This window comes from Octopus sinensis, unplaced genomic scaffold (assembly GCF_006345805.1).
Source record: "Octopus sinensis unplaced genomic scaffold, ASM634580v1 Contig13678, whole genome shotgun sequence".
Taxonomy (NCBI): domain Eukaryota; kingdom Metazoa; phylum Mollusca; class Cephalopoda; order Octopoda; family Octopodidae; genus Octopus; species Octopus sinensis.
This window is the reverse complement of record NW_021833028.1, coordinates 85,954-158,042: the sequence shown is the minus strand read 5'-3', so window position 1 is coordinate 158,042 and position 72,089 is coordinate 85,954. Positions and strand designations below refer to the sequence as shown.

Genomic DNA, 72,089 nt, shown 5'->3' with positions numbered 1-72,089 from the left:
AATATATTCAGTTTTCAATTGTTTAACGCACATTCTTGCTTTGTATTGGAAGGAAGAGGCAAAGAAGTATTCTTGAATAAATTCTTTAGAGGAGGCATAGTCAATTTATGCAAGGGTATATCGCATTGAATAAATGCTTTAGTGACTTGCATTGACCAGTCATCATTGGGTAACTCGTCCAAACAAGGCTGATAGAAATTATCTCTCTAAAAATTATATTAATTTGTAAAAACTTAATAAATTTGAGTGCTTCTTCGATTCTCGGTGAGAATTCACAAAATGCTTTTTCTCACACCTGACTGTGCATAAGCAAAGTTGACATTGCAACTCGCCATTCTCTCGTAATAAAAACTCCAGCGGATATTCAATAACAATTTTTTTGCCTTAAAATACATTATTTTTGCAGTTCTTGGCATACTAAACACCCACGCGCTATTTTAAATAAAGTTAAAATTTTTAACTTTATAAAAAAATTTTTTTTAACTTTTTAACCTTATTTTTTTCTTTAATAAGTAACTATTTCATTTAAAAAATACTTTATTTTTACTTTTAAGCCAAAATACACATTTTCATATATTTTAACTTTTTTAACTTAAATTGCCCTAATTATTAATAACCAAGTACAGTCAAACCCCAGTAAGTCTCCACCACACTTACTCGCCACCTATTTGCTTGGCCGGAATCTAACTGTTCTCTTGCATGCTCGCAGATCGAGCTTGTTTTTTTGATTTTTTTCTTTCGAAAAAGAATATACTCACAAAAATGAATGTGGCGTGTATTCAACTTTTTCATTAATAGCTTTGTAAATGTCTTCTTAAATAAGTAAACATTTAGACTTTCTTTATTTTTGAATACGTATTTAAGAATTAAAAATTCAGAAATCGCGGATGTATGCTATCTTTTAGTTTTAATTATCCACAGAATGTGACTTGCTCAGGTGTATTGAAGAATTTTTTAGATTCCCCAAAAAATGGAACATCATTAGTTTATTTTTGAAAAACAGGTAAGTCAAACCTCTTCCAAAATCTTTTTTGCGTAAATTCTATTTTTTAAAAGATTTAAGTGTGGTTTGGCGCAACAAGCAAATGTTTAATTGCAGAACACCTCTGGACCTAGACATATTTCATTCAAAATTAAGTTTATTAGTATCATCAATAAAAATGTTAATTTATTATGATGTAGAGACCCGTAGACGGGAGTGTGACAAAAATATCTGAAGAAATATTATTTGGCCTGTAATAAGAATCCATCACACTTTCCACAAACGAGTCAGCAAGATGACTGGGCACAAGTGACACACAACACCCACCCCATCCAGCTCCTGTCAAACGACTCCCCAGAGCACCCGAAGCACTAAAATACCTCTCAACCACTCAAACCGACAAGAAGCGACTAATTCATCTAAAAGAGGACAACTACAGTCATAAAGCACTGAACAGCTGTGGTGACTCTCATCCATTAACAACCCCAGTCTCTGAGCCACTTTCTCACTCGAACAAACATCTTCAGTTGCTTTCAAAAACTCTTTAACTCTCAAAGCCTCCCCAAAAACATGCATCGACCGAAAAAAAAGATCAAACTCCACGACTTGTATTTGAAACGACACAAAAACCATGTCCCAGATTTGAGGGCAAAACCCGCTCGATGAGCTCGCCTTCCTCCATTTCAAGCTCAGAAGCAATTTCGGCACGTGTGTAGCAATACGTGTGGAACTCACTTTTAACGATATCAATCATTTCTTCTAAAGTTGAACCTAACAGAAGTTGAAGACTGGCCAATTTCGTAATTGGTGACTTTGCAATCGACTTTCGTTTAGAAATAAGCTAAAAATAAATTTTGACGTAAAAACAGACCATTGCTGCTAAACGGCACTCAGCGACTCGAGTGTTGAATTGAAAAGTGGCAGCTTTATTCATTTTAACACCAGAATTGGCCACCACAAAAGACATTCCTTTAGGAAGGGTCACTAATGATGTCCTCAAAGGGTCAAATTCAATCGAACATGCCAAAAATGACAAAAATTTTTTACAGAGCCTGAAGTTGATAGGAATGACGCCGCCTGATCCATTCCCCCTCCTTGGGTTCCAATCAACCTCTCAAACTGAGCGCATAAATCAGCTAAATTATTCTATTAATAAATAATAATTAATTCAAACTAATTAATTAATAATAGTAATTAACAATAAATAAATACAGCAGAAATTCCTGTGGGGAAAACATGTGATAGATTACTACTGCCGAAGCACACACTAGGGCACTCGAACTCGAAAGGCCAGCTGATGGGGGAATATCTCCATCCACCAAAATCTGAATTTTTAAAATCAAAAAAAAACTACATCAAGTCCATATGGTAGTACTTCTAGTTCAAGGTACCGAGACATGCCAATGAGCCCACACAACACGTAATCAGCCCAGCCTTGATTTGCCAAGACAAGTTGGTCGGTAGTGGTGTAATGATCTCTGAATTATTCAATAAACAAAAAACGGATATAAATCTGTTTTAGTGTTCGAAATGTTTATTTGAGACATTTGGTTGGTTGCGACAGCCACGATGGCACACTGTTCAATGGCCATGGGACACACCCCGTACCCACAGTAGTCAATGTGCTCGCCTGTAAATTTGGCAGAGGTTTGTACCGATGAGGTTGACTCGCCCTGGGGCTCTCACGAAGAATTGAGTGGGATGTTGGTAGCGAGTATAGAATGATTGTGACAGCTTGTTCATTCTATTATTTATTTATTTTTTAATGCCTTGGTGTGTCTTGATATGATTGTTTTGGAATTGTGTGGGCCATTATGGTCAGAATGTCAAATTAATTTATTTAAATTTAAAATATTTTATAATATATTAAATGTATCATTAAATTCTTTAGATTAAATATACTGTATTAAAATAAATTTGATTAATAAAAGTTTTTTTTAATTACTATTTTTGTTTATATATAGCCGTCAAATTAAACTAAAATTAAAGATTTATTCAGGGGTTATAGCCCAGCCGAACGGATTTGCTTGCGTTCCCGCGCACGTTTGTAAGCGAGATCCTCTTCCCCAACCAAGAGGACTCGCGAGCATCCATTTTCTTCCGAGCAATGAAGATTCCGAGGTATTTTATGAAGCACTATTTTTAAAACTATCTTTTTTAATTCCCATCGTCCATTATATTTTATCAAGATCTTGCAAAAACGAATTAATGCTTTTCCAGTTTCTCAAAAGTTAAAAAAGCCGACTATCTTTCTGAGGAGGTCGGGTATTCTGCGAGTAATTAAAACAAGAGAATGACACTTATCCACAATCGCAGAATTTCTTGCCCTCGAAAATCTGAACATTGATTCACTCCAAGAAAACTTTTGCTTAACAGAACCATCCTAAATCACTCGGTGGTGTATAAATGTATGAAGGCACAGCCACTAAATACAGTCCCCACTTTTTGCTCGCCATATTTTTCAAAAAAGAACTTTTAAGTTTGTCCATTTACGTTTATCCACGACAACCGCGGGACAAGTATTAAATAGTGAATATAGCATTTATATATGGGAGAGTATAGATAAATCAAAATTCTGATTAAAAATTCAATTGAATTATCTTTAAAAATGGCCTACTCAAAAGTAAATTAAGTAAATTAATTTTACGTTAGAAATATTTCCGAATACAATCAAATTAAGAAAGTGTTAATTGGGATATTCCCGGAGAATATGAATATCCGGGTCGACGCCGGTTGGGTGAAAAAGATTATCATTTTTGTTTAAAAATGATAAGTATTAATCTTTTTAATCTAAAGACTTCATTTGAAGCGGAAAATTGAAAAAAAACTAGTAATTCGTTCGGCGCCGATAAAATTGAACTTCTCTGTCGCCGGCATTATTTTATCATGAAAAGTGGTCATAATAAAAAAAGTAATTTCAGAGTATGATGTAAGTTTTCTCTTCAACTTAAAGTCAAGTCTGTTTTATTAATGGTTTAGACCAGTGATTTTTAACCGTGGTGCATGTACACCATTTTTGGTACATGGAAAATACTCGAACGGTGCATGGAAAAAAAATTGGTACATGGTATTATTTTTTTAATATTTTTTTATTATCAGTAATTAGTACATTACAATAGTTAACCATTATCATTTGATACTACAGTACCGCTCAAATGTTTCGGACCACCCTATTTTCTCAATTTCCAAGTCAATCCTAAATTATTTTTATACGGTTCTTTAGAGAAACTTATTAGATAAGCTTAAACACATTTATTCTATTTAAAAAACTTGGACAGATATTCATGTTTGGCGCAATTTTAAAATTATCGATTTTATACTCGATCATATGTTCCGGACCAGTTTAAAAAAACCGAAAATTTATTAAACTTATAAAAAGTTAATAATTAATATTTCCTCCGTTGTTCGTTATAACAGCATTTATTCGCTCTGGAAGTGAATTGTATAATTTTTCAATGTACGAATTATCAATCTCGTACCAAATTTTTTTGGTCAAATTCCAGAGCTCTGGAAGATCTTTTGGTTCCAGATCATAAAGTTTTTGTTTTAGTACCGACCACATATTTTCAATAATATTCAGTTCGGGTGACTGGCTCGGCCAAGTTTCTAAGATTTTTATTTGTTTCCTTTGAAAAAAATTCATTGTCGACATGGACCGATGGGAAGGAGCGCCGTCTTGCTGGAGATACATGGTCTCATCATAAAAATTTTCGAGTCCAACATTTATAATTCTCTGATACTCTGCGGAATCAACATTTTTAATGCATAAGACAATGTTTCTCCATCCATTTGCAGCAATATTCCCCAGACCATAATGCTAGGAGAAAATTTTCGTGTTTTTAAACAATATTTTGAGTCAAATCTAGAGTTTGGTGGCCTTCTAACATAATTTTTTGTGTTTGAATGCAAATTTATTTTGCATTCATCACTAAAAATAATTTTACCCCAATCATTTTGGCTCCAAGTTAATTTCTCAATGCACCAATTTTTTCTAGCCTTTTTATGGCATATGGAAAGACTTGGTTTTGGGCATTGCTTTCGCCCATTCAAATTATTTCTTTGTAGGCATCTTTTAATTGTATTTGTGCTTACAATAGAATTTAATTTCATATCAAATTTAATTTGATTTGCCGTTTTTGTGGGGTCTGCTTCGAAATTCTCACTAATTTGCGTTCAGATCTTGGGGATAACAATCTCGGTCGACCAGATTTGGGTCTGTCGGAATATAGTCCAACGGATGAATATCTGGAAATTGTTCTTTGAACAGCAGTTTTGGATATTTTTAATTTTTCGGCAATTTCTCTTTGTGAAGCTCCATCTTTAAAAAAAGTGATGATAGCGACCCGATCAACCAGTGAAACACGCGGCATTTGTTATTTATTAGTCTTTTGTTTTTAATTGAATCAAAAATTATTTAAATTTAAAGAGATTTAACTGGTTCGAAACATATGATTGCAACTGGTCCGGAACATATGATCGAGTCAAAAATCAATTATATTCAATTGGCGCCAAACAAAAATATTTAAAGAAAATTTTAGAATAGAATAAATGTATTTAAGCTTATCTAATAAGTTTCTCTAAAGAACCGTATAAAAATAATTTAGGATTGACTTGGAAATTGAGAAAAATAGGGTGGTCCGAAACATTTGAGCGGTACTGTAGTGATGCACCGATAACCATTTTTGGATTTTGCCGATTACCGATTATCGGCCAATTTCACCGATACCGATACCGATTAATCGGCCATTATATTATACATAAAAATATATTTATATGTAATTTATTTTATTAAAAATGTAATTAAATATTTTGTTTAACATGTCGAGCGTTGTATGGAAATTTTTTGATGTCTCAGACGATAATCGTTTTTTTGCGTATGTAAATTATGCGATATTTTAATATCAAGAGGAGGACGAACGCGAAAGACATTTACAACATCTAATATGATAAATCATCTTAGGGTTTATCATAGTGAACAATTGAAAGAACAAATTGTGCTACAGAAAAAACGACCTTTTGCTCAATTGAAGCAGTTAACACTTACTCAAGTTATAGAAAAGAAAAATATGTGGAATATTGACGATCATAAATCAAAAATAATTCATAAATTTTTTTTTTTTTGTAAGTGATCTTTATTAAAGAAAGAAAGAAAAAAGTAAGCAATTGGGTGGCTAAGGGAATTGTCGAGAGCCTGAGGGTCAGCTCAACGATGCCGCGCTGCGTATTGAGTGGCAGTTTCCGCGGAGCACAGCAACCGAGATTCGCTGGAACAGCCAGCTCGTCTCCCTCCGGTCGTTTGTTTTTGTGGAGATTTTTCTACCAATGGCGGTGAGGAGTTGAGTCGCAGCCTTTCCGACGATTCCAGAGGTTCATAAATTAATTGGAGAAATGATTGCAGTTAATTTATTACTCTATTCATTTGTTGGTGATATTGGTTTCATTCGATTACTAAATCATATTATTCCAATCTACTTATTACATGTTATCGAGAGTGATCGAACAACGAAAAGCTCTCGTAACATATGCAATTGATCATAATCTTTCAATATTATCAGATATACAGTGGGAAACAGCAGAAAAAATTGTTAAAATTTTGAAACCATTTGAGGAAATAACAATTGAAGCGAGGAAAAGGAGTGCTACTGCTTCCATGATTATTCCTTCAATCAAAACAATTCTCTTATTTCTTGAAAAGGCAAAAGAATCTTGTGAATTTTATGAAATCAAAGAAACAATTGAAAAATTAATGTCCTCTATTGAAAAGATTTACCTTTTATTTTGAAAACGAATCACTATGTATTACAACAACATTGGATCCCAGATTTAAAACAAGATTTCATAAGACTTGTATGATTGAAAGAATTAAAAAATTGATTGTTAAAATATGAAGGATAGTAATTCTCCTGACACGAAGTTATCTGAAAATGCCATTTCTTTGACAAAAATACAAAATTCTGAAACATTAACATTTGAAGAAATATTTTCTCAAATTTCATCTTCTAACCCAATTATGTCTATGGAGAAAAATTACCAACATTGCTATTTGACGGAACTTCAAAATTATTTAGAGCTAGATTTAATACCACGAACTGATAATATATTTACGTGGTGGAAGAACTTCACGAATATATTTCCCCGCTTAAGTAAAATGGCGTTGAAATATTTAACAGCTCCTGCTTCGTCTGTAGAAAGCGAAAGAGTTTTCAGCACTGGAGGTAATATATATCAACCGAAAAGAAATAGACTTTTTCCAGAGAATGGAGAAATGATGATGTACCTTCAATATAATTTAAAAACATTAGACTTTAATTATTGATTCTTTTAAAAAATTTTGTTTTTTAACGTTTTGTTGTATACAATTGTATTTCGGAAAATAATTACATTACCGATTAATCGGCAGATTTTGCCGATTACCGATAATCGGCAAAGTGGCCGATATGCCGATTACCGATTATCGGCCGATTAATCGGGCACCTCTATTTGATACCTATAAATACTCGTGTCAATCACATGTCTGGTGGTAATTCATGTACGCCTCTGATTTATCGTAAAGAATATCTGAAATATGGATTTATCCCTTCCAGTGGAAACAAATCTAGGCCTTTTTGCATAATCTGCAAAATTCCTTTGGCCAATAGTTGAATGAAATTAGCAAGATTAATACACCATTTGAGGACTAAACATCCAAATCTAGTCGGATCTTCGCTTGAATATTTTCAAAATATAAAAACAAGATTGATGAACCTACAACTCTTCAAAAGTTAATCACTCATCATGCTCTTGCGCGAAAAAGTATTCCTTTTAACCTATTTCATAGATGGGTTACTTGCATACTACAAAATTGCTCATATTGTTGCTAAAAATAATTCTACCATGTTTCGGGTGAATTGTTAATAATACCTTCTATCGCAGTTTTTTTACAAGATATATTGGGACGTAATCCATCTGAAATTTTAAAAGTAGTGCGACCATTTTGATGTGGCTAGAATTTACCTTTGAGTAATGATACGATTCGTCGCCGAATTGACGAAATGGCTGAAAGCGTCGAAGATTCCTTAAAAATATACTAATTTTTCAATAGCTAAGCTAACAAACAGACAGGTCGGACGTTTTTAAGCTATCTTGTCTTCAAGGACACCAAGGAATACATACAAATTGGTTTCCTCTATTGCCCATATGTATAGAATGTTTTATTTTGTACAACTAAAGAAAAAGTAAACAATTAAACTTTGACCATCTTCTCTAGGACTAGATTTACTTGCGAATTTAACTAAAATAGTTTCAAAATAGCCTACGTAATGACTGTCAAATTTGATGACGAGTGTGAACACTATGCAGAGTATGAACCACCAAATATAGGTAATTCGAAGAAAGTCCTAAAAGTCACACAACTAGCCCCACCCATTGCCTTCTGGCAATCACCATGAAAAAAAATATTGGATGTAGTTGAGGTGGTTTACTTGCGAATAAACAAAAAACTTAAAAGCAGTCGTTTTCAAGTGGAAATGTCTCAGAACAAGGGCTGTCTATGCGATGTTAATATAAATATTACTGCGTCTGGAGATTCGACTACTCTGTCAAATATTGAGTAGTACATGTCATGGGTTGTGGTCCAAAAAATTCCCATAATTATCACGAAGGTGAAGCTCAGTGCAAAAGTACGGACAATATCTATTGCCCTCAGGTCCTCAGAGCCGATTGGTAAAAGAGGAGTCAAATTACGTTCATATATTTAAGAGGACTTTCAAAAAACGATATTTTCTTTTTTGAGGTTACAAACGTCTTCAAAGGCGAGTTTTGTCTGCGCCTTCTGAGGATGCCAAGGAGAATAGCGATTACTGACAAAGAGATGGCAAGAGTGTCTGAGGTGGCGTCGATAAAAAACCCAATGTTTTTAAAGATCGGAGTAGACTCAACATTCTTTCGTCGCCGATAGATCATTCCGTCGTATATATCCATTAAATGTCTCAACTGAAGAAAAAAGATCCCGATACATTGATTCAGGTACTTTTCAGAAAATAAAAAGTAAGCTCCCAGTAATCCATAGATTAGACCCATGAAACATATCATTTCCGGTTCAATGTACTTGTAATTTCCACTTGAAATACAACCTTGAAATTTAAACCTTATGTTGACTATATCTTCAAATTTTGTGATTATTATTTTACAGACGTACGAAATATCGCACGAAAGCCAGTCCTTCACTCTCAAATCAGAGATTTTCTAAATTAAGACTGACATCAAATATCTTACTTTAGCCTGGCGAGGTCCATCACAGATCACATGCACGTAAATTGCGACGGCCAGTAATACTCCAATTAGCGTCTTCACTAAAATTTAAATCCCGAAAATACAACAGCCTGGCTTAAACATTTCGTTCAATTAGAATAATCGAAATGTTCTTAAACACTCAAAACCGGAAATTTCCAGATTTGACCTGGAATTTCTAAAATTCCTCTGTTCTGATTCAATGAACCGAGTTCGATAAGTCACCAAATATAATGTAACTTAGTCACAATTCCAATAATTTTCGGACAAGACGGCATCTGGATGAACACTAACGGTTATTCAGTTTATCCGCATTCCAGGACTGGATTAACAATTTATTTGTCATAATAGATTGAATTCATTCTGAATGTTTTGTCGTGAATATTTTAAAGTCATCGGCTGGGGCTGGGGTCGAAGATTGCCAGACGAAACAAGGATCCCAACGAGACTCGTCATCTTTTCCAAAGAGTCTCGTTGGCGATCGTCCGAGGGAACTGCCAGGCCATCTTATGCGCCGGCAGTTCAAAATAACTGCATTGTCTAGTTATTTTCATTTATATTATCTTTTCTTCAAAAAAAAAAATTTATTATTATTAATGATCGGTATATTTGCGACTCATAACTCATAGTCTTTATCTAAAGGACGAGAAAATAACAAAAAACACAAATTGGTCATTTGTCTGGACAATGAAATGGAGATGAGGACACTAGCATTCGCCATTCACCAAGAATCCCACGGGGAATACGAAGCTTCAGAAAAAGTGTAGTGAATTCTATTTCACTGTAAAACGTCCAATCATCAAACAAATTATAAAAGACTGTGAAATTTGTAAATTGGCCATACCATTGAAAGTATTTTAAAAAAAATATACCTAGGTGTCGGATTCTAATTACCATGTAACTGCAGGAAAACCCAATGAAAGATTTCAGGCGGATCTTATTGATGTTAGAAGATATAAAGAGTTTAACGATGGATTAAGTGTTAACATGTCATTAGTTTTTTTTAATTAATACAAAAATACATCAATTAAAATACATCACCTGTCAAACTGATGGTCGCAATTAATGTCAAAAATACATCACATGTCAACTGATGATCGCCAGCGTGGGTCGCGACATATTAATCGTCTTTAACCTTGAATTGCGAACAACTCGACAGAAAATCAAAAAAAAAATGATGGCGACGTACTATATCAGTGGTGAACAAGCAAATGTTGAAAATATTAATCTGCATGAGTTACCTGTATTTACTTCTCCAACGTTACAAACTGTTTTCAAATGATTGTAAGATGTGAAATGAGGCATCAGAAACTAAAAATTATTATGTTTTTGGATGATGCAGTATAAATATTCTAACGTGGAACTTTTTTCCACCAAAAAACAAGTTGGTTGCACAGTGATTAGGTGTCGGGCAGAGTGACATACAAGTTTGTATTTGTGCTCTGTCCTTCCGGTTGAAGATTTTTTACATCTACAGTGTTAAAACGTTTGACGAAGTGGCGCCGTCATCAGTGAATAGTCACGTTTAGTATATTCATGTCTGTTATTTTAGACGTCCAAGGGATTCTCATTAATCTCCTTCGCACCAAAGTTTAAAACCAAAAACATATATCAACACGCAGAAATGGTCCACAAATGTTAGACTTGCACTCGAAACCCTGCATTACTCGATTTCGTCAACAGACTGGTCTATCTGAACAATAAAGTTATTTCTAAATCAAAGCTAAATTCTTATTTACAGCTTTCTTTTAATTTTACTGTTTTACTTTTACTTTATAAAGAAGAAGTGATGAGATACCATGTCTGCGAACTGATTGATGCCTAGAGCATACGAAGTCTCTCTTCTTTCGTACTTCAAGTTGTGTTGATCAATTAGTTCAAGATTGCTTCGAAATATTTCCCGTCTCCAACTCTCTTCGTGTGGTGAATATTTTTTGCCTACGAAAGTTAGTATAATGAACAACTAAATGTTTTTAAGATATTCTATCCATTTCAAATCAAACTGATGGCCATAAGAATTTAATATTTTTAAATTGCAATTTAAACTAAACAATATTTGACTACTTTTTCACTTTTCATGGATCGTCCAATTACTTTCGATTTGATACAATTTTATTTGAATAAAGCTACTTTATTATAAATAAAAAGAAATTAATCATCCAAAGTGGATTCAGGTTTGGAAGATCAATTGCCGATGTAATATAAGGAGGTAGATCTATTCCTACCATATGCCAAAAATTTGAAATGGTAACCATAATATTGGGCATTGATATGAGCAGAACATTTTACACGATTCGCAGAGACAAGCTGAAGTGATATATGATGTCACAGTCGGATAAATGGACACGCGAATAAATGGATACTTTCAAAATTTTATTTTTGAGCAATATTACCATACAAAATACATGTTAATTTTTTCTAAGTCTCACTTTATACTCATTTTTAATAATTTTGGTACATGTTGAAAAAAGCGGGATCTCGAAAAAACCAACATCCCACTGACATCAACAATTTTTATTGATTATCGAGAAGTCTATCTGATTTTTGGTTAACCATTTATTTATTTATTGAACCAGAAAACCACCGTCATAGCCAAAAGAAAGAAGAATTCAGGTGATCCCAGCCTCCCTCAGCAGTTCGCGCAGCCTCTCCCGATGTTCCGCCGTTGTCCCGACGCATTTTCGGTACGGATGGGGATTTTCAGGACGAACCTCTCGTAGATGGATTGCAGATGACTTTATGATGTTGTTCCAGGCTTTTGGGATAATCTCTTTATCGGAAAAAGTATTTAGCAGGTTTGCCGCTTTCAACCGAATTTTGTCGATTTTTGATTGATTGTTTGCACTTAAGTTTGTTCCCCAGATTCCGCACGCATAGCCGATCGTAGGTTCCAAGTATTGATTATATATGTTGTTTAGGCCATATAGGCCTTTGCATTCTTCTGCGTTCTTCAGGAAGGCATTCAGGAAGTTAACCTTTCTTGCACCCGCCATAACTACATTTTCGACGTGGGTTGAAAAGGTTAGAAAGGTGTCGAATGTAACTCCAAGAATCTTCTGGGTTTTGCTCTGCGGTATAATTTCCCCGTCTAACTTTGCTTCAATTGAGACTTTCCAAGCCTTCTGTTTTTCGTAAACAGAGTCAAAATAGATTTTTCCGGACTTGCTTCCAGTTCGTTTTTATATAGCCATGAAATCAGATTGTTGAGGTTATCCTGTATTCTATCCGTTGCTTTTATTATGCTCACATCCCTTGATGCGACGATAATATCGTCTGCATATAGTAATAACAGATCGTTGTCCCCTTCTGGCTGTGGTATGTCGTTCATCATGAGATTGAATAAAAGTGGAGATAGTGGAGAACCCTGAGGGACCCCATTTGGTAATAGTCTCGATATGGAAGATCTGTTTCCACAGCAAGCCCTTCCCCGACGGCCGCTCAGGAAATTCCCAAGCCATAGTTTTAGATTCGTATCAATATTTGAGGAATAGATCTTTTGTGTGAGTATTTTCCTTGGCACCGAATCGAAAGCCTTCTTTATGTCGATCGAGCAGACAATGGATTTTTCCTGTTTAGGTTTATTGTTTAGACTGTCGGATATAAACTTAATTAAAGCATTTAGGTGTGTGACAGTTGATCGCCCCTCTTTGAATCCACGTTGGAAACTGACTTCTGGGAGGAGGGGGCGAATCAAAGTCATCACCATTCTCTCTAGAATTCGTGCCTGGACGCATAAAAGGAACAGTGGCCTGTATGATCCAGGTTGCTCCTTCGGTTTTCCAGGCTTCAGGATTGGGTGAATGCACGACAGTTTCCATAATGTTGGAATGAAATTGAAGTTGCACGAGTAGTTGTAAATACTCGTAAGTGCAGAGATAGCTGCATCGCCCAATTTTTTGAGCATGATCGCTGGGATTCCGTCTGGTCCGCAGGAGCGTGTATTCTTTAGTCGGAAAATTTCTAAAGCGACATCTCGAGGTAGGAAGTACAATGATGGAGGCTCCCTTTTCGGTTTACCCTTAATAATTGAAGAGGATTCCGATTTTTTATAAGGCTTGTGACTTATCTTCACGCAATGTTTCATAAAAGTGTTTAGGTCTAGTTGGTGATTGTTGTCATCCTCGTTTGTACTGTCGGCGTTTTTAATGCTACGCAGCATCTTCCACATTTTCGAGAGTGAGCACTTTTTGCTCATCCCTCGGGAAATCGTGTCCAATTTTCTTTAAAAAACCATTAAAAAATAATGATTTAAAATTGTAAATAAATCGGTTAAAATTGAGATAATAATTAAAATTTACATTAGAAAATAGAAAAAAATTATAGATTCCATATAAAAGCTTCGTCTGCTCCTAACCCTAACTCAAATCTTAAACAACTAACCCTAACCCTATGCGGGCTTCCAATTCTTAAAAAAATTTAGATGAAAAATTTTAAACAAAATCGTTAGTCAATTTTTCTAATTCTTGATATACAGTGGGCCCAAAAAGTCATGGCACCACTTAATAAATTTTAGTATTTTACGTTTTTGCCCATAAAATATGAAGTATTTTGACTTTTAATTATTTTTTTTGAAAAATTCAAAAGATTCTGATTTAGAAAATAATTTTAAATCTTTAAAATTAGCGATAATTGACAAAGAAAAAACATTTTTTTAATTTTTAACGTTATTTAAGGGTCAATAAGTGTTGGCACGATGCCTTATTAATATTTTGTTGCATTCCCTTTTGCAACAATTACTGCTTCTAATCTTCTTTTGTATGTATCTATTAATTTAAAGCATTCTTCTTTGGAAATTTTATTCCATTCCTCACGGCAGAATGCTTTTAACTCCACCATATTTCTAGGTCTTCGTTTTCCTACCTTTATTTTCAATGTTTTCCATAAATTTTCAATTGGGTTTAAGTCAGGAGATTGACTAGGCCATTTCAGAACATTTATTCCATTATTATTAAGCCATTCAGTAGTTATTTTAGCTTTATGTTTGGGATCGTTGTCGTGTTGAAACGTCCAATTGCTTCTTAGCTTTAATTTATTGATGGACGGAACTAAACAATTTTCCAAAATTTCGACGTACATCTTGGGATTCAATATTCCATCTGTGAAAAATAGTTCACCCACTCCTTGAGACGAAAAACACGCCCATAACACCAAAAAAAGGTTGAGAATCACTGGTTTAGACCGTGGATGAAACTAATAATGTTTTGGCTTCTGCTTCAAATTTGCGTTTTCAAATCGAATTTATTGATTTGAAAAGGTTTGAGGATATAAATAAATTCTATCCGTTATTGACCTCTATAGTCGGTTTTATGATTATAATTATCTTAGTTTTGCTTTTGCCAGAGCACTAATGAATAAGTCAGGAGTCGAGGTTTCAAAAAATCTCAAGTCTTTTTTTTTATGTTAATGGTGATGTCAGATTCCACAACCGGACAATGGGACAGAATTCAAAAATACCGACAGTCGGGTTCTTCGCGAGAAGTTTAAAATTTAACAGATGCACGGCAGACCTAATAACCCTAGATCACAGGTTATTTTCTGGAATGATAAATTATTTTATAGGGAATAGTTTAGCTCTGTAATGAAACGATTGCGAGATCATTAACAAAGTTGAAATAGCCTAATAAAAATGAATGGGTCTTTATTTTAGAATATTTGGTCTATTGCTATAATACAACGATGCAGTCATTTTTAAATGAGACCCCATTCAGGTTTATCGAGGAATTCTATAAACAAATCTGTTGCCAATGATAGGATGTATTACGGGACGAATCCAGGTTTAATGTTGAATAAATTCGAATCCAAGTTTTCCGATATTTGCGAAATAGTCACAATGTTGTCCAATTCACATGTAGAAGTTCGAAATTCAGGGTTTAGGTCGAATTTTTAAATATTAAGAAAAATCGCTGTTGATGTCTCATTAAAAATAACAATTAAATGTCTATTTATTAATTTTTAAAGTTCATACTATTAATTTGCTAAGTATTTGACACAATAACACGTAACGGACGCAGAGTGAATAGGGGCCTGGTTGCCCAGCTCATAAAACATGACTGGGACAGATAAAAAAGTTCATCGATGATTGGAAAATGTAAGAAACCTAGATTCTTTAAGAATTTTAATGTAGAAAATATATTGATTATTGACATTCTAAAAGGTCGTGAATGACTAGCAAAATTTTCAACGAATTAATTCTTGAAAAAAATCATGATCTTCAAATGAAAAAAACAAAAATTCTTGTGGTGTGGATCAACGCCTTTTACATAAAATGTATTCAAATTTACTATCAATTGAACTGCTATACTTTCCTGCAAAACAACCGCTATTTTACAACCTATGGATCATTTGCTTATTTAAAACAACTCTTTTAAGTTTAAATTTGAGGAGATGATAGACAAAATTTACAATGGAATTGCTCTTATCGATTGACATAAAAAGCTGAATTTGGAAAATTTAAGGTTTGACTGTATTAATATATGCAATATAAATTTAAAAAAATCAAAATAAGTAATTCGAATTATTTTATTTAAAGAAAAACAAGACAAGCTTCTAATTTTGAATATAAATTTATAAATCCATTTTTGTGGTGTTCGGATCCATGGATGATATAACCATAAAATATGAAGATAATACTTTTATTCCTTTAGGTTAAAGTTATATTTTACCCCCTAAGTGTCACTAAATGGAATTACAGGCTGCCTAGAAAAAAATGCTCTTTGGAATGCCCAATATAAGGACGACACCAATTCAGGCAAACCTATCAAATTGGTATTTATAATACGATAAATGAACAGACCGTGTCTTCAAATCCTGTTTCCTTTGAGGCAACTTCCACCTCAGTTCACTCAAATCAACTAAAAAAGTATTATGTTGCACAGCTCGTGGGAAATTCACTTGTTCTTAACAAGTCCGCGATTTTTGATCTCCGAGTATTGGCAAAAATTCCAGAAAGGATTGAAAACAATAACAAAAATATTCTTACAGAGTTCGGAACCAAAAAAAATAAAAAATTTAACCAAAAAATTGCCCGCCAACTTCAAAGCAATTCAATTTCAGACGAAATGGAGTTGCTTAACAACGTTCTACCAAATTCGGACAAAAGTTCCAGCGAAATGATTGCCTGGAACAGAAATTCGACATCTGTTCATGAACTTTACCCTATCGAAACCAGTTTTGTAAATTTAGTTACTTTAAAGTCATTTCCTTTGACAAACTTAGAACTTTGAACTCAGAAGGCCCAGAAGACTGGTGGCCCAAGGTCTCTCGGGTCAAGTCTATGAAATCGGGGATCCCTCTTTCCAATGATGACTGGAAATGTGCTATCCGTTATTTGGTCTGTCTAATAAGCCTGTATTCCGCAAATCCGAAGCAACTAAACGAACCAGGTTAGCCCATCTTGGTGAGACGAGTCAGATTTTTTTGTTTCTGGATACCCGACGTTGATCAATCAGACAGTTTTGGAGGAATATGTGGTCTGTGATAATTTGGGGTTATTTTGGTGGTGATATTATAAGGAAATATTCAATTCCTTTTCGTTTGAAGGGAAAGTTGATGTGTCACATAATTTTGTTGGCTTTGACTGTGAGGGGGTTTAAAGTCCGTGCCGAGTCGTTGGCGAAAGATATGGGAGTGCCCGTGAATAGGGTCACCACCCATTCTTTGGCATTGGGTTGCGTGGTTAGGAAGACAGGAAAAGGGAAGAATAAGATTTATCTTACTTTCCCCCTCCAATTTCCACACGCTAGTAATTTTACTCAGCGTCGTAAAAAGAAACGTGCTTGATTTCTGTTTTTTTATTTTCTATTGGTGAATATTTCAATTATAATTTTTAAAATTCAAATTATGTATTCTTACAGCCAGCGGAATAGATTTGGGAAATACATACATTCCGCAATCGACAGTCTTGGATGTTGAATTCTTAATTTATGTGGGTCCCTTTTTGTATTGATAAACTGGTAGTCTCCATTAAGAAAGATTGCACGACATTATGTTATTAGTAAAACAACAAATGGGAACCCATTTTTTATTTAGTGCATTTATATTTAAACAAATATACCATTCGATAAATCTCAGTTTGGACAGCAGAAATCTGACTCTGTTGATGACTGTATCTAAAAAATTTAACTGACTGTCGCCTTTTTTTCTCCCCGTGTCTACCTAATACGGAATTTGCAATATTGCGTCAACTGTTAGAGTAACCAGAGCTACCACATGGTATTATAACAGTCAAAACTAATGTTGAATCCAACCTAGTACACATCGAGACTGACTATATTTTGAAAGATCAATTTAAGGATTTATGGATGACGTGTCTCAATCAGCATTTTGATATTCATTAACTCGCATGCTTCACATATACGATGTTATTTAAAGTACCAGTTTGCCACTTTAGGAAACGTCGTCTGATTTACTTTTTTAAATTTCTTTGTGGACTTGGAAAAACAGTTACCACGTGACCGTCCAGGTCGGAAAACCCCAATATTGATCACAAGGAAATTTGGTCCTTTCAACACGGGCGGATAATCTTCTAAGCACGATTTCCCCCACTATTTTATTATTTATTTTTTTATTTTAACCCAAAAATTACCAACAGTTAATTAGAGTAATTAATTAGGTGATTCCAATAATCCTCAAGATCTTTCTCAGCTTTTCCTGATGCTGGACTCTGGACCAAACGGGCGAGGAGCAGTTTTTGTGAGGAATTGAATTAATTTTTATCGATTTTTTATCCTCCAAATTTCTGACCGTCTCCAGTCAGATGGTAGATAACCCAAAGACCAACTTGCATTAGGAATCTCAATAACTAAAAAAAGTAGTCTATCTGATGCATTCGTGTATACAGCAATTAGAATCCGGTCAAAACCAAGTGCGTTGTTTTTGCAGGAATTTATCCATCAATTGTTTTCTTCATAGTGATTCAATCAAATTTATTTGACAATTATTTCAAGGGATCTTTGATTTTTATAATATTTCGGAGCTTTTTATTATTTAAAAGCATTTAACTTTATCGGACTGTGACATTTAATAGCACATTTCTTAATCTTAATTTCAATATGTACCAGAAACTTAAGATTTTTTTTCTTCATAATAGTGTCAATATTTGGTGTGAAATCCTGAGTTATCGTCCATCTTAGAATCTCATTTAAAATAAATGTGAATGAACTTTGCCTTAAACGATTGCAGGCATTCCAAAAGTTAGGATTCTTTTTATCCAATTTTACACATTCACTCCCTCCAAAATTTATCCTCCTCTTCTTAGATTTTGTAATAATAATCTCTTGAATATTATAAATTCTGATTCTAAGTTTTTGACGATCCAAGGCATCTACAAATCTTAGTAATTTCGTGTATAATTTTTTTTCTTTTCTCAATTTGCAGATGTCTTCATTCTATGCACTGCTGTAATTGTACCCTTTTAAGGATAACTTTGGGCGAATATGTTTCATGGAAAAACAAAATTAGTTTCCGAAGGTCCGAATCAATTTTTCCAAATGTACTATTAATTTAATTAGTTCGATTTTCGTCATATAAAGCTGCATGTTTATGTATATTTGGAAAATGGTCTTTTTTCAAAGAATTATATACAACAAAAACATCCTTAACGAAGTGAATTCTGAATTCCATGCTAATTCCAGATTCCAAGCTCTTCATACGATTAAATAATTTATCTCGGCCTGGATAGCCCGTATCCGGATGATAAAACCAAATATAATCAAACAGTTGTTTTTGTTCTTCAACGGTAATAAATCGGACAAAATAATCCAAAAACGTTTAAACATAAGATACAGCAATAGGTAAATAAACTTAAAGATAGTCAATAATCTGATCTCTTTCGGGTTTACACAAAGATATCGCTTGCTCAAATAAAAATCAATTATTTTATGCAATAAATGCTTAAGAATAAAAATTACTATTACTAAATGAACATATAAATTTTTGATGCTGTTTAGTAACAGGAATCGATATTTCTTGGGACATTAGCCAAATTGAGTAACCCACAAACTTTGACTTTGTAGAAAATCATGTCAACAGCATAATTTATGCACAAAACTAAATTAAATTTCAATATTTTGAAATGATATATTTTAACAATAATAAAAATAAATAAATAGTTCATATGTTTACGTTATGATATATAATTTCATACAACGTTTAATTACGACTAAGCGGCTCTTTTCTGTTTTACCAGAATGGATTCGACCACCCTCCCAGTTCCCCTCAAAATCAATTGTCCTTATGAGTGGCCTAATAGCAAGCACAGTCGGCATCCAACCCGACGAAAAGTATTTTTATAGCACTAAAAATAATAGAAAACCCTCAGAATCAGGTCCAACTTTCAGAGATCGGAAGATAATGGAGTATGAGAACAGAATAAGAGCATATTCCACTCCTGATAAAATATTCCGTTACTTCTCGACCCTCCGTGTTGACGACGTCGTTTATATGAGCATAGAAGACCTCTACCGAGCCATCACCCCAGGCGTGAGGCAACCTAAAAGTCACAAAAATCATTAATTGGCAGATTTGGGCCTCGATTGTTTCCGGACTTGCACAGTTAAGAAGGCAGAGGCCCAAATGAAGCACGGTGAGAACGCGGAAACAGTGTTTGGTGAGATATTCTCTCGCGGATTGATTTCCTTTGGAGATTACCTTCTAATGACAGCTCTTATATCAAGTTAGAGTCAGAAAAGTCATTTTAGTTCCCCTTTGGCACGTGGAGGTGTGTTTCAATATGCTGGACTTGGACGGGAATGGAAATATATCCCATTCTGAGTTTAAAAAGCTGAGAGAACTGGTAATTGAGAGATCCTCTATTGGGAGTCGACACAGAGACACAAGTCACGGAACTCACTCCAGTGTGAGGAAAGGGGTCACTTGTATTGAGAGATACTTATTTGGGGAGTCTCTCGACGGGACAGTTGAATTAGATCAGTTTGTAGTTTTCCTTACAAGACTTCACGAGGAAATGGCCCGTCATGAGGTATGTGGTCTGAAATATGCCAGTTCCGTCGATTGGCTGAGGGTGGTAGTTCTATCTCGGCTATTCGATTTGCGAGTGTGTTTTCTCACTACGCTCACATTTCTCCCGCAAGAAAAGCCCGTATTGGTCGCAGACTGAAAGGGCATTCTCCTCCTCTGGTTGTGTCAAGGGAGGATTATTCGCATTTCATCATGTTTTTGAGCAAGATTGATGACATTGTTGTGATTCTTGATTTTTATAACCTCGCGGATGTCCCCTTTGATCGTGAGGCCCTTAAGAGACTGAGCAAGATTGTGACTGGTCGAGAACTCTCTGCTGTTTTGGTGGAAATTTTTTTCGCAGTTTTGGATAATGACGGTGATGGAGAGGATTTATTTTAGAGGATGGAAAGCTCAGCAAACATGAGTTTCTGTTTTTGATCAGAAAGTCTATTTCTCATGGACTGGACAAGCCAAAGGATACTCGATTTATGCAGACTATTTCAGCTATGTACAATTGTGCAAAAAAGCCTTATTAACAAATAAATTTTAATTAATAAAAGTTGGGTTAATAAAACTTGAAGGACCGTTTTTATCCACGTAGACGGGATTTCTAGACTCACCGTTGCGGAAAAGTGGAGTTGTCTGGAGTCTTCAAAAATGGGATTGACGTCATTGGTGAAAAATTGAGGAAATTTTGATTGATACAATGTCGATATTGTTTACCACAAATTTTATCATGATTGATTAATAAAGAATGCAACCTAAATGAGATTGATTTATTTATAATCATTTTTATATTGAATTATTTTTGTTATATTTTATATTAATGTTTTAATTAATTTATAAATGAATGTTATCCCAAAATAATAAGATTATTTTTAAAAAATCCTATCAAAGTGATGTCAACAAAAACACTTAAATTTTGGTCAACGATTGGAATTTTTTATGTCCAATTTATAATTGGAGGCTTAATGCTGAACTTCGTACTACTCGAGCTTAATTGGCTCAAATTAACCCTGAGCACCCCCTACACCTTCTCCTACGCTTCATCACTCAATTTTTTCCTATTTTTTCTATCAAGTTTGTACTGAGTTTCCAATTTAGACTCCCTCGCCTCATGTTTGCACTCCTTCTACAAATTTAATGCCTTCTCCAATATTGCAATGGTCCTCATCTCCGTAGGCGGGGTCGTCCAGCAATGTCTTTCGGTCAACAACAAATTCTTTATATTCTGCCCAGCAATCTTCTCGGGACTGGGAATTGGCCTGATTCACTTTGAGGCGAATATTTTTTCGGATTCTTACTTCAAGTCTAAAAAGAAGTTTTATCGAGCTGTTTCCTTCTCTGGGTACTCTTTGGGAATTGTCGTCTTTGCATTTCTGTCGGCTCCTTTGATAAAAAAGTTTTCTCTCATTGGTAGTCCTTTGATCTTACCGCCTTAGGCTCGTGTTTGGTATATTGGGGCCTCCTCTTATCAACCACGCCGTTTTTTATTATTTTCAAGATTTTGACTACAAGAAAACCCGGGCTTTATGACAAAAGTGACCCCAATTCTCTCAAAAAACCTTCCCAAACTTCAAATCCTAATACTTGGGACAAAATTTATTTTTCGGTTTTGTCTGTGTCCTCGATATTCTACGGACTGTGTTTCTTTTCGAATTTAATTGTGTTTCCGCACTACATGGCAACCTCTGAGTGGAACTTGGAGGAGAGTGCTACTCTTTGGGGTTCACGGGGATTTCGGTCTTTTTTACGAGGTTGGGTGGTTTTTTTATTGAAGACTTGTGTTCACTGTGGTCGGACATTCAAGGAAATTTGACATTGTTGTCACTTTTCTATCCACGTGTATTTTGGCCTGTTTGCTGACTTTTATATATCCAGATTTGGTGCTTTCGACTACTGGGAAGGTATAGGGCTGTGGTTGATGTTTGAGATGACTTATGCCTTCCTCTATGGCTTTGGGATGGCCTATTGGCATGTCTTGGTGGACAGTATCACCAAGGTTGCATTTGGTCAGACTCGAATGCTTGATTTGAACTCACTTTTGACGTTGATGTTCGCGCTTTCCGCATCTGTGGGGGTTTTTGTGAGTCAGACTTTGATTGGGCAAGACAAGAATTTCGACAAACATTTTGATTTTGTAGGGAGTTGCTACTTTGTTGTGTCCATGGGAGGGATTTTGTGCAAGATGAGTGTTTTATGGAGTCTCCCTTTTTATTTTAAGAAGTCTCGTGATACCAATATAGTTAATGTAGTAAACCTCCCCGATGAACAATAATTTTTTGCTTTTTCATAAAAATAATTTAATTGCTGTGGGTTTTTTTATTTGTGAAATTATTAATCGCTATTCCGCCTTGTTTGGACCACTAAACAAAATGTAATTTGTTTTTGGTTTATCATTTGAATTGTTTATTTTTGAATGGATTTAATGTGTTTTCTCAAATGGAAACGCCCCGTTTATTAATATCAAACAACCATATTTTCCTTTAAGAAAAAACTTTTTAGCGATAAATTTAAGGTTATTTCAGTACTTTTTTCAAATAATAAACACTTAATAGTTAAAAAGGTAGAAAAAAGTTTAATTTGAATTAATCGCCGAGAGAATGGACAGGCAATTAAGTGGAAAAATCAGCTCGTTTCGCGACTGTCGTGACTCCTCTTCGAGATAATTGAACCAATCTTTGAGAGGGGTTTGAGAGCTTTTGAACCAATTACCCCATTGGTTTCGAATGCCAAAGGGAAAAGCAACATGTGTCCACCAAGGAAGCATACTTTGAGATTTTCTTATCTTCTGGAAGAGCGGATGCAGTTGAAGTACGTAACAAATCATTTAAGTTTACTAGTTGAAGTACGTAACAAATCATTTAGATGACTATCAGTCAATCTGCTGCGAAACTTTGTTTTAGTTCAAACAAGTTTACTAAAAGTCGATTCGCAGACATATGTTGATCTAAACATCGGTAAATTTTTCCTTTCATTATTGCCGGAAACCTCCTCACTTTTCATAATTAATGGAGACGCAAATAATCTCATTGAATTTGCACCTTCTTTAAAGCTCTGTCAGCTTAAATTAAATACTAAAAACCTAAAATCTTGCATCAAATTGCGAATTTATATCTTCAATTATTTTTAAATATTTATCAGTTGAGCCACTTTCGGAATTTTCTGACAAATAAGGAAAATGTTTGTAATCATTATTAATAAAATATTTATAGAAACATAGAAGAAAAATCTGCCCAACGCATATTGAACGCTCTCAAAAAGTTCAGACCTGCCAACCATTGCACAGACTCAGAACAGAAAAGACAACCTGAATTGAGTAAACTCATGAAATTCTACGCCGGAAACTTGCCAGCACTGAGGCGACAAGCGAGAGGATACAATCCCCTCCTGTCGATGAGTTTGCGGTGTGACTGGTAAATCTCGATGTCAAATCTCGATCCCCTTTAGTACTTTGAAACTTTTTGTGCCCATCATAGTCAAAGCGGTTTGCTTTTGTGTCTGCGGTTCAAAAATCAAAAGTATATCTGCAATTTCGGAGAATACAAAACTCCTATTTTACCAGAAAATAAATTTTTTTGTTTTCAAATCTTATGTTTTCAGGCTTTAATTAACAGGAGAATCATCCTCACGCGACAGCCACATGATTTTTTCTCCAAGAATCGAGCCTTTTCTACAATATTTGTTCAATAGCATTGATTCGATCAAATTTTGCAATAAATTAACTACGGTTATTGTTGGTTGATTCATTTTTATTTTAAATGCTATTTATAATAAATTTGATTCCTTGGAGACAGTAATAAATGGCTGGTGAAAAGATTGAAGAAATCGACTACGTTGCAAAAAATGCTAGATTAATAGAAACAATTCTTAAAGAAAACAGACATATGATATTAAATGACCAATACGGAATAAACCCATTTCGCAAAAGTTTATTTTAAAATGATAATATCAGTGAATTCATACGCAGAAAAACCGAACTCGTGGAACGTTGTTTGTGATTACGAAACTGACAGTGATGTTTAAAATAAAACTTTAAGACGAATTCCTCCATCAAATTCGAAGAGCTAACCAAGAACCGACAAAAAAATATTTGAGACCGCAGACTGAATCACAAGAAATTGGGTGGATTTCACAATCTTTGGTTTCAAATTTTTATTTATTTACAGTAGAAAGTGATTGATAAAAGTGACAGCCGTCTGTACTTTCCCAAGAGGAAAACAAGCATAACCAAATAATTAAAATATACTAATTTATTTTGTGAAATCTAATTTAATCAAAATTAGACCAAATTTTAAATTATACTATTTAATTAAATCTTTCAATACTAATCGTTGGCAATTTCTCCGTATAGAAGAAGGGTTTGTTGCCAAATCTTTCATTCCTTATCACCATTACATGGGCAGTCGACACATCTTTTTCAGCGTTTATTGGGATGTCTTTGCGGCATTCCAATTTTACAAGGCGGTAGCAAAAGCGTACTTATATATCTTCATCCCGGGTTCAGTCATTATGCTTTCAAGAGTTTTTTTTCAGCATAACTGATCGGAGACAAGTTTTTTCTTTAATAGCTAGTTTATCTATATAATCATTTTAGCATTTTAAGACAACTCCATAACCAATGGAATAATCTTTATTTGACAGTCGTGGAAAAGCCTTCAAACCTAGATTTTTTATTGTTTTGGCCAAATCACATCCGTCTTATCTCGACATCGATCAGTATAATTGTTCTCTTCACAGTACAAATATATTCGGGTTAATTTACTGGACTTTGGTTTCCATATTTATTAGTGTATCCACACATATTTATAAATTTTCATTAGCCAAAAACGATTGAACAGAATGGGTCTTGAAAATTTCTTTCTCCTTATTGCTGCCAGAGATGTAGATCGATGTATTTCAATTTCATTATGGCATCTCAAATAATCAGTATTCTGACACACCTTGTTGCTAGTTGATCAACTGTTTCGTAAAAGATATTTCGATCTTGAACAAAATATAACATTTATTCAGTCATACGTGAGCTGTTTCTTTGCAAAAGTTACCGAACAGACTTGAATATGTCTACGTTGATGTCATCTAGACAGTTAAAAAGTGTCAAATGTAACCTCTTTTTTTCAATTTTTGAGTTAAAGACTGTGATTTTTGGTCAGTTTCAAAATACAGCTACCTTTATTTTCAAACATTCCTATTGTACAGTCGAGATGTTAGACTTCTGTAGGAATTCATTTTAAAGATAAATCCGACTTCTCTCCTCAAACTTATGGCGGTTCCCTCTTTCTTGAAGACAATTTTAATTTATAATAAGTAGCTTATTTTATATATGGGTAAACCTGTGGACTATCTATCACCACATTAATATATTTTTTATGAAGTGTCCTATTTAGGGAGTCAATTAGAAATAAAAAGATCTGTTATGACAGGAATTATTAATTTTCCAATATCCCTTTATTTGCGTTTTAGCTTGACTGTCCACGTTGTAACCAAATTCTTAATAAAGTTTCCAATCCAGTACGACAGATCAGATTTGTCAGACTGATTACCACTGTGTTTCTTAAAGACCAGTTTATTCTGTTGAATTTATTTGGAGACCACATACCAAAAACAATACACAAACGAAAAAAACAATGTCTTCTTCAGCCACACCATAAAAGAGAAAATAGATGGAGGAGAGACACACATCTTTGTTTGGATTAGTTAATTTCTTGATAACATGTTCTTTTTCTGTCTTGATCTTATATGGCTGGCCCAAGCGAGATGTTAACATGTCGTTCTCATCTTGCGGCAGGGCTATTGTTGTTGTTTGTTGTTGTTGAAAAAAATACAAAATCATAATAAAATTTTTGTGATTATTTAATGAATTAATCAAAAAAGCTGATTATTTAATGGGCTAAAGGCTGATGCGATCGAGAATGAGTTAGAGCGTACTATCGCGAGAGATATCCGCTTAAAAAACCATCTCGGTTTGCGGGCGTCGCCTGTGAGTGTGTGATTATTGATCCATCTTTTCAGAAAGTAGCCGTTCAATTGTTGGTACAATGATAGTAAGTGCCATTCTCATATCTTCCATTTTAAGTCGGTTGCAAACTTTACTTTTCAGAATGACCAGACATTACAATTTCACATTAATAAAACTTTTATCAATGTCACCATTCTGTTGGTGAGTTTTTTCGTGTATTCAATAAAGGTACTCCAATTTTGATATTTAAACAGAGTTTAAATTTTATTAAATAAGTGTTTGAAATTAAAAATTGTTTTTAATTACTCTAGAACGGGTGCGATGGCGGAGATGTTTCTAAAAGGAACGATACCTATTTTGAGGTAATGCTTTTTTCAAAAAAAGATCCGTATAAAATACATGTATTAACTATGGGGGCTCAGGGCACCTCAAATGTTAAGGTAGCTATCTCTCATTTAAGGCTGCAGCGGCCTATAAACGCTAAACAGCCAGACCTTTAATAACTCCTAGTCCAACTAAGCCGGAAAATTCTATTATCTGGGTAAAAAATATATTTAAATATGAAATGGTGGACGATACAATCAGATCATAATTGAATATAATACAAGCTACAACTTTGACCAAAAAACAAACAGAGATTATATCTACCCCATAACAATCTTGGAAGGGGATTGACTTCAATTTTTCTTCTAATTGAACCCATGATTCTTGGATTCATTATGGACTTTAAAAACCGAAGTGGTGTGTGCACAAAAAACTTTTTGATTTTTCATGCCGAAATGCTGAAACAAACTGATCTATAGTCACAATTGAAAGGTACTTGAAGCAAAAATATATACTTGAAAAATCAATTTTACATAACTGGTGGTCGGTATCCAGAACAAGTACCTACTTGACCAGATTTTTCCAAAATGTCTTGATTCTATCCTTTCAAAAATACTACGGAGGATTTTATGAATTTTACAAATTCTAGTCACTGGCTAACTAAAGCCAACAACTCCTCACGGTTTGAAAGCTTATTCTTACTTGTGCATAATAAAAATTAATTCTTTGAAAAACATAACTCAAAGTATTCCTAGTGCATGAGATAGAAGAAGACAGTGGACCACTGTGTCACTGAATGTGAACATATGTTACATGAGGATTATATCAGGGGACATGCTGAAGTAGTGAGATACATCCACTTTTATTTTGTCGATAATATGGGTTCAAGAATTGAAAAAAGTTCAAAATAAGTTCGAAAAAATCTACATCGACAAATGAGAAGGGTCAACATATTTATAAAATTTGGCGGCGCTGCAATTGTTGCAACTAATACTACCGTTATCAAAGAATAAGTTGCAGCTTTAAACCATACTCTTAGACCTTGGAGAGTTTTTCCCATGCGGTAACCACCAGAATGATTCCTTCAGATCCCGTTCCAAATCATCATAGCAATTAAACAAAATCGAGCAAAGGAAGGCAACCAACCTTTCTTCGTATTTGCTCAATTAAGTACTTTCTTTGCACATCCTTTAAAACGTTCAGTTTGATGCTTTCCAGAGTTGCAAATTGGTACTTTCTGATATAAATTCCTTGATAGTGCCCATGTGTGTTTTTTTTAATTTCATGGCCTTCAGGATTCCCTTTTCCTTAAACAATAGGACGCTTTCATCTCAATGTCCCTGAGAAAAAAACATTTGCTCGCTCTTATGCACCAGAGACCAATCTTCTTCTTAGTCTGCCTCTTAGAAGCTAAAATATATGTTTGTTTCAAGATTTTATGTGTATTTGATGGCGTAGACCTTGCCCATATTGTTGTCAATATTCTGGTTTGATATCAATGAGTCCACTGTATTCAATTAAGTATATAATTTTCAATTTTTGGTAAACAACCGGAAGTGCAAAATCTCTATTGGTCGCCAAATCCTAAATCTTTCCAAGATTTGGTCGGTTTGAAAAAATGGTAAGATTTAGAAGTTTGACTGTAATTCGAAAAGTGACTACATTATTACAATTATTCCCATGATCTGACATTAGACAAAGGAAGACGGTTCAGTATACTCCGGCACACTAGGCATGGAATTTTTCCTTAAAAATAAGAATCGCTTTCTTTTACTTTTAAATGTTTATTAAAATTAACAATCCAGCAACAAAATCATAATTATACAATTTGAGATCAGCTCGATACACCAAGTAATTTCTCTGTGGACAGAACAGATTACGCACACTGAGAGTCCTAATCTAGAACTGTTATAAAAATGTAGTTATCAGTGGCTTAGCAATTCTCCCCTATTCATTTCCAGTCTACATTAGCATTATTTTCTTCTCTCAAAACGTAGAGGAAAGTAGTTTTCAAGATCAGGTTATCTAATTCGCGCTTACACTCAAACATTGTCACACATCAGAAAATTTCTCCTCTATTAATAAAGTACAGTCGAAACGCGTACGGCATTCACAAACAAAAGATTCATGGCGACAAATTATTGATTGCTTTCCGCTAAGAGTTAAATTTCCACAGAAATAGCTATGCAATTTCCAATTCAGTGTCAGAAATTGGACATGATGACACTTGGAATTTAAAGGAGGAAGAATCATTTATGTGCTGAGAGAATTGGTTAGCTATTTACGAAGAATCGAAATTGAAATTCTTTCCATAACCATAATTATCCCAGTGACTCACTTTTACGAGAAGAATTTTTTGTGTGTATAAAGGCCGTGGCGAGATTTATTGTAACTCCAGAGGTTTTGAATACTACGAAAGCAAAAAGTGATGATCCAAGACATGAAAATTAAAATATAATGATTTACTAGTATCAAGCTGTTCGTGATAAACAATAAATTGTCTAGATCTTAGCTATTGGGGTCATTAGTGGTAGACTAATCGAATAAATATTGACTGATACAAACAATTAGCGAACAGTTTTCTATTATTAGGAATGGCAATTAATAGACTGTCAGTCTCAATGACGGAAAAATATCGAATTTAGGCTTATCTATTCCTACTTAAATAAAACTAATTACTTCATATTAAAATCACATGATTAATAGACTGAACGGCTGTTTGGCGTGTGGTGTGGAGAAGCAGTGTATATTGAGGGAGAATACAGACTCTGGTGTCTCCAATTCTTGTAAATCCCCTCCCTGTTCTGGTTACACGACTTTGTTTTAACAATTAATTAGTCTTAAGCAGATGTTATTCGGCAGACACAGACATATCCCTTGAAAATGTATACAAAATTTTGCCCTCAATTCATTCTACAACTCCGCATGATTCAGTAGTAACATTCGGGCAATTAAATGAAGAAATATTGATCTCCATTTTCACATTACTGCGTTCAGAAGATAGAATTGTGTGTTCTCGTGTTTGTACAAAATGGAGAAAAGTAATACTACAACGTGAGTTATGGGACGAGATCATCATAGAAGAGGATATTCAGTCCAATTACTTTGATGTGCTCCACATTGGTCAATTTATTGGGTTTCATGGCTTTCATGTACAGAAAATTGATATCAAAAATGCTTCAAATTTTATTTCTGTCTGCTATAAATTCTTAAAACCTCTAACACCGCATCTTGAGTATTTGAGAATCAGAAATCTCAAAAAAACAAAAATCGAACACATTTTTGACTTTTTATCAACCTGTGACTATTTATTACAGCTCGATATTGCTGAATCTGTTATATCGACAAGTCTACCTATAGAAGAGTTGAGTTCTTATGCTAAACCTGACCGTTTGTGGTATCTCAATCTTAGTAAATGTCAATTCCTCGACTCATTTGTTCTTAAAATTTGGGGAAATTTTATTCCTAATCTTTCGGTGATTCATTTGAAGCATTGCTGTCATCTTACTGATAACGGAATTTCCACTTTGGTAGATTTGTGTCAAAACTTGAAAGAAATTGTTGTCGATTGGTGCCCTCTACTGACAGACATGACTTTTATAGCTGTCAGCAGGCTTGGACTGAACTTGAAATCTCTCAGTGCGAAGCATTGTTCTGTGACGGATTCCGGAGTCTATCATTTATCTGGTCGATGTAGGAATTTGATTACTCTCAACATTCGGGGATGTTCTTTGGTGGGGGAATTTGGAATTTTAGCAATTTCAAAAAATTGTCTGAAGCTTGAAATTGTCGATTTATCTTACACGGCTGTGAATGATATTGCATTGAGAAATTTGATAGTAAATATTGAATGTCTTAGAATTGTACACGTCGAAAAATGTCATAAAATATCGGAACAGTCTATCGAATCGTTGATTAACCTCCACTGCATAACAATTTATGATAAATCTGGACGGAAAAAAAAGTCGAAATATAAGACATGTATTATCTGACAAAAATAAATTTTTTTTGTATAACTTAATAAAAAAAACTTGAAAGACAAATGAAATTAATAAACCTTTTTTTGTTTTATTAATATCAAATTATAAAAGGTCACCTTCTCATGGAGCTGTCTGGATGCTACTATTCACATAGCAACACAAAGACCCCGCAATCTCTCTCCCGTCAGTGAATTGGTCATTCGCTCTTGGCGGGCTATTGGACGGCACAAGCCGTCGCTTCCGTTCGTTGCTTTTGCTCTCTGGTGACATTGGATCAAATACAGGACCAAGGGACTGAACATTAATGGTCTCTATCGCAAAATTACACAACTTTCCTTCTTTATGTCGGCAATCACATCGACCGATCTCGCTTCAGAAATCATTGAAAGAGTTGTAATGAAAATCATCTATTCTCTTCTTACTTACAAAATCACAGCATGGTTTTCGTTCACAATATTCCACCACAACACATCTATGACAATTTTAACTCAATTTATCGCAGACGGGTTTAAAAATACTTGTGTCGGTCGATCTCGGTTTGAGACTCGTTCTGAGTAATAAAATTGCTATGACTAATATTCCAACAACCCTGAAACATTGGCTAACTACTTACTTATCGGGCCGCTTAGGCCAAATAGATGATACAATCTCCGCTTTCAATACCTTCCGAAAGTAGTCCCGCGAGGCTCAGCGCTATCTCCAGCTCTCTTCAACATCCATTTAAATGACACACCAGTCACCAAGAATACATTAATCTTCTCATACGCAGACGACATAATCATTTCATCAAGAGATAGCAATCTATCAACGGTCACAAACCACTTACAATTTCATCTGGATTCCATTGGTGTCTGATTGACCATCAACCAGCTATCTATCTCACTATCTAAATTGACCGTAACGCTCTTCACGGGGAACAAACGTGAAGCTAATCATGAATCATCACTCTTTGTATTTGGAAATCGTCTACCCATAACAAAAAACCACAAAATTCAGAGTGTCACATATGATCAATCTCTGAGTTTCTACCCACGTGAATACGATATGTACTAAAGCCAGGCCCAAGCTGAACGCACTACGTGCAGTATCTTTTGGACAAGACAAGGAAAGTTTAAAACTAATATACAAACAATTCATTTGAACAACAATAAACTATGCCCCCTTGCTGGTCTCGCTCATATTACTTGAGAACTTGCAACGAGTCCAGAATGCTAGGCGTAGAACGAAAATTTTCCCCAATTGATCACCTCCATTGGGAAACAAGAATCCTGCCCATCGCTAACCATTTTGAAATGCGCGAATTCATTTTGGATGACTCCTCGGCTGCTTTCCACCCGTCATACAATCTTCACAAATCTGCCAACAAAAGGATAATTCTTAGTACCTGTGCTGATCTGGAATTAACTTTGTTGAAAATCCCATTGGGAAACAGAGAAAAAAGATCGGCATTAATACACGACTTTATCTCCACGAGGGCCATTCGGAGATCATCACCGATAAAATACTTCAAGAACCTCCTTCTGAAATCGATGAATTGGAATCACTATTGTCAAGAAAGGAACATGTGATTTTCTGAAAACTTCGCTGCGGACATCACCCCTGCTTTGGACGCGATTACATGAGAAAAAAACTAAAAGGTCCTGCCACGTGTGTAACTTCAATCCGATTTCTGTCCATCACTTTTTCTTCTGTCCCGGACCACCGGCAATATCGCTACCACACGCAGTGCTTCGGGATTTCTTGAAGCGACCTGTCCACGCTGTGCGTCGCTTAATAACCGCCGGCTTTCTGCATGTCAGGGAGTTCGGGGCTACTATTATTATCGCACTTATTGTAGGGCCATAATAATTATAGTCCCATTTGTACAACACCCAAAATAATGTTAGTAACGAGTCTTCTCCACTTTCCTCAGTTAAGCGCTGTGAGCCGCAGCCTGTCCAAGTCATCACCGGTCTTGAGACAGGATTTGATTTGGGCGAAGTCCGTGTTCGGGCTACTAACTAACTAAATTTTAACAATTTTTTAAGGGAAAAAGAGAACACAGACAAAAATTATTTCGAACTGCGATGGTCTGGCAGTTTCCAACAAGAATCTTTCGAAAAGATGGCGAGTCTCGTAGTGATTCTTAGTAATCTTCGTCCTAGTCGACGAAGGAAAAAACGATTTCTGGCTGATGACCCCGGATGTCTCCACGGCGTTATAAGGTCTCAACTGACGGCATTGGGATAGCTATCATGCAGACTCCTGAATACTTCAGAAAACCTACAAGCAGACAAGACAGGCGGAGGCGAAAAGACGGGAGATTGCTGGACAGCGACGGGGAACAGATTTAAAAAAGTCTCACGACGCACACGGTTAAAACAATTAGTCAAGTCTATCTTGATAAATAGACAAGGCTTTTCTCGCCGATTTTGTGAGGTAAAAAAAACTTCCTCGTGGCGTGGACTGCTGATTCAAAGTCACCCCGAACCCCTACACCGAATTTTATTTGGCGTTATTTGGGTCTCAGCAACTTGATAACTTGTCTGCAAGCTAATTTTGACAATTCACGGAGGAAGAGGCAACCCACGGCGATAGAAGGGACATCGCCTTCCTTTTTGCTCAGGGTGGTGAGCTCAGCGGCGAAAAATAAGTCATGGGCATACTCGGAGATCTTTTTATTCAAAATTCGGTTCGTAAGAAGCGCTAGGAAGAATAGGAAGCGATGACCAGCTTCACAGGTTTGAAGAGAGAGCATGTTTTTAACGTGTTCGGCTCGGAGACCGTCTATACCAGGGTTTCTCAACCTTTTTTTAATGGGGACCCTCAAAGTGCTTTAAAAAAATTTCAGGGACCCTCTACTATCGATTTTATCTTAATCAAGAATTAAATCAAATCTTATTTTTTTCCTGACCGATATCCAAGCATTGAAGGAGCTCCGTCAGTGCAAATTGATCGGACTTTATTCAAGTCAATAAAGTTAAGTTCTATAAATTTGTCAAGAACAGCAAAAATATCCTGAACTCATGTTCTTCCATTCAGCTCGATACAAAAAAGAAAATCCTCAACGATTTTGTTTGCCTCGACAAAACGTACAAAAACCAACTGACAAAGTGTTTTGCAACTCGGGCATGTAATCCAAATGAATTTAGTATACGACCAATTGTTCTGGGAAATACGTCCACATTAAATTGAGTTTTTGTTATCTCAGAAAGAGACACAGCAGAAATTGAGGGTTCATCACTCGAGATTAATTGTATTGTATTGTTTCATCAAAAATCAGATAAATGGATTTTTGAATTAAGCTTCATTTATACGAAAATCCAATTTTTTGGTCCAAATCCAATTTTTTTGTCCGGCAAATTTTAAATTCTGCATAGAATTAAATTCTAAAAGCCAAAAATAATTTTAAAAATTAAAAAATGATTGTATTTTTACCAAGAATGATGTAAGAAAATTAAATTATAATTTATTTTTAAAAAAAATCGATTTATTACAAATCCAATTTTTTTGTCAGGCACTGTATATAAGCTATCTTTAAATTAAAAAAGAAAAAAACCTCCTATTGTGTGCAAACAGTAGGTTTGGATTGAAAAAAAAGAAGTTATTTTTGGCGTGGAATGATAAATTTTTTGCTTAGCGGAGAACTCCTCAAAGCTAAGTTTTAATATAGATCACCAGACTCCAGATGCCTTTTTAACTTTGCCGGCTTAAGTGAAGTATTGTTAAGAATGCTATGGCAAATCATGCATTAAGCCTTATCAAAATTGTTTTCAAAAAATAGATATTTTGTGAATCCATATTTAACATAAGATTCACACCTGAATTGTTTCGTATCTGACATTAAAAAAGTAATTAAAGTGTACAGAAAATTTATTTTTTTTATATTTAGAGCATTTTTATGAAAAAGAAACAAAGACTCATCTTCGAAAAACAGGCTATCCTAACCATATTAAGTCTAATCTAACCATATTAAAATAAAATTTCAAAAATGAAAACGAAATAAGAGTAAAATTTATGGACAGCTTTCAACCGCAACAACTCTACCAAACAGGGAATATAGTCCGAAATATTGACATTGAAAAACTTGTAACTTGACACTGTCATTCATAAGAGCCCTTCCCTGACTCGAATAGAGCGAGTAGATAGCTTGTTCGTCAGTGGCTATCAAGTTCATCGACAGCAATTTAAAAAAGAAATTTCTGTAAACTTCGCAAAACTTGAGCAAAACATTGACATATCCCACCAAAAACCCCCCTGAGACCCAAATATGGGGACCCTTGGTAATTTCCTCAATAGAGTAGTCACGGAAGTCATAGATCTGGGACATCACCAACCGTGTCTTGTCTATGTATTTGTTGGCCCTCAATATGACGTCTTCAGAAAAGGGAGTATAGCGGAACAACCCGGCGTCGACCCACGCATAATAAGACAAATTTCCACCCAATTTAATAGCTCGTTCAATCAGGTCATGCTTGGAGTGCATGATAGCCGAGTAGTGGCAGTTTGCTGTTTCGGTTAAATCCCGTCGATATCCAGGGAGTGTGAATATGTGATTTATTTTGTCAATGTTTTTGAATCCGATAAGTTCTGATCGGTTTAGGAACAGGAGTAATGTTGGTTTCGACTTTCTTATCTTCCTCACATGACGCAATGGTTCATAACTGTCGGAAAAGAATATCAGGTCGTTGTTTATAAAACGGAATCGATCTAACCACGTGTAATAGTTTTCCTTTGTGCGGATTTTTCCGCCGACTTTTGTGAAGGAATCAATCACGTAGTAAGCACTCACGAGTACTATTTTCTCGCCTTCTTTCTCTCCTTCTGAACTTTCTATGGTGTCGAACTTTAAAACTATATTTTATAAATGATACTGATTCTTCGTATTTTGAAAAATTTATTAATAGCAGCGTGCCGAATATAACAATCACTATACATTTACAAATCTTTAAATACATTATATATATAGTTTTAAAATTCAAAGATCTTATAAACCACAACAACAAGTAATAATTAATTTTTAATTAATGCATTTGCTTTCATTCATTCGATTCTCCTCCTCTTCGAGTCAGGACAAATCTCTTTGATGGGCACACTCAACCAAATCACAGGGCCTGCCTTCTCTGTGGTCTTTCTCAAGTTCGACTTAATGGCCACACTCAGAAAAGGTTTTGCCGTTGTTCCATTTGTAAACAAAAACTTCGGATTATAAACTATTGATTACTGTCAATACTAGACATAATTAAAATAATGGAATGCAAAAAGATGCGGAAGTACTCCTCACTTACGGAGAAGTTCCAATTCCTTTGATTCGCGGTTGAGACTTCCGGTTCCTTGGGCAGTAAGGCAATCAGCTTCGTTCAGGAGATCGGTCCCGCATGTCTGCTATTACAGTCCTGGATTCCCTTCGGTCCTGGAGCCAATTGGGTTAGACCAGGGGTCGGCAAAAGCGGGCTCGGGAGCCTTTGGAGGCTCTTTAACTCTTAAGTAGGCTCTTTCAATTTTTAACTATTTTTTTGTTTTGTTAATTGGTTTGCTTCTTGTTTGCAAGAAGTCAAACTTTTTTTAAATGAGAAAAAAATTCATTATGACGAATTAAGTGATGACCAATGGCTGCAAAATTCTATTTTATGGTTGACATAACATCAGAATTAAACAAACTTAATTCAAAATTCCAAAGGAAATATTGCATTTTTCATGTATGAGGAAGTGATATTATTTGAAACAAATTAATTCTGTTTGAAGAGGATATAGAACAAAATATTTTACATTTTCGTAAATTACGTCAATATTTGGAAAAAAATGATCGAATTATAAATAAAACTTATTTTAAAAATGCTCTTTTGTATATGAAGAAATCTTTCAATGCCAGGTTAAAAATGAATGTTTAAATATAAAAAGGTTTAAGGATTTTAGAAAAGAAAAGGCAACTCTATCGTTCGTTATAAACCCCCTATGTGCTAAAGTCAGCACTTAAAATTTATTGCCATTTGAAATTAACGCAGCTGAGTTCGAAATGCAGCTATTGGACTTGACATGTAAGAAATTATGGACATCAAAGTTTATTCGCCTTTCAGAATTACTTGAAAACTTGGAACAAAAACATTGTCTGGTAAAATTAAAAATGATATTAATGTTATAAAAAAGAAACTTGAAGATGTGATTTTTGAAACTTGCAATTCTCTTCCAGATTCTTATTATGAATTAAAAAAATTTGCATACGGAACTTTGACAATATTCGGAATTTAATTTTTTAGAATGAATTCTTAATTATTTTTTAAATTAATGTCTATTTAATTTTATGAATTTAAATTTTTGACAAGTGGTAAAAGGTGGCTCTTCAATTTTTCGAAATTTCCAAAAATGTTTAAAATTGGCTCTTCTCCAAAAGTATTTGCCGACCCCTGGGCTATTAAAGTATTCGCCCTGGCTCAGGTTCCGCACATGCCGAAACGAAAAAAAATCGCAAAGTACGCCTCATTGGAGAACCCCTGCTTTTTCGTCCCCCTGGCTTTCGAGACGAGTGGGATAATCGGCCCAAAAGCCCTGGAGTTCCTTTCAAAAATCGGTTTGATGATTTTGAGGAAAAGTCACGAGAGACGTGATTCTAGCTGGCCTTTTGAGCGCATTTCGCTTGCGATATTGCGCGGAAACTGCCTATCTATTCGCCCGTCCTCTCAATCAAAGAATTAACATCGTGGATCACTTAGCAAAGATTACAATTTAATAAAATTGACACCCCCAAAAAAATTAAAATAATTATTCTAGAATTGTAATTACGTTTTTTTAGATGAATCTAATTTTCTAAAATACATCGATGTACTCAAACGGGTAGATACGGTCAAACTTGTAAAACACGTTTTTAGGACATGTCGCCCGTTCTGATTCATCTGAATTAACAGTTATGCTGAGCAATATTATTGGGAAGAAAAGTCCCGGCCGACCGAATTATCAACGGTAGAAGACGTCATGAGATTGCCTTTATCAAGATTTCTCGAACTTGCAAATATGGAAAAAATTGACTTATGTAATCTCCCATTTATCAATTCTTTTTACTTTCAAAGTGAATATACAAATTTTTTAGTTTTTTTAATTTCATATTATTTAATTTTATAATTCTCATCTTATTGTATTAATAATTAATTTTAAGAAAATTCTAGAAATGGGTCGTCGTGGTGGTTCATCTCGTGGTTCTTCCAGGTTTAATGTTACAATCTATTACTTAAAGATCTTCAAGTCCAACCAGATCAAGAAATTTACCAACAACTAGAAATCATCAAACATCTCCGGCTGTGCCAACACCACAGTCCGGGCCCGGATTAATGGGACAAATGGCAGCTACAGCTGGTGGTGTAGCAGTCGGATCAGCAATTGTTACGTCATATAATTAATTTTAGGGACATACAGTAGGGGCTGCTCTTACCAGCGGTTTTGGAGGCACATCCCACGTTGAGCAACCACAGCCAGAAAATGTTAAAGTTTGTAGCGAAGAGATGGGACGTTTTATGAACTGTGTTCAAAACTACTCTGAAGACGTGTCTCTGTGCCAGGGATTTGCAGATCTTCTAAAGGAATGCCGTGCTAATCACTATTAACCCACTAATGTGATTTCTCAATTTACTAACATGTTTCAATTTTCTTGTTTTATTAGAAAAATATTGATTTGTTTTCCTAGCAATTCTTTGATCCGAGTACATTCCTTTTTTTAAGAGTAGTTCATTCTAAGCTTTCTTTTTGCATTAAAGTCACTGGTGTAGAATGAAAAGGAATTGAGATTTTGACCAATAATGGGGAGTATCTCAAAAAAGATGTGAAATTTAAAATGCACCTTTTATTAATATAATATTTTATTAACTAAAAGTGTCAAATAGTTATAAAAAAGGCAAAGGGTAGTTGAACAAGCCTGCTGCCTGGATCGAAAACGAGTTCCTTCTGAGTACAACTATTATAGAAAGCCCTTATCGTAATCTCTCTCTTCTTTACGACAGGCATTCCTTCGAGTTCGAGCAAGAACTCAGTAGTTTTTGAACCAACGGCTCCCGTTGACTTGGCTGCCACAGATTGTAAATCTTTAGCGATCCACAGGGGAGGAATATTTTTTAATTTTCAGATTTTCTGCTATTGAAGCAGCTGCACCAAAAGTCTGAACTTATTTAAGGAGGTTCGTGTTTGAATACGTGTCAACAAAAGTTGCATCCCAGATCAAAGATCTTCCGGATATGAAAAAATAAAGGATCATCCCGTCATATCTCTTTCCATCTCCTCGATTGAGACCAACTGATTTAAGTTTTGCTGGGAAGCTTGTAGCCTTCAGAGCTCGAACGATCACATCGTTCAAAGCTGCGTAGTTTAAATAATTTGCCGTGTCAGATGGCTGCAACTTGAGAGAGACCTCCAGTGCTGATCTTAGACCGACACCACAAATCCAGAAGGAAGCTTACATTGCTTCCAACCAAGTTCGTCGATGCAGGCGTTGACTCAACATTTTGTTTGAGAGATTTTTCAAACAAAAGTAGACTGTCCTATTGTTGTTAAAAGGGTGAAAATCGGAGTAGAAAAAGCTTGGGTAGTCCGGTGTTGTTTCTCATTAGGAAGAAGGATGTGTGAGAGTCTGAGCATGAAAATCTTCCGCGAAGCGTGTTAATTTTTCATTTTTGAAAAGTAGATGTTTCTTAAGAGATTTCAGGAAGCAGTTCGTTAAAGGACTCTTTGATAGAGAGAAAGTTGTTGTTTGGATATAAGACATTCATTAGCTCTAATTTATTAATATCGATGGCAAATCCTAAGTTTTTTTAAGCGGGTAGCGCTTAACGTAATAAATTGTATGTTTCCTTGAATGATCCTCCAATTGTGACATCGTCGAGATACCAGAGATATAGCTGTGCATCAATTGATCTGACAACATTGTTAATAGTCAGGGCAAATAAGAGAAGTCCGAGCGTATTTCCTTGTTTGACACCCGTTTTTGATTTACTAATTTTATTTTCAAAAACGAGAGACGTATCATTCCCATATGACCATTTGACAAAAAAGGAAAAAGCCTTGGAACCATCTTTCAATACGTTCTTATAATTTTCTCTTCTGAGAGAATTGAATGTATTCGTTATGTCCAACTTGATTAAATGTATTCATTTGAAATATTTCTCTGTGTGAAGAAACGCCTTGTAGCATGAACCGCAGCCTCACATCCGTACTGGATACAAACACCCATTTTTTAGGAAAAAATTCATCTCCATGTTGTCGGCTCACCAGGGTCTATGGTACCTTTGCTGTAAGGCTTCTGAAATAGTTCCCAACCCCAACGGGGCGGATTCCTTCATTGGGTTTTTTACAAGCAAGTAACCTTGCGGAGAAGAGCAATTCTCTGGAAAATTCTGGAAGGTCTCCGTTAGCCATTTTTCTGATTAGATCGGTAATTGATTTGACAAAACACCGCCCAGCGAGGTGTAAATGGACGTAAGGTCTTTAGCCTTCGCCGCTGCTAGGAAGCAATTCTGTGGCCCACTTCTGATTCGGAAATGATACTCTCCTGGGTTCTTTCAAGATTCAATAACTTTATAATCAGTCGATACATTTGAGTGCTTCAGTATTATGGTATACAGTCTAGACTACAAATAAAGACAATACTGTGTCATCGGACGTGATAACCCACTCATCGCCTCCAATAGTTTCTGAATTACTCTCTTGTCAATCTTTGGTGTATGCTCCTCTGGTTTCTACCTCATTGACATTAGGTGGCTGTTCAGGTATTGCGTATGTTAATATCTTATAACTGCTAAAATTCATGCTTAATATTCAGTTTCCTGGTTAAATTTTCTTTTTCTTTATTATTGTTATCAGATTCCGTAAAAAATAATTTTGTTGTTGTGGTGTTGTGCATGTCCGTTTTTATCAATAACAAGAAAACGAATCCCATGGGCCTTTCTGCAGAATCAAAATAATAAAAACAGTAGTGGATGCAGGAGTGTTGTCTCTGGGGCTGGATAACGGCACAAGAACAAATATTAACATAATCCTACAGTTGGAAGTCGTGCTGCACCAACTAACTTTCATTCCATGTCCGCCATTATTAAGGATGTCAAGTGTGTCTCTGAGACTGAATGGGTGTCTCAGGTGTTCTATGCTATCAAAGAAAGATTGGAAGGATGCCTAGAGGTGGCTGGGATCTCATTCTGAAAAGTTCAATGAAAAATACTTAAAGTGCTCAAGTCTATATCAACTAAAAAAAATGGTCAAACCACTAAATGGGAATCAAAATGTAGGGAAAAGAGGCGATTGTAGTGAAGGAAAATCTAACATGAATATTGAAATTTCTAACTTCAAGAATTGTCTAGAAGAACTCAAAGTCCAACTCGAAAGAATCAAATCTATTCCTAGAGAGTCTCGAAAACCTACCCCAAAAATCCAAAAAAATAGAGTGAAAACTAATATTCTGTCTGGATTGAATTCTGCAATTTATCGTATTACAGAAGATAATCCTCCACAAAATATGGATCAGATTACAGACATATTATATGCTGTACAGTGTGCTTATTTGGCCTTAATATAAGACCAAAAACAAAAAGCACATGGTTGGAAAACACAGAAAACAAAATTTCGAAATTAGCAGCTGAAATTAAATTAGTGAATTCCTTTTCGAGACAAGCATTACCTCAATCTGAAAAGAAAAATGTAATGGATATTCTTTGCCGCTACGGGTATAAAAAATCTAAAAAGGGAGAGCTAATGAGAATTGAGGCCTTATGAATGACCTAATCAGAATTAAAGAGAAACAAATATCCATTTATAACTCGAGGAAAGAAAGAGTCCGAAAAGACAATGCGTGCTTCGAATTAAACCGTAGAAGGTTTTACCGAAACTTATCGTCGAATAATGAGGTAACCTTATATGGCTTTGATGATGATGACTGCTTGTTATTCTGGGGAGAACGTCTGGAGAAAGAAAAATATGGATCACGTTTCGTATAATTGTGTGGATGTGAGGTCTACCGGTGGTGAAGCTATGGAACCTCAATTCACAATGAGTGGTTAAAGATATGCTCAAATATGCGCCTGATTGGAAGGCGTGCGGATGCGATGGAACATATAACTTTTTCATCAAGAAAATGAAATCATTACGAATTCTTGTGTAATGAAGTAATCCGGATAATCAAGGGTGAGTACATGCCCGAGAGTTGGTTTTACACAGGATTAACTTACTTGATTCCAAAAAAGGATGATTGTGAGAATCCAAAGGATTTACGCCTATAACGTGTATGCCAACTTTGTACAAGCTTGTAACGAAGTGTGTGAATGTTAAACTCTCTGATTTTGTGGATGGATTTGGGCTGATTTCAGACAATCAACTTGGAACAAGAAAGCAATGTCAGGGTGCGAAAGAGCAGGCACTTATTAATCAATGCTTGAACAAGGAATATGGAAACAGTCTGTTGTACTCTGCTTGGGTGGATGTAAAGAAAGCCTTTGACTCGGTTGATCACCAATTTTATTCCACATATTGGACAGCTCTGGAATTCCACTCTGGATTATTAACTTTGTGAAAAGTATAGTCAAGAAGTGGAAAGTAAATCTACATCTTGATGGAAGGAAAATGGTTCAGTAAAGCTAACCCGAGGAATTTTACAAGGAGATTCATTATCCCCATTGCTATTTGTTATGGTAATGGATCCCCTAAGCAGGATCCTGAACTCTAAATTCCCCAAATTGCAAATTAATCAGGAGGATCTAAATATGTTGACATATTCTACCAATCACCTATTTTTTATTGACGATCTAAAGATATTTGCTCTTAAAGAGGACAGTGTTATTAAAATGATGGAGCTGTTAAAGAATTTTTGACATCGTTGGCCTGGAGATGAACTCTGAAAAATCGGCCTCTAATGTCAAATCTTATCATGCTGTGAGACTTTGGAAGGAATCAATGGATATCGCTATTTGGGCGTATTTGAAGATGGAGGAAGTAATGTCCTCAAGAATAAAGTTATGAATTCAATAATGGAGAATGAATGTAAAAAAAGAATAACTATGTTGTCAAAAACAAAATTGAATTCGGTGAACTTATTCTATGCCATAAATGAATATGCATTGTCCCTATATAATTATTATATTGGGCTAATAATATTGAGCCATATGAATTTGATGACATTGATAAACAAATACGTCGACTGCTCATGACACTCAAGTTACATCTCCAGCCTGCAAATAAAGAAAGGCTGTATTAGACCGCAAAACTTTTGGAAGAGGACTTGCCTCCATCTCGTTCAAGAGCGAATTAATACTCATGCAATTCCTTAAAAGCTTGGAAAAACAGTCGGCTGTGTGTTTGCGAAGGTCGGGGATTCTGCGAGTTATTAAAACAAAGAAATGGCATTTGGCTACAATCGCAGGATTTCTTACCTCTAAATACGCTATTGCTGACACAGAAGCATAGATATTAATTCTCTCAAAGACATTCAGAAAAAATATTTGCTAAACAAAATAAGTCCAAGTCACTACACTCTGTTATGTTCAAATGCCTGGATGAATCAAATGTCGATCTTCTACTTCCTCAGAATGGTTAGCCAAAGGAAATAATGGCCCCCGAAGTGAAGCATTATACTGCCTTCTGCAAGATAGAAATTTGTTTTTTGCAAACACGAGGCCGTTATGCAATCATTGTATAAAAAGTAAACAAACTGTTGATCATCTGGCCACTCAGTGTGGTAAAATGCTCAATAGCGATTATCTCCGAAGACATGACGAGGTGGTTAAATGTGTCCATCTTCATATTTGTCGAATGTATGGAATCAAAAAGAACAGGAAATTAAAGACTCATTCAGTTCAGTCGATATTGTCAACTCAAAATGTAGAAATTAGAGTTGACACGTCAATTATAACAGAAAATAAAGTCAACTTCAATAAACCGGATATCTTTGTTTATGACAAGATTAAAAAGGAAATAACCTTAATCGAGGGGGCATAACATCTCAGGACCGCTTAAAACAAGTGGAAGTTGAGAAACTTCACAAATATGATTCCTTGCAAATGAACTCACTACTCTACGAATGCCAAGTTAAAATTATTCCGTGGTTCTGACCTGGGATGGTGTTGTCACAAGATGCTTCAAAAATTATATGGATAAACTATATATTGAAAAATCCACAATGACATACATCCAATCGGTTGTGCTCAAAAGGACGCTAGAGAGCATGATAATTGAACACAAGCATGGAATGAAGATAACTGGCGAGGAATATGCCTCTGCGACCGATCAACTAGTAGAAATGGCATGCCGCAGGACACTCCATTCAAAGATAAAAGACGCACAACAACTGACGAGAGATAGAGAATGAAGAGGAACAAGCAGCAGACTCTTCTCCAAAAGGAGAAGAGAGACTACCAATTAGGATTGAAAGTCCTAATTAAATATCTTAACCTTAATTAAATTTTGGTTTAATAAATTATCAGATTCCGTTATAACTATTCCGAGTGCGACAAAGCAAATAAGTTTTAGCCAGGATTCCTAACTGTCAGAGGACAGTGCGTGATCAATGATATCTGAAAGGCATATTGCTGCGGCAATTTGTACTCCTTTAGGGATTTTTACTGGGATCTTCCTGGCTATCTAGAAGTTTGAGATTTTCAAGAGAATGTGGTTAGTATAGAGTAGATGACAAGCCTCTTTGGGATTTTTCCTTTTCTTAACAATCTTCGTCTTAGCCGACGGAAAAAAGAAAGTGATTCCGGACCGAAGATCCCTACGGTTATTGGTGCAAAAAATTGATTTATGGCCAAGAAAGAGTATGCACAGAAGAGCACTCCTTTAATATTTGACCATATTCACCACAACGATGCAACAATCTTATCATATCACTGCGGTAGTGACCCACCTCACTATCCACCAATATCAAGGCATTTCGTATGAAAACTTTTTTATACTTCACATAATGGATTTTTGTGCTATTATGTCCACATGACATCACTAATGAGAAAAGCAAGACATTCACCATCCACTAAATCACATTCATAACTCAACTCGCTCTTTATTCAATATTCCAACATGCTTGACTGACTTTATTTAATTCAACTAATTCCTTTACTGACTTGGTCATCACTACTTTCACTGCCTTTTCCAAAATGTGCGGCCTCCAAATAATTCTTTCTTAGCCGCATGTCACTAATAAAGGGGAGACACACCTCAAGGTATATGGGAAATCGAAAGGTAACAACAAGACTTTAAGGAGGCCTAAAATATGTCCAGTCTGGTCAATGAAAGACATGAACCCCTTCAGGTCGTTTACCCGGGAAGCTAGCTTTAATGAAATTATCGTGGAGTCTCGGAGAACATTTTTAAACGAAAGCTGATATTCCAAGTCACAAATCTCTAAAAAATGGCAAAACATAACAACGACTTTTAAATAGAATAACTACATAAGAATAGCAGAACGATATTCTGGACTAACCAGTCAGTAAATTATTGATTTTAACTGGGTTACCCAAAAAGATCTAAAAATGGATATTCGGAGTTAGCTAGTGATCTACGAAAACTCACTTTAAGGCTCCAGGAAGACCGCAGGCTATTTATTAAACTGTCTGAACGAATGTTATTTGGCTTTTAAAATATTCAAAAATTTAAAATTCACGAAATTAATGGAATATTTAGAATATTTCAGAAAAGGAGCAATCCCAGGTAGCAAGCCCATTCGACAAAGCACCGTCCAGGCAAGATCCGAAAGGTTTGAGTAGAATCTCCGAGGCCAGGTTGTTGTACATCGAAAGGGAGGGTAGATATCCCAGGAGTGCTAAATCGGATACAGTACGGATTCCCGCACCTCCGAATTTCAGCAGAAGCGAGCATTGGGCCCATCCCGGAGCATCGAGGTGGACTTTGAGGACTGATTCAGCAGCTTTTTTCAGAATTACGTCGTATGCAAGGTTAGATCCATTTGCAAGAAACAGGAATTGCTTCTGAGAATGAAGAAACCGTTATATAGGTAAGAAAAAAAAAGCTAGCTAAATAATTAATTGCCTTATGAAACACCCGGCCTGCCTTTGAATGGCGAAGTCCTCGGATCATAGCAATCGACAGACTTCCAGGAGCCAAATGACTCTTGATTTGTCCTAGAAATCCGTCGACCAAGCGAGCGAAGGAAGCGAAGTGTCTTGGGGCCGAAGATCCCGGAAGACTCCAAGGCGATTTTTATTTTTGTTTATTTAATTAGAATATATTTGTTGTATTAATTAAAAATATTAAAAAAATATAAATTACGCCTGTAATGTCACGATCTTTCACTTGCAATATTATTCGATGGTTTTTATTCTTTTTTTATAAAAGGAAATTTACCCCGCAACGATACAAGTCCCTAACAATTAATAACATGAATCCCCACGCTCGAAAAATGGAATATGCCGTCCGTGGACCGATTGTCACTCTGGCAAATGAACTCACATCTGAACTTAAACAAGTTATCAAAAATATAATTTTAGGGGAAAACTCATCCTTTCGACACTGTAATGATGGCCAAGTCGGAGACTGTCATGCCTGCGGTCAAAAACCAATTTCCTTTATAAGACAGGTAACCTAATTAGTCCAATCTGTGTAGTTGTCCGCCGCCTGTTCTTATCCTTCTGGTCTCTGAAATCCGGCATTTTCCCCTCCGACGTGGTTGAACGGGCGCAGGCCATCCTGTCGGGCTGTGGTGGTTCAAGCATAGGCAAAAATATTCAAAAATGAACATTCCTAGGCTCATACAGCCCAAGTCCAGGAATTGAAATAATTCGACGTCATGTGGCCCAATACATTGAAAATAGAGACGGGCATCCCTCAGACTTTGGCAACATTATCCTCACAAACGGAGCAAGCGATGGAATTAAGGTATATTCACGGACTAAGCAAGACTGTGTTGAGTATGTTCATATCAGAAGAGGGTCCTCGGTCGGGGGTGATGATTCCAATCCCTCAGTACCCTCTGTACAGTGCCACCACTCACCAACTCAATCTTAATCAAATAAACTACTATTAAACGAAGAGAAAGACTGGTCGCTACACTTCAAGAACTTGAGAGATCCATTGCCGATTCAAAAAAGGAGTGTTCTCCACGTGCTATTGTCGTAATCAATCCTGGAAACCCCATGGGTCGGTCCTTGAGAAAGAGAATATTGAACTCATCATTGAGTTTGCCAGGAGACCCAATTTGGCCATTCTTGCTGATGAGGTTCAATTCCGCTTCACCGAAAAGGTCTACCAACATAAACAAAGTGTACGCACAAAATGCAAAGTTTTGGTCGTTCAAAAAAGTGCTTTGTGAAATGGGTCCCGAGTACAGTTCCGTCGAACTCTTTTCCTTCATGTCCGTGTCTAAGGGATACATGGGAGAGTTCAATATTGTGTTTAACTTTACAGATGTGGGGCACGTGGAGGATATTTTGAAATGTTCAATGTTGACCCGGAGGTGGCTTTTCAGATCCAACAAGTCTTCACGGCTCGACTGTGTTGTACTGTGTTTGGACAGGTTTTGTGATTGAGTTTTTTCTAGGTGGTGTTGACGCAATGGTCAACCATCCCACTCCAGGAGAGCCTTCATGAATGTTCTCGCAGGAAAAGGAGAAAGTGTTGAACGAGCTGAAGGAAAAGTCTATTTTGGTGACTAAATCATTTCAATCCATGGAGCATATGTCTTGTGTTGAGTTAAAGGGGGGCAATGTATTCTTTCCCGCAGATATACCTTCCGGATAAACTCGTCAAAGAAGCAGAGGTTGGCATTTTGATAGTTTTAAAATAGAAACGAAATCTTAGTCCTGATGGATTTTACTGTTTTGAAATGTTGAAAAACGTTGGAGTTTGCCTGGTTCCCGGTACTGGGTTTTGTCAGAAGGAGGGAACTTACCATTTCCGAACTACGATTTTGCAAGATATCCAAGTCTTGCGGGTATGCTTGAAAAAATCAGACGTTTCCATTTGAGTTTATTCCAAGTATTCTTAATTGATTTTATACTAACATCTACTAATATCGTTTGGGGATTTTGGTTTTTGGGTGTCTTATTTTATTAAATTCTTTGTAGTTGTGGTGTCTTGATTCTTGTATTTTTGGTCTTTGTCTTTTTGTAGCATCTTTGCTCAGTTGTTATCATCCCTTTGATCCTTTTCCTTTTTATCCATCTTTTTTTTCTTTCTTACTCTTTTCAATTCACCCTCGTTTCCACTTATCCTTTCACCTCTTTTCATTCATTCTGTTTTCTCTTATTTATATGACATAAATATCACAACCACCCGCAGTTTCCTCCGTGAATCTACGCTTAACAAGGACTGTCTGTCTTCAGCTCTCATAAATAACGCACTTCGCTGCTTCTCCTGTAACAAGTATTTCCACTTGTACTGGCCAAACATTTGTAAACGTAAGGCACTGGCACTAAAATGCTGGTCCTGTCCTTCTTGCCTATTTCAGCCCCTCTGAAACCCAAAAGTTCCATCACGGAAACCCCTTGCGGACGCTATTTGCCCGGACAAATTCTCCGCAGAAGACGTCCTTCCTGCATTTTCCTTCTCCGCCGCAGCCGCTTTGTGCTCGTGAAAATCCTTAAGGCCGCTTGCTTTCGAATTTTTGGCCTTTCTAATAAATGACATCTTTTTGTCTCTATCCTAATCCGCTTGGGTCCAAATCATCCTATTTCCTTTTTTGGCACTTAGTTTTAGTCTAGAATACGTGAAATCAGATCGCTCTCTTGCCACAGGCGTAAAAAACAACATCTCGGTTTGTATGAATCAATTTGCCAAGGACGATTTTCTCAGCTCGATTCTTGCAAGCCATGTCGAAGTCGCCGGCACTACAGTCCTCGATTCCAACTCTCTTGGGTCCCACATCATGTCAAAATTAATCGAGGGCGACAACAGAGCAGCCATGAGAGTTCTGGCCTCCAATAGCGGCATACTCCCATCGACCAAACATGTAATTAACACTTTGAAGACCAAACACCATCCAGCACCTGCAACCTCGGGCCATTTCTAGCTATCGAAGCTACGCACTTCCCTTAGAAATCCACGAAAAATGTGGGCAGCCGCGCTCTTAAATCCTTTTCGCCTAGCAGCAGTGCAGGGATTGAGGACCTACGCCCAAGTCACCTTTGCAGTCTAATTTCCTCCGTAATTGGCCCAACAGGCCCGCTGTTCATTACTTGATCACGGCATTAGTCAACAACCTTTTTCTCTCAGATTTGTCTGCTTTTGCTCGTAGACTCTTTCTCAGCCCACCTGTTTCTTTTTTTTAAAAAAAGACAGCGGTGTTCGCCTAATTGCTGTTGGAGTACCCACTCCGTACTTCACCTTGTTTCCGTTTTCAGGAGCATCTCCACGTACGGGCGCTTGGATTAACGTCTATCCCTCTCCTGCAGCAGGAAACTTGCTAGACCCAGAATGCTTAAGAATCAGAATTTCTCTCCGACTCGGCTTAAAAATCTGCACTCCTTACGAATGCCGATGCGGGGATAACGTCAACGTAAAGGGCCTCCACCCTCTGTCTTGCCGGTGAGTGCAGGCCGACTCCCACGCCATTCGGGGCTGAACAACATTGTCAAGAATGCCCTCGAGGCCTCTGGAGTCTCCTCGCATCTCGAACCACCGGGCCTCTCAAGAGACAACGGGCAAATACCCGACGGTGTATCGCACTTCCTATAAAAGTGTGGAAAAGCACTTCTTAAAAATTGTTTGGTATTTTATTTGTGTCTGATTGTTTTATTTTCATTTGATGAATATTTTTAACAGAAAATAGATTAAAAATTGTAGTAGTTTTGTTTTTACATTAATTTAGAAACTGTTTAAAAAACATGTTTATCTAATAAATGTTGGGGTTAGGACTATTATCAGGTCTCTGTTGAAAGGTGTCTCAAGAAGACGATAATCTATACAATAAACAAATAAACTCAGTATCAAGAACACACAAAGTTTTGAGACAGCCCTATTAAAAGGAAAGAGGAACTTTATTCTTCGTAACATAAAAAAGAGTATGGCCACTCTATTAAAGAACACTTAAGCAGTACTCCCAGGAGGTTGATTAGGCTAAGTTTGACCGGAGGAAAATCTCAGATCAATAATCTTTCTAACGACTCCACAAAACTACTGTTCCTGATTGATTTGATAGAATTTTTTCCAGAGTAGACAAGTCATATTTCTATGTAAAAGTCGTATGGAAACACAGATAGTCACAACGCAGAAATTCCACAAACTAGGAATTGATCTCTCTCGAGCTTCGATGCTGTATTCGGATAAACAAATTTATGTAGTAATTTTTGAATGAAAATTAAAATAATTAATTAAGTTCCAATAATTTCATTCTCTAGACCAGGGGTGGCCAACCAGTCGATCGCGGCGCATTTCTTGGTCAATCGCCTTTGCTATATAAATACGGGATACAAGACAATACAGGACCTGTTTAACGGATCTTGATGATTCCGTGAGAATAACACTAAGCTCATATAAGTCAGAATTCAAAATAATCGCAAGAGAATTACAATGCCAAAAATCCCATTAACTTTTAATTATAAAATAAAAATTCTGTTATTAAAATATATCGCCGGTGAAAAATGTTGGCCACCCCTGCCCTGGAGTAACTGGATTTTTAATTTTTTCTCGCTATTTATATTAAGATTTGAACTCAATTCTAATCATACAAAAGGAATCTGGTGTTGACTGCTTTACAATTGAAACCAGTCTGTTCAAAAACCAGGGACATTTATTTTTTTTTTAAATTTAGAGAAAGATAATTCAAATAATAAAATATAGCTAGTGATCAAACCGGCCTGAGCAAGATGGGCGATATGTCAACATGTCGTTTTCATTTGCGGCAAAGCTATTTACGATTTTTACGAGCTGCACGTTTGATGAAGTGTGCATTGCTTCAAACAACAGCTATTCCGATTTCTTGGAACAACCATAACACTTTTCGAGGCTCCCCACCTCGCATAGCGACTTTTCCTCGGATTTCTTTGATGAAAGAAGTCGTTAGAGGACCGGTTACCCCAGATTTCTCCACAGAGATAGAAATGAAACAATACCGTTGACCAAGATTTGCATATTTGGCAATTTTTCTTTTTTCTGCAGTAGAGGCTGAAACTGCAGAAGAGACCATGTTAGTTTTGGAATGGGTTTCAACAACACAAGGAAATGTGATGTTTTCTGTTCAACGTGTAATAAATTATGGCATATTAACTGTGCACATCTTACCAAACCCGCAGTGAAATTACTTTTTTGCTGGAAGTTCTATGGCTTCACCCGGATTTATGGTTTCACAGCATTAAGCTTGTCGTGTGGCACATAAGTATCTTTAGCTTCATAAATCCAAATCAGATCATTATAAAGTATTACCTCTATTTGGAGCACCTATTTAAAAAATGTCCCAAAAATTGAGGTTCGATATTTTCTTTAGATTTATCTACAGTTTACCGATTTAAATTTGCTTTTTATTAAATTTATTAATAAATAATGTTTTTTATAGATTTTAAAAACAAATTTATTAAAAAAGATAAGAAAATAGTCAGTTAATTTCCCTCAGGTTGCAGATTTTTTTGTTTCATTCCTAATATTTTTCTGAAATTTAATAATCTTTCAAAGCTTTTGGAAACAAATTGAAAATGTTCTCTTCAAGTGTATTCATTGCGGTTATTGTTTCCAAATAAGATATATTCTCGTCATCATTTTCTACTTCATTTTTAATAATTGTATCTTGAATTTAATATTAAACTGATTTAAAGTATGGAATGGTAAAACAATTCGGATTCGCCAGTGGCTGCACCGCGAATAGCAACGATTTACCTCGCAAGATTGGTATACATATTCTCTGGTACAGCCAGTTGGTTTCCAGGTGATCAAAGGTCTTCTTTCCGATTAGTTTCTAAATTATAGCCAGAATCCTCTTTTCAGCCGGCCCAATCTTAATTACAGTGCGACCTCGAATTGGGGAAAACCAAGTAGCGGGGAAACCCTCTTTTTTGGGGAAAACCTTGCTTTTGGGGAAATATTTTTGCCATCCCTATAAAATACGATGATTTTTAATGAAATAATTAACCTGGTAAAAAATTGAAATTATCAATTTTTAAAGTTATTTTATAAATTTTAGAAAGTCAATGCCTAGAAAACTAAATCAAAGTGAAAAGATCAGAATTTGCAAGGATATACAGTCGGGTCATAAGGACAAAATGATTTGTGAAGGATTTAACATCTCTAAAGGAATGCTATACCGACTAAAAAAGAAAAGGGAAGGAATCTTAGCTCAAGGTTTCTCAACATCCGAAGGGACAATTGGATACGAATTGAATGCCCAAGTTTACGAGATTTTTCGTAATCTCAGGTCGAAAGGTTTCCCAATTAATGGGCCAACCTTAAAGCTTATTGCACGTAAAATTGCGTATAGAAATTCAAATCATAATTTCACTGCTTCTAATGGATGGCTTTACAGATTTAAGAAACAATTCGAAATAAAATTCAGAATATTACATGGCGAATCACGATCAGCTGATAAAGAAGGTGTGGAAAACTTCCGATCAACTTTCAATGATTTGCTTGAAAACTATGGGGGAGAAAACATTTTCAACTGTGATGAAACTGCATTATTTTATAAAGCTGTTTCCAAAAAGAGTTTTGTTGAAAAAAATGAGTCACACAGCGGACATAAAATAAGAAAAGAACGTATGACACTTCTTTTGTGTTGCAGTTACACAGGAGAAAAATATAAACCGCTTATAATTGGGCGTACGAAGTCACCAAGAGTATTAAAAGGTGTGAATCTGAGAGAAATTGGCATTGAATATGATGCTTCGTGCAAAGCCTGGATGACAAAAAATATTTTTGAAAATTGGTTATCTCGATTTAACGAGGAAATGAGAGAGAAAAGAAGGAAAATAGCATTGTTAATTGATAATGCAACTTGTCATGCTGTTTCTCTCAAACTTTCAAACGTCGACGTAATATTTTTTCCAAAAAATACAAGTTCCTTAATTCAGCCATGTGACCAAGGGATAATAAAGGCATTTAAGAATCATTTTAAGAGGACTGCAGCGAACAATTTATGGAACATTTGGATGATCAACAAGTTATAAACAATGCGGAATGCGCATTCACAATGCTGCTAAATGTTATTAAAGCAAGAGACTCCGGAAAATGTACTTGATCTATTCAGATTCAAAGCAAATATTATGAGTTCGATGCGAAAAAAACAAAACACTCGATTAAAATTAACTGATTTTTTTATTAAAAAATAAAAATTGTAGTTATCCGTCTCGGTTATATTATTAAGAGAGATATCGAACAGGCGAGACCTAAATTTAATGAAAAACCTTTTTTTGGGGGAAAACCTCAAAATTGGGGAAAAATTTCCCCAATTCGAGGTCGCACTGTATGTTATCTTTAATTATTTTATTTAAACCCTCAAATTTATTATTACTAATGAGAGAATTTGATTTAGAGTTTACAATTCTTGACCAAAAAATGATTCAAAAACTTTTTTTTGCTTTGAAAATTTTATAAATATGATGACTTTAAAAAACTTACTAGATTAGTCATGATTAACATTATTTTTTCAATAAAATACTAGTTAATTACATTCATTTTAAAGAATTAAAAGCATGACGCACAATATGAAAAAATAAAGTAAAATGATGATAATGTCCGTTTTGGATTTACATATACTAAAATCGATAATCTCCAAAGACCCAAATTTTTCTTATGTGATGTTATATTCTCTAACCAGAATATGAAACATTCCAAAATGGAAGAGGACTTTTAAATAAACATGGTGGAACTAATAGCAGCAAAAATGATTTTGAATTTCTAAAAATCAAGGGAACTCAATATGATTTGCATTCGCAAGTGACTCTTCCTAACTAAGGATTTGTATATTTTGATAAACCGATTTTTTTGCCTCTTATAAATTGGCCTATAACACCGCAAGGTCTAAAAAGCCATATACAGTCGGAAAAAATTTGATTAAATCATGTGCATTGGAAATGCTCTCATTAATACTCGGAACAGAGTTAAGACAAAAGATTGAATCAATCCCGCTATCCAATAATATGATTCACAGTCGAATATGTGAGTTAAGCAATGATATTTTGTCAAAAATTATTAGAGATCAAATCAAGTCTTTTTTATATCTTTTTAGTTGGACAAATCAACTGATGTCTCTTATTGTGGTAAACTTATTGCACTAGTTAAGTATTTTCATGATGGTGCATTGAAAGAAGATTTTTTGTTTTGTAAAAAATTATAAATGTCCACAAAAGGAATAGATGTCTTTAACATAGTTAAAATGGCTGCATTCAAAAATAAATTATTTCTGACGTCGGAGAATAGAAATATACAATCTCACGAATTTCCCAACCTTCAAAAGTGGTCGACAATTCAATAAATCCTACTCTTCGTAGAGGAATGATGTCTCATTTATAAGTATTTTCCACATCTTTGGAAGGATATTTTAGAACGGATCTAAATATTTTGAATGAATGGATTCTGAGTCTATTTTCTTATAATCTGAAAATTATGTCAGATGATCATGAACCCAAGGAAGATCTGATTGATCTTTGAACAAACAATGCACTTAGTTTCTTGAAAAATCCCGTCAGTGGTTCGAAACCCAAGTCAGTCGTGAACTCACGGATTGCAACATCCCTGCAGCCGTTTGAGTTTTTTGTCGGCAGATTCACTTGCTGAATATACTGCCGAGACTTTTGAGCACCTCAAAAAACAGACATCCAATGCCCTCTGATGACATAGGGAAGTTTCCAACACGAGACAGTGCTCCTACATTGTCAATTTCTTACCAAGAAATCTCGGAAGGGATTTTTCAGACCGAGTAACAGTGGGGGAATTAATAGTCTCTAGCCGAGTCATATAAGAACATGATTTTTCAATTGACTATGGAAGTTGGAATCTACCTGATCAAATTTATTACCAAACTTGTCTAACCGATCATCAATGCTGAGATCCCATGCTTAGCTAGGGATCTTCTTTTTAATTCACATTTTACTGCTTTTCGAAAAAATGATGGCGGTGTTCACTCTATTGCATTCGGTAATGTCTATAAAATTGCAGCCCAAAGAGTATGTCTCCGTGTTGCTGCTGAATTATCTCGAGGTCAATTGGAAGTTAGTGTTCTCAACGGATATGAAGCCGCTGTCTATGCGACAAGGGTTTTTTTCAACCGACGTAAGAATTTCCCGAATACCTTCGCAGTAAAGCTGGATATCTCAAACGCGTTCTATAGCCTGAGGAAGAATTGTATGTTGGAATCGTGCTTGCAGTGTACGCCTGAAATCATGAGACTGGATCATCTTAATTACGAGTCCGAAATTTTGCATGTCTTTGACAAACAAATAATTCATTCCCGGACAGGAATTCAACGAGGTAGTTCGTAATGTTAAGACACCTTTCAACCGCTGGTACTTCGACGATGCCACTATTGGAGGCCCCGTTGATATGTTCATGAATGAGTTATCTAAAATTGTTCCTGCCCTAGCAAAAATAAGGCTAAAAGTCAACAACAAAAAACTGACATCATAAAAATTTCAATCCCAACATTTTGACTTAATAATAGCGAATATTTCGGAAATCTTGGCAGGCACAAAACAAACACACCTTAATGATTCTTTTGGAGAGTCCGGATTGCAAAACCACCTCCGAGCTAAATGACCCGTTTTCTTAACGCCTTTCTCTACGTGACTCCTACACGGCCTTTTTCCTCCTCAACAATTGCATCCACGTCCCGACTTATTATGCTTATTAAGATGCTCTCTTTGCCGTATACAAGATGAAATATTGCAATCTATCGATAATACGTTAAGATTGTGCGCCGAGTCTATTTTAAACATTTATTTCTATGATGATAGGTGAACGCAATGTGAACTACTACTTAATTCTGGCGGAGCTGGCTCAAGATTTGCCCTGGAGCTTGTCCTCGCGCCTTTTTGTTATCTCACTATCCATCCAAAGGCTATCTTTGGAGATTCTACATAAATCCCCAGAATCTTCTTTGGAAAAGCCTTTTGAAGATGGATGTATGCTGTGGAAAGATTCAGGATTAAAATTCCCATTCCAAACATCATTCTAACAAACCTGGAAAAATTTACGCTCCCAATCCACGTCAGAAACCTTTCAAAGAGGCTTAACCTGCATCGACTCGTCTGTTTATGCTCTGTAACTGTGCCAAACACCGGGTTATGGTTGAATTCTATGCCAATAATCGGCCTCGGAACATTTTGGATGACTGCATGCGCATTAGTACTGCACTGAAAAATGGACTTGAAATCTGCAAACAAAATCGTCGAAGATGTAAAAAAAATGATAGACGTTAGAAATGTCAACTCACTCTTTGCAAACGAAGTGTTAAACAAGCTCATCGGTATCCGCTGTTAATAATATTATCTTACGAGCTTTTGAGTCAGCGAGCTTCTTTTGGTGCTAGGGCCAGTAAGCCCAGATCGTGGAGATGGGGAAAGACCGATGGGATGACCAGCTTTTGTAAAAATTGGTCTAGAAACTTCGCCAGGAACTTAAGAACTTTTTGAAAATTGTTCATATGAAAATAAAAATCAATTTTCATTTCGATTACGTATAATTGCTATAAGTTATATCACTCTCAATTGTCCTCTGTGGAAACTGTTAAAACGTGTCAGTTCCGTATCTGTGCAACCACAAATGGCGGAGTTATACATTAACACGGATTTCACAAAGGCATTGTAAAGCTTGTCCGGAGTTGAACATTCGCTGATTCATATGATAGTCATTTCTTTCAGAGTTTGTGCATTACTGCAGATGGCAGCATTTTTCTCCTTGCAATATCCTCACTGTTTCCCAGAAGAGAGCCAAGTTTTTGTACATGGCGCCATCTTCCACAAGATCAGTTTTTTTTTGTTTACATAAAGGAACCATTTTCTTAATTGCTCCGGTGCAAGTTCGAGAAGTTCTATTAATGAGGATCTGTCTTCGGATATCAATTCCACGTCATCGGCATAAATTGTTTTCTTGGTTCCACCTTTGTAATATGGTCTTAGATCTCGTAATGCAGACTCCAAGTATATTCTTAATTCAAGTTCAGTGTTGGCAAAAAGCAATCTAATTACTCTAACCGAGCTTTCATCCAAAAAGCGTTATAACACCTCAATCAGCTTTGCCCTGATTATTGTGTCAAAGACCCTGGACATGTCAATTCCCAAAAGCGTGGTTGCACATTTGAATCTTTGAGATATAGTGCATCTCCATCGATGGCTCCATACAATATCCGCTGTGGATCTCCCTTGTCTGAACCCACTATGACTGGCAGAGAGGTATTCGTTGACAGGCTCTTTTATTCGCTTCAGGATGATCAGTGCAAGCACTTTTTGAAGAGAGTCTAAAAGAATGACCGGCCGTAGGTTCTCCAAAGGGCCTTTCGGCTTATGTGGCTTTTGAATTGGGATTAGAATGCCTTTCCCCACAGGTAGAGAAGAATTCGATGTGAACATATCGTTCAGCAATTTAGCAATAATTTCAAATAGTATATATGGCCCGTATTTCAGTAGTTCGGGGTTAATGTTATCGGGTCTCGAAGATCGATTGTTCCTCAATTTTAAAATTGCTGATTGCACTTCTTCAGACGTAATCGGAATTACTAATTCTCTTTAGGGTCCGACAAAAGCATCCAGAGATCCATTTAATGTGTTAAATTGCTTCTCAAAGTGGTTTTCGATGACTTTTGTTTGTTACTGAGGGTAAAGTATAATTCTTTCCTCAAAGTCATGTATTCTTAGGTGAGTTTTTTGTTCCTTATTTTTTAGCAGACGGGCTCCTGCAAACATTTGTGCACCATCTTTTAGTTTTCGATTTCATTTATTTAGTCCTCATTGATTTCTTACTTTCGGACTGACCTACACGTTTCAATTTGGCTCAAATCAAATCAGGCGTATATCCCAATGCCCATACCTACCGTAAGCACGGGAGGTTGTATCATGTTGTGGGTTGTTTTCATCAACAGGTGTTGTGAACTATTGTAATTGATGGAATGATGAATTCTCCTAAAATTGCGAAATTTGGAAAAATGTTTTTACCTTCGTCGCGAACTTAAATTTGACACAACATTGGACTTCAGCATGACAAGATCCAAAGCACAAGTCAAAAGTAACCGTTAATGGTTAGAAAAAAAACAAATAAATGTTTTGGAATGGCAAGTCAATCGCCAGACCTGAATCCATCGAAAACTTATGGAAATATTTAAAATAAAAGTTGGCTTAAAACCAAAAAATATCCAGGAATTAAAAACAATTTGCTACGAAAATGGAAAAATATTTCTAAAGTAGAATGTCAAAAACTAATTTTTTCTTACAAAAAAACGATTGGAAGCATTCTGCTAGCAAAGGGATGCAACTAAATATTAATTGAATTCGTGCCATTACTTTTTTCCCTTAAAAAATTGACTTTTAAAAATAAATCGTTAATTAGTGCAATATTAATAATTCCCTTAAGATAGTTTTTTCAATAATATTTTCTAAAAAGTTCTATAGTACTAATTTATTTTTAAAGTAATGTATTTATATTTTTTTTGGCAAAGAATGTTAAATTTAGTCAAAATTGCAAAGGTGCCATGACTTTTTTGCCCCAACTGGTAGATTAAAGGTTGCTTTCCGATCATATATCCGGCTTCTCGAGAATTTTTGGTATAGTCTTTTTTAAGAACACGAGATTGGATTTTAATGCTAATCATAGCCATAACGATTTGTGATCACTGTCGACAGTTGATCCTCCATAAGAGCGTGAGTCAAGCAGAAAGCTTTTGTCATTCATCCGACAGAGAATATAATCAATTTGATTGTATATATAGATTGATTCATCATGTCGTTTTGTGACGTGCAGGGTGCTGAAAAGCAGTATTACATATAAATAAGTCACATAACAAACAGAAAATTCGCGAGGAAGCACCCAGATAAGTTTCTTATACCGCATCCATGTCTTCCCATGAATTGTAATCCTTTTTGAACGCCAACTTTGGCATTGAAATCACCCGTAATGAATATTATAAAAGAGGATTCAAGTTCGGTATAGACTTTGGATAGCTCAGAGTAGAATATGATTAAAACTTCTGGTCTTTCACAACATCCTAGAATGTGGGACATAGACATTAATAATGGAGATAATTCCCCTCGATTTTCCTTTGTCACATGTCTTTATTTGCAAAACACAGATTATATCATTTACACATCATACACGATGAATTCCAGGGGCTAAAGTCTTATGGACAATGAATCCCTGCCCATAGTGCTTCGATATGCTGGGAAGTAGTATTAGACGGTAGTTTCCATATGATTCATCAGCCCCTTCCAAGACCTTCGTTTCTTGTATACATCCGATTGATACATTGTATCTCTCAAAATCTTTGCACAATTGTTTTCTTTTATATGTATTGGAGATTCCCCTGACATTAAAAGTGACGATAGATAGTCCCAACAGTGAATTAAGGCGTTTTCCAGACATTGTGCAATAGAGCTACCCCGAGTGTCTTTATAGAATATCCCGGGAGTCGTTATATATAAAGTGTTCTACAAGGCCACTTTGCATTGACGTTGCTGAATCCCGCTGGAAGCTATTTGGACACATACTGCAAATGGACCAGTCCGCACCCGCAAATACGGTGATGGAGGATTACTTCCAATGCGACAAACCACGGTTCCGGGAACGCCTACACACTACGTTACCTGTCTTTCTGAAAGCGGACCTCGCCAAAATCAAATCCTGTCTCAAGACCGATGATGACTTGGACAGGCTGCGGCTCACAGCGCTTAAACGAGGAAAATGAAGGAGACTCGTTACTAACATTGTTTTGGATGTTGCACAGGTGGAACTATAATTATTATAGCCCTACAATAAGTGTGTTAATAATAACATATCACTTCTAGTCAAAATCGTACTGAATCAAAATCTGTTTATGAATTGTAGATTTCTAAGTACAGTCGGACCTCGGTTTGAGCCACTTGGTGGCTCATAAACCGAGGTTGTATCATAAACCGAGGTTCGCTAATAATCCTAATTAACAGTACTTTAAGTAAAAAATAGTTCACAAGAAACAGATAGAAACAGTTCATAAGTTATACTTTTTTGAAATAATGCGTAATCTTTTCTCCAAAACGATTTTTAATCCCGTAAATTAATCATTATTTTTTTCCTTAGGGCGTAGAAATCATTTATTTGAGACTTTTGATTGCTTCCAAAAAATTGCTTCTATTTTCACAAATGCATACAAATTCGATAAGTAAATTACTGTAATTTGTCTTCAGTGCTTTAATTATGCCCATATCCAATGGCTGAACTAACGATGTAGTGTTTTTAGGTAAATATAAAAATTCAATGTTTGAATAATCGGATAGTCTATGACAGGGCTGGCCAACCCAAGGCCGCGGCCCGCGAGAGAAATTTTGTGAAATTGGAAGAAATAAAGGAGTTGTAAAGCTAATAATGGATGAGATGGAGTCAAGAAGCATAAAAAATGATTATTTGGTAATACACTGCTTGATACATCAACACAATTTGTGCGCGCAAGTGTTGTCTATGAACCATGTTATGAGTGTGGTTGTAAGAACTATAAACTTCATTCGTTCTCATGCACTTCAACATCGCCAGTTTAAAGAATTATTGAACGAGTTATATTCTCACTATGGTGATCTTGTGTATTTTTCCAATGTCAGATGGCTGAGTCGCGGAAAATGTTTAAAACGTTTTTTCGACTTGAGAGAAGAAATCAAAAGTTTTATGATGCATAAGAAAATGACATTACCTGAATTAAATGATGAAGAATGGATGCTAGATCTGTGCTTTTGTTAGATATAACCGAAAAAATTAATCAATTAAACAAGGAGTTACAAGGACAGGATAATTTGATTACTAATGCATGCCATCAAGTCAAAGCATTTCGAATGAAATTGTCATTGTTGAATGTCAAATAAGAAATGGAAATGATCAACATTTTCCAACGCTAAATCAATTAAAATCAGCCATTGTAAAAATTTCTTCAAGTACGCTGATGAATAAAAAAATCTTGCTGCAGCATTTGACAGTCGATTCTCGGAACTAAAAAAATATGAGAAAATGTTTGAAACATTTTCTTCTCCATTTCATGTTGACGTTTTCTATTGTTTCAAATACTTTGCAGACGGAATAATTGACCTACAGTGCAACAGTGAACTAAGACTTGTTTATCCTACTATATCCAAAATTGACTTTTATAACAATATGTGACTGCAGAAAAATATCCCAACTTAAGAATTTTTGCACAAAGAGTTTTAAGCTCCTTTGGATCTACTTACGTATGTGAATCATTCTTTTCGAAATTAAGTTTAGTAAAAGTAGATATAGATCTTCTTTAACAGATAAAAACTTAGAAAACCAATTAAGATGTGCAACTAGTAATTGTGAAGTTGATTTGAAAAAATTAAGTGAAGATAAAGAAAAACAGATTTCTCATTGATACGTATAATTGGACTGAATGCTATTTTACTAAATAAAATCTTATCTGTGTTGTTTTGATATCTATCCTTAGTATGTACATGTATATGCGGCCCGCGGAAAGGATTCATTTGGACAAAGTGGCCCGCGATGCGATTTGGGTTGGCCAGGCCTGGTCTATGAGAACTAGCATTATTCAACAACATTAATATTTTTCGGTTTTCAGAAAGCATTCTGGTATTTAATTTAAAAACTCAGCTTTTAAAAATTTCAGTTGTCATCCACGAATTTTAGAAGAAGAGTACATGACGTTAAAAACATCAGAATAGAATTGTTTTAAGCACCGAGGGTTTCGATATTTGCCGATAATTAAAGGCTCCAGTTTCTCTCCAAGATAACTGCAGCATAGAAGCAGGCTAAACCTTTCCTTGTGCTGCTTAAAACCAAACGAATTTTCACCACATTGTACAAATGACTTAATTGGTGTATTTTTGAAATAAAGTGCAGTTTCGTCGCAATTAAATACATTTTCTTTACCATAATAAACAACTTTTGTATCTAATTCTTGGAAAAAATGAGGGAGCATGGATGTATCTGCGGAACCCTTTTCACCACACAATGTTTTGTATTGTAAATTATGTCGTTTCTTGAATCTTTGAAGCCAACCATTAGACGATTTGAAATTATTCAATGATAATTTTGAAGCGACCATCGACCCAATTTTCTTAATGGTCGGTCCAGATAAGGGAACTTTTTCAAGTCGCAATTTGTGAATTTTTCGAAAACTTAAAGATCGAGATTTTTAAGCTTTTCAGAATCACTAGTTTGCTCGGATAAATCAGAATAAATAGTTCCATTATCAAGAAAAGGGAAATCTTTTTTTATACGTGAAATTGTAGCCCTGCTAACTTTGAAAATTTCCGCAATTCTGCGCTCTGAAAGCTGGTTCCGTTTAATATATTGGGCTATTTCGAGTTTTTTTTCGTGATCAATTTTCATTTTAGGCATCTAGAAAACATAGAACAGTGAAAAATACTTCAACAAAGATAACAACGCGGCAAGGAAAAAATTCTTTAAAAAAAACGATAAAATATATAAAATAAAAATAATTATATTACAAAATATTTAGTTTATAGCAATTTTTAGATGGCTCATAACGAGGTCTATTTTTAATTGATTTTTACAAACCCCTTAGGAAAAAAGCAGTTTCAAAAAACGTGGCTCAAAAATAGAGTTTGTATCATAAGCGAGTATGGATCATACCCGAGGTCTGGCTCATAACGAGGTCCGACTGTATTTTTGATTACCTGTCCGTTTACCTTGTCTGAACTCTAAATGTTTTAGACCAGTGGTTCTTAACCTTTTTTAAGTCAGCGCCCCCTTTTGACACAATTTCGAAGCTTCAAAATTTCAGCGCCCCCCTATTATTTAATTTATTTTTTTTCAATTATAGATTTATTTGGCAATTTTTTCGCCAATTGTTTCATTTTAATATTTTCGAATATTACTTATTATTTTTTAGAATTAAAAAGGGTATTCACAAACCAAACTTTTTTATATAAAAAAATTTTAGTGACTGCCTTGTGCTTGATGGGAATTTGTCAATCGTTTTATGTCAGCTTCAATAGTCGACAGACTTAGTCTCAAATCTCCTCTATTCACAATTTGTAATTTATTTCTTTTTTTGGTCAAAATATTAGAGACTGCACTAAATCCTCTTTCAACTAGATATGTTGAAGGAAATGCTATTATAAGTGTTTCAATTTCATTCCACAATAAAGGATATTTTTTTCTATGAGTAACCCAGAATTGTTGATATCCATATTTGTTGAAAATGACTTTAGCTTCAAAGTCATATTTCAGATTTAATAAATTTTCTGTTATTTCTTGAGATAAATTAACGTTTTCAGTTTCAAATGGATTTATATACCAATCAAAAAATTTTAAATTTTCTAAATCTTCAAAGCGGATTTTCATGTCATCTTTTAACATTTTTAGATGCAAGCAAAAGCATTCACAGTCAGAATCCGTTAATTTTTCGACCTAATAAATATTATTACAAAAAATAACCCCAAATTTTTGTAGATTTGGAAAATTAATAAAAATCTTTTTCTTAATATTGTTTTCATAAAGTTGTAATTTTTCAATAAAAGGCATAATAATTCCTTTTACATTTATTAAATTGATATTGTTTCCTTGCAAGCTAATATTTACTTGGTTGATTTTATAAAAAATATCAGCTAGATAAGCTATATCAGCTTTCAATAAAATCAACTTACTAAAATGATTAAGGAATAATTACCTAAAAATTCTCTGCTCATGTAACTGACAAAATTCTAAGATTGAATCATACAATTCAAAAAATCGACACAAACAGTTTCCTTTTGAAAGCCATCTAACATGGGTATGCAAAAGAAGTCGTTCATAATGCTCATCGTTTTGTTCACAAATATGTCGAAATATTCTCGAATTCAATGGGTGCATTTTAATACGATTTATTGCACATATGACAACATTTAGTGATTCATTCAGCCTCTCACTTAAATTTTTCGCAGCTAAATGCTGTCTGTGAATGACGCAATGGATTGTAAAAATATTCGGTACTTTTTCCTTCATATATGCCAAAAACCCACGATGAACTCCAACCATCGCAGGTGCCCCATCTGTTGAACAAGCAAAAATATTGCTAAGGGGTATTTCATGTTTCAAAAAATATTGTTCAACAGTTTTGAAAATTGTTAATCCTCTTGTATCGAGTTCAAGGTGTTCAGAAAATAAAAATTCTTCTTGAATTACATCATTTTGATTAATATAACGTACGTAAACTAATAAAAGTGCAACACTATCGTTGAATGTCGATTCATCAATCTGAATTGAAAATTTTGTTGTTCTTAAAAATGCACATAGGGTTTCTTCGATATCAAATGCCATTTCATCAATTCTGGAAGAAACAGAACTATTACTCAAAGGAATTGATGAAATTATTTGTTCAGAATCACAATCAACCATTGAATTTAACACTTCTTTGATAGCTGGTAATATTAATGACTCTCCAATAGTATGAGGTTTTCCTGATTTCGCTATCAATTGCGATATTTTGTATGATGCTAATAGGCCTTTTTCAAGCATCTTCGAATTTTTTGTAAATAGTTGATTAATCATAAGACGATTTTCATAATTATATTTCAGATTAGAAAAATAATTGATATCCGCATCAAGTTTGTCAGGATGACAAATCTTAAGATGATTTAGCATTCTTGAAGGCTTCATTCCTTCATTTGTAAAGACCTTTTTACACATAAGACACATTGGAAGTGAATTGTTATGGTCGTAGGGTATCACTCCAAACTTTAGGTATTCATCCGAATATATACGTCGTTTTACTTTTTTATCAGACATCTATAAAATATAATTAAAATATTTATTAAAAAGTTCTAAAATATTAAATACAATTAACAAATATTTATAAATATTATCAGTGAATAATTTTTTTACGTACACACAAGACAATTTGAATTTAGAATTAATAGAAAAGCACGTGATAATGATTTACAAAAACTAATAAAATATTTATAATAATTAAAAAAAATTAAAATTCCAGCGCCCCCCTAATATGTTCCAGCGCCCCCAGGGGGGCGCCAGCGCCCCCGTTAAGAATCACTGTTTTAGACCAAAATGGAGAAAAGCAATTAAAGCTTATGAAAGTTAATTGACTGATTAAATATTTAACAAGGAATAGATATTAACAAGGAGACAATGAGATTCGAATATTCAAGACAACGAAAAACAACTACGAAGTGGTTTTTCTGAACATTATTGAACCAAACTAGATTCAAATAACTCTAAAAGCAAAACTAAATATCAACACTGAATACTATCTCAATAAAAACAATAAATCACAACAATCAATTAATTTCCATTTCTTTTGTCAGAGCCAATTTCCGAGACAAACGATGATTGCCAGTCATCGAATCAATCCCAAAATATTGTACTCGAATATTCAACCCTTCATAAAATCCGAGATCAGCTGGTTTCTTAGTCTCAAAAATATAACAAAATAAATACATTGTCGAGAGAAAGGTGATTACAGTGAAGAAAAATTGGCTGCATTGTTTTGTAGACTCTCACCCAAACACCATTATCACTACGAATAACTCAAAAAACAAACGTCATTTCAACTATTGTGGCATCATAGACTTGATACAATTTTAAATCTACTTCTTTCTAGAAAATGATATATCGTTTAGAATACGTTTTGAAGGATCGTCTCATTCAGTGCCTCTCGAGCATATTCCAAGGCCTCAACAGAAGGAGCAAATAAAAAAAGACAATTCTCGTCAAGAGGTTCAACAAGTACACCTAAAAATAATTAAATATGCCTAACCAGACTGACTGAAATGTCGTCTGAGTCCCTGTCCCCCCGATCCAATGATGCGGGCTCGCTGACTTGAGGTCACTTCCAATACTCTGCTGACAGGCCAGCACTCCTTTACTGATTCCCGTGGCTTATCAATTGCTGTTTTCATTTGATTTACCAAACGACAAATTGCCTCTAAAAAGATTATAACTGCAATAACAAACCATGCCCTTTCTCCAGCGAGTCTGCTAGTATATCTAAGCATATTCCATCTCCCTTGACATCCAACTACCCAATGGTCACAAACACTAACCTGCATAGAATTGAATCCACGGACACTTCCAGCTACTTTAAAATCCATGTTTCCAAGGGAGTCTTCCATTCCCTTAAAAATAGCATTTTTGATCAACAGTGATGTCGGTGATGACCTTCCACCGTCTCCCACATGACGTACTCACAACCCCCATGGCAATCCCAGCCACCAATTCCGTGATTTGAACTCCCGCGTCCATCAACGCCAACGATCCAGCACATACGGAAGCCATTGAAGATGAGCCTGAATAAATCACGAATTTTCACACCATGGGAATCCGTGACGTCACAAGATACACTAAAAAACCGATTTCCCGCCTTTGGAATGGTCGGAAGGAGAGCTCTCTCCGCCAGTGCCCCTGACATGTCATACAGTACTCTTACCATGACCCATCTCCCTTCGATTCAAGTTTCCACTCTGTCTAACCTCGTTTGTCGAATAAGGCGGAAACTAAGCCAAATATAAAAAATATATACTTCATAGATCAGTTCGAATTGCTTATCGACACAGGCACTGAGACACGATTAGCAGGTAACACCAACCCGGTAATCGCGGAAAATGGATGTCTCCGTGACGTGGAATATGGGGATAACAACTCGACACAACTCAAAACCTACTATGAACAATCTTTTCTAATACTTGTGTCTCCCCCCGTCGGAAAATGGCAGAACCGTGTATTCCTGGTGCTATATCTACCTCACAAGAGACGTCTCTAATTTGAGAAAAGGTCCTTCCGTCAGTCCTCACTTCAGACCGAAGAATGTGATCACGGAAATGAGTAGTCAGTAGATTGTTAAATATGTTGTTATGAGAGTCAGAAGGAATGTTCAGTTCTTGGCTAAAGACGTATATTTACAAACCAATGGCCTTTTCTGTGAACTTTGATTTGAGCAATGAGAGTGCTTCAACTCCACTTTTCTACAGGTGGCACACAAAATTACCTTATCGGAAGGCGGAAGATTTAGAAATTCCAAAAAATAGTCTTTAAGACATCTACTTATATCAAATTGACCAAACCCTGAAATTTCTCGAACGTTGATTTCAGAATTTGTATCATCAAAATGTATCACTTCCTTCTGAATTCTCAAAAAACGTCCTGCAAGAAGCACACAGTTTTCCCAGGCCGTGGAAATGGCTCGCATCACCACGGAAGTTGGTTGGTTATCCATGGCCCCCTCCAACATGACTACTCATTGAGGTAATTCCAATTACTTATCTTTCCATTCGAGTCCACGACCATGACAATGTTTCCTGAACATTCTAAAAGCTCTTGTTTTGAGGGAAACAAAATTATTGACCCATTCGGCATCAAAGCCAACCGAATCGCTGCGACTGTTCGGTTAATGGGCAAATGGGAAGAAACCAGACTCAGAGATCCTAAAAAAGAAAACCAAATTTTAATAACCCGCATTGATGCCCAAAACCTCGGAATCAAATGTATGGTCAGTAGAAAGAGATTTAACGTGCATCTTTGGAATTACAAAACAAAATACTAACGTTGAGAGCAAAGTCCATCCGAGGGTCCAAAATCGGTCTGATTGATCGGTCTAATGTGATAAAAATACAAAAACCGATCAGTCTGCTTGTCAGAACTTGGGTCTCAATATTGACATTTGGTTTCCTTTTATTGTTGATTTGCCCTTCCTGTTTATTTCGTGATTTGAAATCGACCAAAAAATATTTAAATGTACAAAAAACATTCAAAGATGGTCCGACGGCGGCTGCTTGATTGACAGCGACGATTGAACTTATCATTGTGCAATTTTTGCACTCAAAATAATTCAAAAATAATTTACTTGAACCAAGACTGACCCGGCAGCCTGTCGTCCTATTTTATCGGTTTCCACTGTTAGAATGCTTGAGGTAATTTTTATTAAAAACCTGTTCCCATACTCTATTTGATGGCTAACATTTCGTATAAAATTTTTTAATTTATCTGGAAAAAATTTCACTAGCTTCTACAAATAATAATTTTTCTGATTTAAACAAACCATGTTTCGGTGCCACATTGTGAGTGTATTTTAAAAACTGAGACTATTATCGTGTTTTAATTAATAGTATTTTAATTAAAAACATACCTTCATTATAATAAATTAATTCAATAATCCAGGTTGATAACGAAGATCAACTTGCGGAGCTGGCATGTCACGAGGATACTCAGCTGAGCAAAATTATTACATAATTAAATCATTCAGTGAAAATCAGTGTTATAAAAAAGTCCATAGCTACTCAAATTAACAAAAAATTTTAACTCAGTCGCATATTTTAAACCCCTCAAAAAACCACACATTCAAAAACTCATTGAGTCAACGAAAAAATAACCGAGTTGATCATAGAGAATTCATCACAGTCCCTGTCCATCAGCAACGCAACAAGATTAGTAAGCTGATGCTTCAATTCGTCCAGCACTAGTCCTCGAATCGTCTCATTGACAAAACACTGAGCATCCACCAACAATTTCTTCTGTCCAATCAGCACATAAACTAACTCGAACGAAGCTTAAATAATATCCCGTAAGCTGTCGTCGATAGTCGCCAAAATCAGACAAATTGGGCAACAGCACAGACATCAAATGACACAAGAATGTCGAAACTGACGAAAACGTGGCTGCAGCTATTAGTGGGTCAGAATATTGAATAATACATGCCAAATGGTTTTCACAACAGGTGTCTGGACAGATGAGAGAAGAACAGAATTCGACAACTGATCTAAACTCCCGAGACGTGCAATGCGGCACAATCTATCAAAATCAACCCCAAAAGTCATTAACTGACGAAACAGCCAACAGCAAATGACAGTAATCCACCTTAACGTGTGCTTGTAAACAGCCAGAGCGAGCAAGGTTTACCAGATCGGCCACTCCCAGGCAATCCTGTCCAGACAACTCACTAAATATTAGCAAACATAGTCAACTGGGTTGTCAGTTTGTGTGACGATATTCCGAATATTTGTTTTACGTAGAAATGAGTCAAAAGTGTGGGGGAATGAATGTCATTTAACACGTCTAAATTCGATTTATTTGCAATCAACTTGAAACAGCTTCGCGGACTGTCTCCACCTTAGAAATGCACACCAAAGACCCCAAAACCCTACTTTTGACGTACATAAAGTGGGAAGGATTGGGCACCATCTCACCACTCTCTGAGTTTTTGAACAAAAAATGAGTGAAATCCAACAAATAAAGTATAAACTTGACAACTTCAGTCGTATTCTTATCACAGCTGACACAAAAAGTCTAAAATAGTCATTTGAGTAGTCTACCTCTGCAACAGTAAGAGTGGAATAAATTGCCGACTTGGGACTGTTGAGGGAACATGCATCAATCACAGGGGCGACAACCAAATCATAAAAACTGTCCAAAAATCCATCGACGAGACAATTTTTCTAAAAATATCAAAAATTACAAAACAGAAATCAAAAACTCGAGTCGACTTGTTAACAGGGACTCGTCTGAACAGAAGACTGTTACATTTTCTCCCAAAATTCTCAGCAAATCAGTCCTTTTGGTAAATTCTCTGCAAATTCTAGTCAAATTGACGTGTTCTGGTTTAGCTTTAATAAATTCTTGAACCAGTCTGACCGCAGTTTTGTAATAAGAAGCAAAAAATGACCACTCCAATGACCAATCACTACAAGTCGATAGTCCCTTCTCACACAAAGTCTCGATATCCAACGGACATTCCAAGGGAGGGAGTGAGGACCGGAATTTGGGGGACTGTTTTTTAAAAAGATCCCGTAATAACTAAAATTAACCAGAAAATTTAACTCGATGTCCACCCTGGTCCTTAAATAGTCTCATCAAGTCGGTGAGGAGCAGCCAGGTCGAAATATCCTCAAATATTCGGAAATTCTGATTGAATGCTGAATGAATGGCATCAAAACTAAGCAATGATCAGACGAGAGATACATTTCCCTCATAACTTCATTCTTTGAGGTCTTTCCGGGAATAAATTCGAGTAGCCAACATAAAATATCTCCACAGGTTGGTACAGATCCTCCACACAGCCCAACAACCGACTTGACGGACAATAAAACTTGTCTTGGTTCCCACGGAAGCTGGTTTATGAGGTCACTGGTTGACAAATCAAAGAATTTTATCAAAGGCTCAATGCACTTATAAAATGAGAAATTGACAGGAACACTGCGAAGGACCAGAAACTGAGCAAAAGAAGAGGAATCGACTTTTAAAAACATATCGAGGATTAGAGAAAGTACAAAATCAAGACCAACCCGTCCATTTTTGACTAAAATGCCAACATTGCGGGTAAAAATATCGAAAAATTTTAATTCCTGTTGATTGAGAAGCAGAGAGTAGTTCAGGTATATTTTGAGCACGAATTTGGGAGTAAATCTATCCATCAATGTGGTCATTGCGGCCTCAATCAAAGTGAAATAATCAGTTTCCGGTTTTTTAAAAACAAAGCTGTTTTCATCGGAAAATATGAAAATAAAAATTTGCTGAAATTTTGCCGGAAACAGCGAATTTCCAGGTTCACTTTCGTTTAAGACAGAAATAAGATTCGCGTAAAGTGGAATTTGCTCAGCGGGGCTCAACGAACCACTTTTCTAAGAGTTTTTTGAGTAAATTACTTTGATAAAGTAATCTAGCCAGTCAAACTGGAGAACTATGACGAAATAAGCACGAAGAAGAATAGAATTCTCTGAAACATTGCCAATATCCAGGCGGATAATGTCGAAAAAAATGTTGTGAGCATTTTCTTGAGATGAGAGTGTGTCTACTGATTTGATAATGTTTTTTAAAGGCCGGCTAAGATGATTTCTTATTGCAGACTTCAAGTTCTCGTATTTGATATTATCTTCAATTTCGTTCTTTTATTAAATGAATTTAATACTTTAAAATTCTTTATACTTTCGATTATTTTGCACGTGAACTCACAAGACTCCATATAAAAATCTATTTAAATTAACATTATTTTATTAAAATTTATGATTTAAAAATTTCTTTAAATAATTTTATTTTTCTAACTTACTTTGTAAGTCATTATGAGGATTCTACTGAAACTATAATAAAGACTCTTTCCTAGGAAGGTTTTTGTAGATGCCTCTCAATGCATGGCTCTAATGGCCTAAGTGCTTATTCACGTGTAGGCTAACGAGGGCTAAGCATCTAATTTAAAGAAATATATATCTGATCAAAAAGAATGGGAAAGATGTAATTATTAAACAGAAAGATCAAATCAGTGAAAATTAACTACTTTGCACTAAAAATGATTTAAAGGGGAAATTTCTAACCGATTCCGCATTTGACGACGCTTGCGTTTGAGTTTTCGCATCCTTTTCTTTTTCCACTAAAAATTATTAACATGACACAACCTTAGCCCTCATCAACACGTTATACTAATAATTTATTTAAATTTTATTAATATTAAACATATTCATATCTTAAATATATAATAATTAACTTTCCTCATTATATTCATTTATAAATTCAAAAATATTAAAAAGGAAGTACAAAAGTGTATAGGAAGACTTTAGGAAAGTAAGCTTATCGACTTAAGAGTAATTAATGAGCATGCTCTATCACTTTTGAAATAGAAATCTAATATATTTCTCTACAAATAAGCCAATTAATGTGGAAGTGAGTGTTACTTCAATCGATAATTTAAAATTAGTGGAAATAAAGTCCCTTCCGATGTCTTTTCTCAGCGAGATTGGGACAAAATTCTTTGCCGTCGACCTTCAACTGACTTGGAACCACTCCTCGACCAACACAGACTGACTTGTTTCCGTTCCGCCTGTCAGCCATACTCAGGCTCCTGGCTGAATGTACTCCCTTCTCCACCTTTGGATACTGTCCTCGATAGGGATTCACTCCGTTTGGGTATCTTGGGTACCTTCGACTCCCTGTCTGCAGACCTCACCTCTGTTGTTGTGGGGATAAAGTTGACGCCTTTGGCTACATCCGAATAAGCGCCGGCCGATTTCCTCGGCACACTGAAATTAACAATCTAATTCACAAAGCTCTGAAAAGAGCTGGTTTCCCTTCAATTCTGGAACCGACGGGCCTTGTTTTTGAAGATGCTTGAACGGTTGTCTCTATAACCGATAGTATCCGCAGCGCTCTGTTTAACAGCCACAAACAACTTTTCCTGAAGAACGTCTGACTTCTTTGTCATATTTAGTTTTTATATATGTTGCTCGATATTATCTTAATATTTTTTTCTTTTCACGGAATTGTTTATTAGCTAGTTTTAATAATTTAAGAAAAATGTATGACAATAAAAAATTAATGAAGATTAGAATCGATACGCATTAAAAAAGCTGAAAAAGGACGACAAAATTTATTCCAAGAATCGAGATTGTATAAACTAAAGTATACTAATAATTTATTTAAATTTTATTAATATAAACATATTCATATCTTAAATATATAATAATTAACTTTCCTCATTATATTCATTTATAAATTCATAAATTATAAATTCAACTAAAGTATTATATATGCAAATATACTATTGGAAAATCCTCCAGTAAATCGATCAGTCAGTGCTGCATGTTTAATGGCATTGTGGGCTAAC

At 35.5% G+C, this 72,089-nt stretch overlaps 2 protein-coding genes across 2 annotated transcripts; both read right to left on the bottom strand.

The window, feature by feature from the left end:
* Nucleotides 1-34,466: 34,466 nt before the first annotated feature.
* On the bottom strand, nt 34,467-39,847 carry LOC115229855. The gene is made up of 2 exons (XM_029800129.1): nt 39,716-39,847; nt 34,467-35,297 (listed from the first exon to the last, which is right to left on the bottom strand). Exons 1-2 carry the CDS (start codon nt 39,845-39,847, stop codon nt 34,467-34,469), a joined length of 963 nt encoding a protein of 320 aa, XP_029655989.1.
* A 21,819-nt stretch (nt 39,848-61,666) lies between these two features.
* LOC115229854 (zinc finger BED domain-containing protein 5-like) lies at nt 61,667-66,734 on the bottom strand. The gene is made up of 5 exons (XM_029800128.1): nt 66,492-66,734; nt 65,551-65,622; nt 63,281-64,279; nt 62,684-62,923; nt 61,667-61,888 (listed from the first exon to the last, which is right to left on the bottom strand). The coding sequence occupies exons 1-5, from the start codon at nt 66,732-66,734 to the stop codon at nt 61,667-61,669; spliced, it is 1,776 nt and encodes a 591-aa protein (XP_029655988.1).
* Between the last annotated feature and the right edge of the window lie 5,355 nt (nt 66,735-72,089).

What these genes read in the sequence shown, in the direction of transcription:
- LOC115229855 (XM_029800129.1), bottom strand. Translation starts at nt 39,847, where the DNA reads ATGGCTAACGGAGACCTTCCAGAATTTTCCAGAGAATTGCTCTTCTCC. An exon ending in TCAGAAGCCTTACAGCAAAG is followed by an intron (nt 35,298 to 39,715) that starts GTACCATAGACC and finishes ATAGTTTTAAAG; the next exon opens with TTCGACACCATAGAAAGTTC.
- LOC115229854 (XM_029800128.1), bottom strand. Translation starts at nt 66,734, where the DNA reads ATGTTGGAGGGGGCCATGGATAACCAACCAACTTCCGTGGTGATGCGA. An exon ending in GTGGATTCAATTCTATGCAG is followed by an intron (nt 64,280 to 65,550) that starts GTTAGTGTTTGT and finishes TATATTTTATAG; the next exon opens with ATGTCTGATAAAAAAGTAAA. An exon ending in ATGGATATCAACAATTCTGG is followed by an intron (nt 61,889 to 62,683) that starts GTTACTCATAGA and finishes TATGTTTTCTAG; the next exon opens with ATGCCTAAAATGAAAATTGA.